This window comes from Physeter macrocephalus, chromosome 1 (assembly GCF_002837175.3).
Source record: "Physeter macrocephalus isolate SW-GA chromosome 1, ASM283717v5, whole genome shotgun sequence".
NCBI lineage: Eukaryota > Metazoa > Chordata > Mammalia > Artiodactyla > Physeteridae > Physeter > Physeter macrocephalus.
The window spans coordinates 80,120,943-80,192,797 of record NC_041214.2 but is presented as its reverse complement, the minus strand read 5'-3'; the positions used below and the strand labels follow the sequence as shown (position 1 = coordinate 80,192,797).

The following is a 71,855-nucleotide window of genomic DNA, read 5'->3' as shown; positions in this document are numbered from 1 at the left end:
GGCAGGAGGCAGGGGCTAAGGAGATGACACGAATAAGAACAATTAAGTTTAGAGATCACCAGGAGCTTTCATTTCCAAGAGCTCTCTTAATCCTCTGTCATCTTGCCATTTAAGAAAGAAAGAATCCCATTTGGCAGATGAAGAATCTGAGGATCAGAAAGAACATGTGATGAGTAAGCGGTGGCCTGGAAAGGGAACCTTTGCCTTCTGACTGCGTTTGGGGTCTCAGCTCACGCAGGCAATACCTATGTTTGCCGGCGGATGAGTTAAAAATTAATTCTGCATCATTGTGCTATCTTCATGCACCCTAGTGCACAGCTTTTCCAACTGCACAACACAGGCTAAGAAGAGAGTTCAGGATCTCAGAACTGGAATTCTCTTTGGGTTAAAATCACAAACTTAATGTAAACAGAGAAGCCGCTAGGCATGGCATGGAGCTCACCTCCTATGTCAGAGCATTGCCCTGAACTCTGGGTGCCTGGTACCAGGTGTGGACTGGCTGCCTTGTCGCTCACTTTCAATGCCAAGGGCCTAGTAGGGGGGACCTAAGCTGTGCTCCCCTGGTCATCCTCAGTGACCCTGGGAAGTTGTGGGTGGAGGACATCAGCCAATCCCTGCTGACCTGGGCTCCACGCAGTGAGATCCAGGACAAACTGCTCTGGCTGACTCAAGGTCATTGGCCTTGGTCAGGAAGCTTCTTCCTGGCCCTCAATTTCTGGCTCTAAATGAAAAGACTGTCTTTTCAGTCAGTCTCCCAGGCCCCTTCTGGAAACCATGACTCTGGCTTTTCCAGCCTATGTAGCTGGGAGACAGAGATGGGTGATTGCTCTCACTGGGGGTGTCCTGGGAATAGAATTCAGGCATCCAGACCACAGAGTTCTAATTGCTGGAGGCCGGCCCTGTCTCATCTGTTGTTCTCAGTGTTTCCTGCAGCCAGTAGACCAACATTCACACACCCAAGCTCTGGGACTTCCCTACTCATGCCTCCTGATATTTTCACAGTTCAAGAGGGGCTTACAAACCTTTCAACTCTAACCTACCTAACGGTTCACAAGGGGCTCCGAGTTTCTATATATTTAACAATTTGTAACTTTGCTGAAGCACAATCTTTCTTTTAAAAATAACATTTATTGCTGTGTATTTAATTTTGAAATTAATACGTTTTGTATGCAGAAAAACTTGAAAAACAGCTATGACAAAATAATAATACTAAATAACATTTATTGAATAGTCACACTGTTCTAGGATCCTTTTTAAAAAACTTTTTACTTTTAAGTAACTGTAGATTCACAGGAAGTCACAAAAGTAGTACATAGAAGTTCATGTACCCTTCTCCCAGCTTCCCCCAGTGGTAACATATTATTTAACTATAGCACAATATCAAAGCCAGGAAGGTGATGCAGTTGGTATAACCCACAGATCTTACTCAGATTTCACCAGTTTTACATGTACTCGTGTGTGCATGTGCGTGTGTGTGTGTATGTGTATGTGTGTATAGCCCTATGCAATTTTATCTCCTGTATAGATTTATGGCCACCACAACCAAGATACACAACTGTCCCATCACCACAAAAATCCCTCATGCTACCCCTTCATAGTTATCCTCTTCCTCCCTTCATCCCTAACTCCTGGCAAAATTATACAGTCTCCATCTGTATAATTTTGTCATTTTGAGAATGTTCTATAAATGGAATAGACTAATAGCAATATAATATAGTGAAATAATAATAATAGATAACATTTATTGAGCATTCACTATGTGCCAAGAATTGCTTTTAGCTCTGTACAGGTATGAGCTCATTGATCCTCTCAATAACCAATTGGAGTGGTCTCTATTACTATCCCTACTTTATAAATATGACGACAGATAATCACCCAATTTTACGCAGCCATTAACTGGCAGAGCTGGAATTAAAATCCAGATCTGGTGTTAGAGTCTGAGGTTTTAATTTTAATATCATACTGTCTCTCTAAATATATTTAATACAAATTTTTAAAAACTAAATACAGAAAAGTATAATAAAGAAAGGACAACAGTAGCCTCAGAAAATGTCAAAGATTTGATATCATATAGACATTCTCTCAAAACAATGCAATTAAGCTAAAAATCAATTGAAAAAAAGAGAACTGGAAAAATTCCATTTGTCTGTAAATTAAAAAAAAAAAAAAAAAAAACCCTTAAAACAATTCACCAGTCAAAGAAGAGAGCAGGAGTTTATTCTAACAAGAGAGCTAAAGGTTCACGGATAGAATGTCATGGCAGTGAAGGTGCGATTGTTTCATGGCCACAAAGGCAACACTGTGCTGCCCCAGATGGAATCCAGAAGGGCAGGGACTGTGTTTTGTTCATTCCAATAGCCTCAGAGCCTCACTCTGCACTAATAGGAGTCAATAACTGTTTACTCATGGATTAAAAAATATACCTCACGATGGATAATACCTAGATTCCCTTAAATCTGTAAGACAAAGCTGGAGGAAGCTATGGGTCTCCAGAAGCAAAAGCACACCAAAACAGGGACAAAGGTACGTAGAAACAGTAAAGTTAGGGGATGGACATCTGTATTAGGCTTGGTGAGACCACTTTGCTTTTCCTGGTGCCTCGAGACACCAAAATCTCAGCAGCGAACAGGGCTGGGGTGGTGAGGACTTTTGACATTTGGAAATAGAAAATCAATGCTGAGGAGTGAAAGTGATTGATCCTAGGTTATTACAAATTTGAGATAAGTACGCAGGTCTCCGGCTCTCCATAGAGAGCTTTATGCTAAAAGTAGACCCTTCACACTGCCAGAGACTACTTTTACCTGAACTTCCAAGAATCCCCAGGTTGAAAACTCATAAATGTTTACAAAAGCTTTCTGGCTTTTACTGGAATCACAGCCAGGGAGAATCGTGGGTTGCCAAAGCATGACCTCACATCACAAATTAACCAGTTTTTTACCTTTTAATAAAGTTTCCTCCTTCTTTTGAGAGTCGTTTTTCACACAGAGGCAGTATTGTAATGACGTCACAAGGTACTGCATGTGCAGCAGCGCGTGAAAGGCACAAGGAGATGCTGCAGCTGAGGTGCTGATGCTGGCGCCAGACGGGTCAAACACAGGCTCACGAACAAGGCCCCGTATCTCATGAATCATTATGTACCGAACTGGAAACATATCAGTGCTGTACGACACTTAAAAATGTTATGATTCTGTTTTTAATCAAATACATTCTGTTATCAAAAATTCTAAATTTTTACCAATGATAACTGGACAAAAAAATGAAGGGCTGGGAGAGGGGAGGTGAAGAGAATGTTGAACTTTTGTTTATTCTTTAATATATTGTTGTATTGCTTAACATTTTATAATGAGTTTATTACTTTTAAAACTGGGCCTAGGGAAAAGCTCAGTGGATAAAATACACATAGCTGGTGAGCCAGACTGTTTGGGTCCAAATCTTGGAACTGTCACTTATTAACTATATGACTGCCGGTAAATTACTTAGCCTTTCGATGCCTCAGTTTCCTCATATGTGAAACGGGGATAATAATTATAGTATTGACCTCATAGGGTTCTTGTGTGCTTAAATAAATTAACATATGTAAAGTACTAAGAAAAACTCATGATGTAAAGTAAGCACTCTGTCACTATTAACTTTTATTATAATTGAGGTTTATCAGGATTTTCCTCCAAACTAGATTTTAAGGTGAAGAAATAAGCTGTTGTTTCCTTGGCCGGTTCCTGATGTCTCAAGAACTGGTTTGTGGCTTCTGCTCTCTCTTGCCTCACATAAAGTCTCTCAGAAGAAGGACCTGGATTCCCATGCGGAAACTGCAGCTACCCATGAGTTTGGTGTTGCACTCTGACTGGTTTCCATCAATAGGTCCCCTTGGACATTGAAACCATTCTGGACTGGACCTTAGAGTCCCCTCACCCTCTTGGACTTTGCTTAATTGTGCAGGGAGCAACGCAAATTAAGTAATTGTAATGCCTTTTGCACCTGTAGCGTCTACTTTATCATCACAGAATTTTCTCTCTAGCATAAGTTATTTTCAAACTCTCTCTGTCCCATGCTTACTGGCATAAATTCACATTAAGATTTTCCTGTCCTCCTATATCATCTTTTAAAAACTAGGTGGGAGATACCTCTCGCCTTCTGAGATGGCCCACACTCTGTATGCGTTTCTCTTTAAATAAATCCACTTCTTACCTATCACTTTGTCTCTCACTGAATTCTTTCCGCCATGAGATATGAAGAACCTGAGCTTCATTAAGTCCTGAGACCACACGTCCTAACACTGTACACAAAAATAAACTCAAAATGGATTAAGGACTTAAATGTAAGCCTGGACACTATAAAACTCTTAGAGGAAAACACAGGCAGAGCACTCTCTGGCATAAATCGCAGCAAGATCTTTTTCCATCCACCTCCTAGAGAAATGAAAATAAAAACAAAAATAAACAAATGGGACCAATTAAACTTAAAAGCTTTTGCACAGCAAAGGAAACCATAAACAAAATGAAAAGACAACCCTCAGAATGGGAGAAAATATTTGTAAATGAAGCAGCCGACAAGGGATTAATCTCTCAGATATACAAACAGCACATGCAGCTCAATTTCAAAAAAACAAACAACCCAATCAAAAAATGGACAGAAGATCTAATTAGACATTTCTCCAAAGAAGACATACAGATGGTTAAAAAGCATATGAAAAGATGCTCAACATCACTAATTATTAGAGAAATGCAAATCAAAACTACAACGAGGTATCACCTCACGCTGGTCCGAATGGCCACCATCAAAAAATCTACAGACAATAAATGCTGGAGAGGGTGTGGAGAAAAGGGAACCCTCCTACACTGTTGGTGGGAATGGAAACTGGTACAGCCACTATGGAGAACAGTACTGAGGTTCCTTAAAAAACTAAAAATAGAGCTACCATATGATCCAGCAATCCCACTCCTGGGCATATATCTGGAGAAAATTATAATTTGAAAAGATACATGCATCCCAATGTTCACTGCAACACTATTTACAACAGCCAGGACATGGAAGCAGCCTAGATGTCCATTGGCAGAGAAATGGATAAAGAAGATGTGGTACACATATACAACGGCATATTATTCAGCCATAAAGAAGAATAAAATGATGCCATTTACAGCAACATGGATGGACCTAGATATTGTCATACTGAGTGAAATAAGTCAGACAGAGAAAGACAAATGTCATATGATATCGCTTACATGTGGAATCTAAAATATGTCTACAAATGAACTTATCTACAAAACAGAAATAGAGTTACAGATGTAGAAGATAAACTTAAGGTTACCAGGGGGTAAGGGCAGGGGGAGGGATAAATTGGAAGATTGGGATTGACACATACACACCACTATATACAAAACAGATAACTAATAAGGACCTATTGTATAGCACAGGGAACTCTACTCAGTACTCTGTAATGGCCTATATGGTAAAAGAATCTAAAAAAGAGTGGAGATATATATATATATATATATATATATATATATATATATATATATACATATGTATATGTATAACATATTCACTTTGCTATACACCTGAAATTAACACAACATTGTAAATTATTAAATTTACAATAAAATTAAAATATTAAAAATAAAATAAAATAAAAAACTATAAAAAATAATATAAAAACAAAGATTGTCTCAAAAAAAAAAAACTAGGTAGGAGATATTAGGCAACTTGATGGATATGTATGTCTTGGGAGTGTCTGTGTTCATTTGACAAATACTGATGTACTAATGCAAACTTATAAGCATCAGTGTATCTATTTCTTATTCACCTGGATCTCCATTGTTGGAAAACAATCCATAGAAGCTTTATTGACAATATAAACTGATTAAAACATTTAATGTTCAAATTCTGAGTATTAATTGCTTTCCAGTATAAACATTGTAAACTATTTATTTCTCTATTTTCTCATGACACTGAATCCAGTAGGTCTCAACTGGCAGAGCAAAACTCTCTAGAGTTTTTTTGTATGGCAGAGTGAAAGTTCTCCCCATCCCTCCTGCAGAGGGGTGTGGATTTGCAAGAAGTTAGACAGATCAGAGCCCAGGGCTACAGTGTCATGGGAGCAGCACTGAGAAGCACCAGCCATTCCTGGGGAAATGGGGAGAGAGCAATGCTCTTTACTGGCCCATTATTGCTGTGCAAATCGGATCAGGTAGTTCAGGCTTAAAATAATTCCTGTGATTCCACATTCCCTCTAAGACAAAGTCTTAATGCTTTGCATGACATTGAAAAATCCTTTATAATCCAGGTCCCACATATCTCTCGGTGGAGTTTCAAGAACGATTCTAGATTATTTCATTCTCGAAGTCTTTGCCAATGGTTTCCTCTACTTTGAATACATTTATCCCCCTTCTTTGTTTAGCTGTCAGTTGCTCATTCTTCAAGGGTTTGCATCACCCCTTCTGGAAGTCTCTTTTATTTTTTTATTTATTTACTTTTTTTTTTTTGTGGTATGCGGGCCTCCCTCTGCTGCGGCCTCTCCCGTTGCGGAGCACAGGCTCCGGACGCGCAGGCCCAGCGGCCATGGCTCACGGGCCCAGCCGCTCCGCGGCACGTGGGATCCTCCCGGACCGGGGCACGAACCCGGTTCCCCTGCATCGGCAGGCGGACGCGCAACCACTGCGCCACCAGGGAAGCCCTGGAAGTCTCTTTTAAATATGTGTGGTGCATACATTTATCCAAATATACTGTGTGCTCAGAGGAAGAACTTGTAGTGTTGCAAAGGAGGAAAGACAAATGTAAAGACTTTAATATTAAGAAAAGATGAGAAAGGATTTAGTGAACTTGAGGCTGAGTTGGATACATGTAAAAAATGGTGTTTTAAGAATGATGTCTTGGACTTCCCTGATGGTGCAGTGGTTAAGGATCCTCCTGCCAATGCAGGGAACCCGGGTTTGATCCCTAGTCCGGGAAGATCCCACATGCCTCGGAGCAACTAAGCCCGTGCGCCACAACTACTCAGCCTGTGCTCTAGATCCTGCGAGCCACAACAACTGAAGCCTGGGAGCCTTGCTCGGCAGCAAGAGAAGCCACCGCAATGAGAAGCCCAAGCACCACAACGAAGAGTAGCCCCCGTTCGCCGCAGCTAGAGAAAGCCCCCGAGCGCAGCAACGAAGACCCAGCACAGCCAAAAATAAATAAATAAATAAATATTTAAAAATTTATTTGAAGTAAAGATCTTTAAAAAAAAGAACACCTGTCTTACATTCTCTTTGGCCTGTAACACTGAGGTCAATGGCAGTTTGCCCTAAATTTAAAACCAAGAGTTCTGGGTGCTGCATCAGAAAGATTCTTTTTTTTTTTTTGCAGTAGGCGGGCCTCTCACTGTTGTGGCCTCTCCCGTTGCGGAGCACAGGCTCCGGACGCGCAGGCTCAGCAGCCATGGCTCACGGGCCCAGCCGCTCCGCGGCATGTGGGATCTTCCCTGACGGGGCACGAACCCGTGTCCCCTGCATTGGCAGGCAGACTTTCAACCACTGCGCCACCAGGGAAGCCCCAGAAAGAGTCTTAATAATAATACTAGAAATTTTATGTCCATTATATACATAGTGGCTGACGAGTCTGATATGTCTGAGGGAAATAAAAATTCTATTTAAAAATTAGATATCCTCTTTGAGGGTAGTTTTCGGTAGATTCAGGGCTTTCCCCCTTTCTGATAACTGGCATTGTGTTAAGCTTACAGTGCCTGGAAGAATAATCTTCCAGACCCGTGCATCGTAAACCTAATTCCAAGAAGCTACAGGTGTTAGAGAGCCCCTTCCATCCCACCATTTGAGGGCTGTTTCCTGCCCATGTGGGCAGATCACGTAATTATGTGTCTCCCGTGGCACTTCATTTCCATCCTAGCACGTCATGGATGTTAAAAGAATCTTTGTTGCTGTGAAGTGAATGGAATTCACAACACCTATTGTACTTCTATAATATGCAAATCTATATGCTATGGATCTGTAGGGACATATTTTTATGGTTCCTGTGTTATTAAAATTTACATTCAATCTAAATTGTAAAGGTTATATACAGTAAAGTCTCACCACTATTCATTCATTAAACAAATTTTACTGAGCACCTACTATGTAAGGTTTTGTTAGTCATTGGAGAAAACAAAGAATAATTGGACTTGTGGAGGAAATGCAATGATAGTATGGCAGGTGCTGTGGAAGAAGAACCTGGAATATTTACTAAGAGCTTACTATTTGCCAGGCACTGTCTCATTATTTCCTTATTTGAATTTCCTTTGCTCATCTGCCCAAGCTTTTCTCAGAATAGGGGGATGATGGTTTTTCTAGTCCCCTTTCAGTTTTAAAATCTATGACCACCTTAATGAAAATATTCAGAAGGGCCATTGTTAGATGCTGGTACTTTGGGGCCATCTGAGCAACGGGGAAGGGGATCTCTTCCAGACAGTGGGTGGTATCCACTTTGTTGTAAATTGTGAAATATATCCTATATACAGAAGAGTACGTAAGACATACGCATAAAATTTAAAGAATAATTATACACTGAAAACTTACGTAACAAACACCTAGGTCAGAAAGACTTTGCCAGCCCCCTGAAAACTCTTTCATTCACAATATGTAATAATCCCCTAACACAAGCACCCCTCTCCCTTCCCACGGAGAAAACTTATAGTTACTTTAATAACTGTATATACTTTTACTCATATATTTAAATATTTTAACATACATACATTTAATATCTCAATTCATTAAATCACAGATTAATTAATCACATCAACATGATAGAAGTGGAGAAAATGAAGTAAGATAGGGCTTCCCTGGTGGCGCAGTGGCGCGGCGGTGAGAGGCCCGCGTACCGTAAAAAAAAAAAAAAAAAAGAAGTAAGATGAAATTTTATCACGTTGATGTGAGTAGAAATAACTAATTTTTATTGCTCCGTAGTGTTCCAGTGTGTGTGTGCACTAAATCACAGATTAATTAATTCTACTCACATCAACATGATAGAAGTGGAGAAAAAGAAGTAAGATAGGGCTTCCCTGGTGGCGCAGTGGTTGAGAGTCCGCCTGCCGATGCAGGGGACACGGGTTCGTGCCCCGGTCCGGGAGGATCCCACATGCCGCGGAGCGCTTGGGCCCGTGAGCCATGGCCGCTGAGCCTGCGCTTCCGGAGCCTGTGCTTCGCAACGGGAGGGGCCGCGGCGGTGAGAGGCCCGCGTACCGTAAAAAAAAAAAAAAAAAAGAAGTAAGATGAAATTTTATCACGTTGATGTGAGTAGAAATAACTAATTTTTATTGCTCCGTAGTGTTCCAGTGTGTGTGTGTCCATCCTTTGGTTGATGGACATTTGTAAAGGGAAATGGAAAAGAATAAAGTGGACTGGGAAGGAAAAGAATTGAATGTAGAGGAATGGAATAGGGTAGAGAGAAGTGGAATGAAATGCATTGGAATGTGATTTGGATCCTTCCAAACATGATGTATGAACATTATCATAGGTGTAATCTAGTGAAAATGTGAAAGAGTTTCTCTAGGATATGCACCCAGGAGTATAATGGCTAGATCATAGGGTTCTTGAATATTCAGCCTTGCAAGGCAATGACAAATTCCACAAAAGGGTTATAAATTTCCACCAACCGCACACTGCAGTTCACGTCACTTGTTAACATCACCAGCCTTTAGCTTGATCACGCATTTTCATTTTTGCCTGTCAGGTGGGTGTCTAACGATATTCTGTTGGGATAGTCATTTGATGTTGTTTTTTAATTCAGTCAGACAATCTTTGCCTTATAACTGGACATTCAATTTATTTATACTTAATGTATTTGCTAATCTATTTGCCATTATCTGATTTTTTGTTATCTATGCCTCACTGTATTTTGTTTAAAGATCCTTCTTCTTTTTCTTCTTCTCCATTTTTTTGGGCCGTGCTGTGCGGCGTGCAGGATGTTAGTTCCCCAACCAGGGACTGAACCTGTGTCCCCTGCAGTGGAAGCGCGGATTCCTAACCACTGGGACTGCCAGGGAATTCATGTCTCACTGTATTTTGATTCTCTCTCTCTTCTTTCTTGTTTTCTTTTGGATTATATGTTTTCTAATAATTATATTATTTTCTCTCTATTAGTATGAAAGTTTAGATATATTCTGTTCATATTCATTTAGTAATTATCCCCATATCATTATTAAGTGTTTTTCCAATTCTGAAGCTAAACAATACGTTTTCCTCCTCATGGTCAAGGCAATTATCCTTGCAGTCTTCTGGGAGTGGCTGGGGCTGATGCTTGCCATTCATTGCTACACTAGAGATGTTGCCCTTCCGGGTTCCAGCCCTCTAGGCAGAGGGTCTCTTATTATGCTCCCTGCCTTAGGTGGACCCTAGACTGCGTCTCCTGTTGTCCTGGGTCCTCTGAAGGGATAAATACAGCAGCTCTATTTCATCTGATTTGACAAGTGTCTTCAGAGTAAAAGCAGCTTTAGCACTCTGCTTGTCTTTCTGGGTTCCTGCCTTCATGTAGATTTTGCCCTAATGGTGCAAAAGGATCTTTTTATATAATTTATGCTTTTATAAACAATATTTTAAGCAGCATTTTTTAGTTGTGGTCAGCAGAAAGGTTGGTCTTTATAATCCTGTCCTCCAAGAACTGGAAATAGAGTAGCATCCTCGCTGCCAACCTCAGGCATGATTGCCTCTGGAACGGTCTTGGTGGTGGTTAGAATCTGTGGTGTTTAAGTGCGTGCTTTTATTTTGTTAATTACCATTTTTACAAATATGTCTTTCTGTCCAACTCTGCAAGGGAATTTAGTAAAGCCATTTTTCTAGGACTTTGGGGCTGGATTCTCAAGGGTCTGGAGTACGGTTCAGCAACTTATACTGACCGCAGTTCCCCATGGTCTGCTAAGTACGTATTCTCCTGGGAAACATCGCAGTAGCCTTGAAATGCTGATCCTTCTGGAGAACTCAGGACATGTGGTCTCCCTCCTCTACAGGTCTCCCTTTCACTGAGGTCACAGAGAAGGTCTAAGAGAAGTTAGAGATTAGAATTCAGGATTTCTGACTACACTGTACCATAAAATCTGATTAGCTCCATTGTTCCAGGAGGGTGCCCATCATTCAGATGGATGCTGTGATGGATTTTATTGTTGTCCAAAGTGCTCGGTACCACTCCCTAAGGTGCCCCCCTCCCTCCTTTGGCAAAATATATTTCCCTGCCCAATTGCAGCCTTGGCTACATGACTTGATTTGGCCAATGGAACATGAGGAGAAGTGAAAAATGTCATTTCAGAATGGGAGCTTTAAGAGCCAGCATGAGCTTTCCCAAGCTTCCTTTTTGCTCTTGCCATGACTGTCCCAGGGAGGAGTCATGGTTCTTTGTGTGTGGTGAGCCTCAGCTCATCAGAAACTGACAGGTTCTCAGTATAGTTAGGGGACTCTGACAGAACCCCCTACTTATTGGACAGAAGTCAGCACCGGCTGCACCTGCTGAAAGTATCTCCAGATCTTCTGAGTCCGACTGTCTCTTTACAGCAGAGAATTCTATAGTCTTCCTTCCTGAACCACTAACTCACTTATTCAAACCCCATCCTCTTTTTTTTTTTCCTTGTGTAGAGCGCCCCCTGCTTCCACTTCCCTCTTTTTATTTATGTTCTTCCCATAGATAGTGTGACAATTCTTCACCGAATCTCTGCCTAACATAAAAAGGCCGTGAAAAAAAGTGACAATAGGTATGGCCACCCTTAATACAGACTTTGGGCTGCCTAGGAAGCATGGTCCATAGAATTTGGACTTTTGAAAACCGTCAGGAATAGAATCTTGCCTGCCTGCTGTTGTCCTGTCTGCTGTCAACTGATAACAGAGAGGCGTGAAATCTTCCCCAGAGGGTGTTTCACTACACACACTGTTTGAGAGCTGTGGGCCGGTCTGACCATGTGAATGCCCTGACACTCAGAGGTCACCTCTCGCCCAGAGTGGAGCTTGGACCATGCTGCCTCTGAGCACTGCGTCTTGGGGATGGAGAGGCCATCCTAACCGCTACTGAAAAGATTCCCCCTGGGACCTTTGCTTCGCCCTGTAGCACCTTCCTTGGTTCCTTGAATTGTGGAGAAAGAGAAGACAGGACTCAGCTTGCATTTCCCCTGGATTTGTTTCTAAGTAAAGAAATATCCTGAACCACTATCTCAGTCTTACCCAACCTTCATTTTTTTTTTCTTTTTTGGCACCAAGGTGCCTGTGGGACAACATATTCCCATCAGTAACTGTCAATGGCAGGGTGTCTTCCCCGAACCAGAATGGGTGGAGAGGGTATATCCCCCTCAAGACCATGTACTGAAATCTCTGGGGTAAGGGTGCATAGCGTTTTCAAAAGCCCCCAGGGATATCTGTTCACCTCCCTTACTCTTCATTACTTTTATTTTTAGGTTCCCCATTGACATTCCTTATTATTCTAAGAAGTAACATATAAATAATGACTATTTTACAGAAGTATTTATTGACCCACTTTCCAAATTGGAGAGGGGGAATGGTTCTTTCATCCCCCAACCCTTTGCCAATTTTGTTTGCAGAATACAGGCACATAGTGTTTAATTTTATAAAGGAATACAAATTCCTTTATTTTTTGAAGTATTATCTAGATTAAAAAATATGGCAGCAATGCATAGTGAAACTGCCAGTGTGTGATGTGGCCACAGCTACACACATTTATACATTAGTGAGCTCTTAACACTGGGATTCCTAGAGCAGCCCTTGTGTAGAAAAGTGAGGTTGTAATTGTGTTCACTGATTGTATAGCAAGCGTTTCTTCTTGAGAGAAAACAGGGCAGTGGTACAGAAAGATGACATATTGGTCTCTGCTGAGAAGCTCCCACTCAAATTAAGTCTGATTCTAGGCCTAAGGTGGTTGCATCATTTGAGTAAAAGCAAGCAGGTAAACCCTGACAATTCCACCCTCTATCTTTTTGTTTTTTCTTCACTGTCATTTGTTCTGGGAACAATGACACAATGTCTCCCAGAGATTCACTCCTGACGGGGCCATAAGCTCCTCAGTTGGTTCGGTTCCCGGGAACTCACGGGAACCCGCATCTCTCCTGGCTGGAAGCTGACTGCTGAGAAGGAGTGAGCAAGTAGTGAGCAGCCCGCTCCTGAGGCCAGTAATTTCCTTGGCCAACGAATTTCCCATTTGTGGGCCTGAGCTGTCTTAATTCAGTGTCAAGAGGTTTCAGGTAAGAGATGAGGAGTACAATGAGGAAATCAGACTTCTTTTTTTTTTTGCGGTACGCGGGCCACTCACTGTTGTGTCCTCTCCCGTTGCGGAGCACAAGCTCCGGACACGCAGGCTCAGCGGCCAGGGCCCACGGGCCCAGCCGCTCCGCGGCATGTGGGATCTTCCCGGACCGGGGCACGAACCCGTGTCCCCTGCATTGGCAGGCGGACTCTCAACCACTGCGCCACCAGGGAAGCCCGGAAATCAGATTTTTAAGAATAAATGGCCTCCATTTACAATGCTTGGTGTCAGTTTATTTATCTCTTGTAAAAATAAAATACAGTGTGTGTGTGTGTGTGTGTGTGTGTGTGTGTGTGTGTGTGTGAAAATAAATAAATAAATACAGCAAAGCTGTGTCTGAGTGCTAAAAATAATAATAATAAAAAATAAATAATAAATGGCCTTTCTAGTGCTCTCAGTCAAGGGCTCTAAGACAGAGTTTTGTCCTTTCTGAGGTCTTCTGCACACAGCTAGTGGAGGACACTTCCCCCTTCCAAGAAAGGTTCCAATGGTGTTTCTCCTGGCCCCTCCCTAGGCGAACACCACTCAGAGGCAAGTGCCAAGTCTGGAGCTCAACACTGAAAGCTTTCCTTCCGCTTGCCAGCAGCCCGTGTTAATGCTGCATGCTCTTCACTCTGTGATCCGATTTCCAGGTTGAAGAACCATAAGATGATTACAGCCAGGAGAGCCCTTCGATGTTACCTAGCATGGCCTCCCCTGTGCGGGTGAGAAGACTGAGCTCCACTGTGGGAAATGATTGGATCCGAGGATGGCACAGACCTCGGGGCAGAGCTGGGAGCAGCTGCCAGATAACCTGGTCTTTTCCCTGCTGAGGCTGCCTCTCCCCAGGGACTGTGCCTTCAGCTGGATTATGCAAATTTGGAGCCAAGTTCCCTTCTAGTCCCTAAAGGATTTAAACTGGGCATCAGGGAGCTGTGGGCACCCTATCGCCTGCCTCTTTCAGCAGCACTGGAGGAGGCAGCAGCCGTCAGCACAGCACCAGCTTGCTCCCCCAGCAGCTGCCTCGGACCAGGGACCAAACAGGAGCTCTAACGGTTCTAGGGCTTTATGAATCTACTTTGTTATTACTGTGCTTCTCACAGCACATGAAGTTATATTCTATCTCGCCAACTGGTCTGCGAGCTCCCCAAACAAGGGAACCACATGTTACTTCTCTCTCAATCCTTATGTGTCAGGAGCGCAATAGTACTGCAGTAAATGAACATATGAGTTTGGGTTTAGAAGGCCTGAATCTGAATCATGGATGAACCGCTTAGAGGTGTGTAAACCTCAGCTTCCTGATCTGGATGAAGGAGAGAATGATCCCCGCCTTGGCCAACACACAGGTCAAGCAGCTAGTGCTTGGCACACAGTAAATGATGGTCCCAGCACATCAGGGGGCGTGGGAACTGTAGGCTCTGCATTTCCCCATCCCTTGTTTCTCCTTGGTCCTCCCTAGGGTGTCACAGTCACCACAGCACATGAAGTGCAGAATGCCTGGAAGAACAGTAGGGGTGAAACGAATTGTCCTTGCCTCCTGGAGACTCCTGGAGGCCTGGGTCAGCGTGCACTGCTTGCTGCGCTTATGTCACTGCCCAGCCCTGCTCCCCCAGCCTAGCTCAGGGCCCTGGAACGCTCCTTTGGGACTTCCCTACTCCCCAGCCCCGGCTCCAGCTGCCATGGTAACAGGTTCCAGGGTGACAAAGGAAGTTGCTCAGTCCTGTTTCCTTCTGTTCCTGTCAAGGAGGATTTTCAGATCTCACGCACTGCACTGCTCTGCACCTACCTGGTCATCTTCTGTGTTCTCACTCAGGTTGAGCTCAAACTTCCAGCCCTGCCATCAGGACCATGTGTACCAGCCTGACCACTTGCGAGTGGAAGAAAGTCTTCTATGAGAAGATGGAGGCGGCCAAGCCGGCCGACAGCTGGGAGCTCATCATAGACCCCAACCTCAAGCCCAATGAGCTGGCCCCCGCCTGGAAGCAGTACCTGGAGCAGCATGCCTTGGGCAGGTAAGAGGAAGGATGTGGCGGGCTGTGGAGAGCCCTGCGGCACAGCCCTGGGGGCACCTTCCAAGGGGAGGCAGAGATACGTGGAGCCCCATCCTGGGGTCAACTCAGGCTAGGGGGTGGAGAAGGAGCTGCCAGGTGCGTTGAACCGGCCTTGGTTCTAATCCCAGCTGTACCACTGACTCCTGGATGCCCCTGGCAAATTGTATTCTGTCTTTGGGTCTGGGTTTTCCACGGTAAATAAAGAGCTGTAATTCATCAATGCCTCTGCAATCTCTGATGTTTTAAATGTTTTCATATTTTCACAGTTTGTTAAAGATTGGTAGGAACTGAGCGGAGGAGGCTATGAGGTCCACTGGGGAAAGCCTTAGCTCTGGTCCTAGGTCCGTTCAGTCAACGCAGTGCAATTAGATTTGAATAGAAAAAACACTTTTTGTCCACCTGCCATGTTCTAGAAACTGGCTCTGCAGCTAACTAACTGTGAACCTGTGCAAGTCCTTTTCCCTGCATGGTCTCAGTTTTCACATTTGCAAAACCAGAGAGTTGGCCTTAGGTGATCAATCAAGTCCCTTCCAGTTCTTTTACATATAGGTCTGTGACAAAAAGCTTTGGGCAGGAGTTTCGTAGGTCCTTAGGGCCCAGCATCACATACATTATAGGAGCTGCGTGTCTCTCATAAAGCAAGGAGTCCTTGAGGTCAAGACGTCCATCTGAAGCCCACATGCCTCTCCCTCTTCTAGAGCATGGCTTGGGGTTGGGGGGCCTCAGAATTCGCTGCCCAAGCTGCCTCAAGCTCATCTCCAGGATCTGTATAGGCCTCTTCCCTGGGTCCATTGAATCCAGGACAGACAGTAGCCCTAGGCCCCTGAGGAGGGCAACAGGGGGCTGTGTCCTGGGGGTGTGGACCCACAGACTGGGCTGTTCACACATGCTTGCATGCTAAGCTTCTTGTGCTGGTGCTGGGAACAGAAGGAGGCAGGCCACGGGTGAGGAGCTTACACTCGTACTCTTGACCCAAGAGCTGCAAATATTAGAGTGAACTTGCCTTTGGGACAAAAGTCAGAGAGGCAGAGGTGGGTTGGTTCATTTCCATTCAAATCCATTCAAGAGACATCTTTTGGGCACCTGTTACAGGCTGGGTCTCGGCTCTGTCTCTGACTAGCTGTGTGTGCAGAGGGCTCTCTTTCTCTCAGTGAAATAAAAGTTTGACTAGATGATCCTAAGGTCCCCTCCTACTAGGTCTGATGCTTTGAGATTTAAGATCTGAGGTGTGGCTTGAGGGAGGGGAAACATCTCTGGATTGGCTTGATTTTAAAAGGTGCAGAAAGGCTTCCCTGGTGGCGCAGTGGTTGCGCGTCCGCCTGCCGATGCAGGGGAGCCGGGTCCGCACCCCGGTCTGGGGGGATCCAGCGTGCTGCGGAGCGGCTGGGCCCGTGGGCCATGGCCACTGACCCTGCGCGTCCGGAGCCTGTGCTCCGCAGCGGGGGAGGCCGCAGCAGAGGGAGGCCCGCATACCACAAAAAAAATAAATAAATAAAAATAAAAAGGTGCAGAAGGAGGGGACTGAAGACATGAAGCTCCGGGCTGGCTGGTGGGAGGGGTGCAAAGGGCTGGAAACTCAGGTGCAGGGGTCCAGGGGTTTGGGGCTGAGCTCCATAGGCTCGTGGCCCCTCTTGCCTCAGGGATCAGCTGGTCCTATTCCTGGCTGGTGATCTGTGGCTCCCAGCTGGCCTCAGGCAGGGCTGGAGAGGCATCACCCTTGTGCATATTCTGTGCAGAGGCTCACCCAACCTGTAATCATTGTAACCCTGGTGCCCTGCAGCTCTGGCCTAGCACAGGGAGGCAGGATGGAGGGGGACACTCCCCTTCTGGCTCAGGAACAATCAGGATGCTCTGGCCTGCCAATCCTGCCTTGGGCTGCACTGGGTACTGTGCTGCACTTATGTTGTCTGTGGACCCCAGGGCTCAGGGCCAGGCTTGGCTTCATCTCCACCCTGCTGCGCTGTGTGGTGCTTGGCATACAGTAGGTGCTGGGTGGTGTCTGTTGGACTGAACTGAGTTCCTCATCAGAGATCCTTCAGGGCCATCAACAGGGATCCCATAGAGGGTCAGCAGTGAGGGCAGACTCAACCCAGTGTACCCTGGACTGCCTGTAAAGCCTTGGTAACAGGGGCCTGGAAGAGCTGTATCTCAGGGATGGAAAGAACTGCCACTGGACGTAATGAGTTCTCTGCTACTGAAGGGGTGCCAGCACTGGGTGGGGGTTGAGATGAAGCCTAGGCCATATGCGTCCCAGGCCACTTCCCTCCATGTTTCCTGAGGCTGGAACTCGAAGGGGCCCAGGTTAGACAAAGTGTCCTGTGTGTACGTAAATGTACATGTGTGTATGTGTGTGGAGGGGGATGCAGACCAGGGTACACCTTTCCAGTCTCTTCTGTGGGCCTGCAGTGGGATCTAGGGATGGTTTGTCAAGGGACAGGAGAGTGTTCTTTGTGAAGGTGCAGGGACCAAGCTCTGTAGTCCTCCGCCTGCTGGTACGCCACCCATCCACCTGTCCATCCGGTGGATTCTTGATCTGTGCTTGGGACAGCTAGAGGCATCTCTTTGCCCCAGAACAGACAGGATGCATGAGTGAGATGTGTGGTCATCCCCCTTATCAGAGTCATGGGAGGTCTGAGCAGATGGGTACTTATTGGACACAATTATCCTGCATTTCACAGATGAGAAATAAGGCCCAGATTGGGGGGAGCGATGCCGTGCAGCATCCAGACCCATGTCCTGAGTGCATTAGGTTTGGGGGCACCAAGGCCACGGGAGGGCCCGCAGGAGGCAGCCTGGAGAGCACTGCTGGAAGCCAGATGGCTCCAGCATCTGGCTCCTGAGGATGTTGCTCCAGGCCGAGGGCAGCTCACCAGGAGGAGGCTGAGACGCCGGCTCAGGCACTAATGTACCCAAGGGGCGGTAAACACTCCGCCTCAACTTCCAGGTATAGGCACACAGGGCTCCTCCTTTCCAGGCTCCTCCAGGCCGGCTGTGGCTGGGAGGGAGGCCCACCTTCTCCATCCCTGCCTTCCTTCCCCGCAGGTTGCACTGCACCTGGTGCTGGCACACCTGGCAGTCGCCCCATGTGGTCATCCTCTTCCACATGTACCTGGACCGCGCCCAGCGGGCGGGCTCGGTGCGCATGCGCGTCTTCAAGCAGCTGTGCTACGAGTGCGGCACGGCGCGGCTGGACGAGTGGAGCATGCTGGAGGAGAACATCGAGAGCCTGGTGGACAACCTCATCACCAGCCTGCGCGAGCAGTGCTACGACGAGGACGGCGGCCAGTATCGCATCCACGTGGCCAGCCGCCCGGATGGCGGGCCTCACCGCAGCGAGTTCTGCGAGGCCTGCCAGGAGGGCATCGTGCACTGGAAGCCCAGCGAGAAGCTGCTGGAGGAGGAGGCGACCTTCTCCGGTGCCTCCAAGCCACGGGCCCAGGAGGCATCGGGCTACAACTTCTTCTCCCTTCGCTGGGGCCTCTTCTGGGCCTCACTGTGCCTGCTGATCATCTACCTGCAGTTCTCCTTCCGAAGCTCGACCTTCCTTTAGTGGAGATGGTTGAGGGTGGGAGGAGGGTGCGTGGGGGTGAGAGTGGGCATGCGGTTGTGGTCCTGATTCTGCTACAGATTCAATATGTAACGCTGGACAGCCCAGTTACCTCTTTGGACCTCAGTTTATTACTCTGCAGAATGCGAGTTGCTCTAGGAGATATTTAATGATCCTTCCATTAAAATTTACAGTGATGGGGGCACAGGGAGAAGGGTCTAAGGTGGATTTAGAACTGTCCAGGTCTGGTGTTAGTAGTTATCTCACAGGGAGGTATCTCTCCCCTGCACCTCCTCCACCTCCATCTCTACACCTCCTTTTGCTTCATTTCCGTATCCCATACCCCATTAGGACCCCATTAGGTCCCGTCTTGTCCCTGCCTGATTCTCAACCTCATCTTCAGCTGCTTCTGAGCATTCTACCATGGTTCCCTTTGGGGCGGATGGTGGCCCACCCAAAGCATCTTCAATCAATACTCAGTGTGTCTTGACCTGTCCCTCTCCTTGAGAGCCAGCTCCCACCATTCTGAAAAGCTTCATTTTTTTACTCTGGTGTTAGAATCTGTTTGTCTGGAATTATTTAGAGCTACACTGTCCAATATGTTAGCCATTAGCCATGTGTGGCTAAATTTAAATTAATTAAAATAAAATGAAAAATTCAGTTCCTCAGTGGTACCAGTCATATATCAAGTATCATATGTCAAGCCATATATCTAGTAGTGGCTACTAGTAACCATATTGTACTGTGCAGATATAGAACATATTCACAGAAATTTCTATTGAATAGCACTGGTCTAGAACTTGAAATTCCCACTTCAATGTATTTTGTCTCATAAAATAAGAGGTGGGTACAGGTTTAAAGGCACGGCCTGGAGGCTTCTGGGGGCAGGGATAGGTGGGGTGGGGTATAGATACACAAATAAATATGTAACCTCTGTGCTCTGTCAGTTGATTAGAATCTATGAGGCCCAGTGTTGCCTAAATTTATTTCCTGGGAAGGAAGAGCTGTAGAAATTCACCACAAGAGGATAGCTCTGTGTGTGTGTGTGTGTGTGTGTGTGTGTGTATGTGTGTCTTGGTTTGGGGCCTGGAGAATATATTCCTGTGCTCTGCAGAAATGTGTGAGCTGTGGCACCACCACTTACACATGATGCAGTATCAGGTGTGATATTGCCCTCCTATATGAAAATACCTTGTAGAAGATTCTATAGCTGTCCTAGATCCTGGGTATGCTGAGGAAAAGGGCAGATGAGGCAGATCTGGGATCCTCCAGGTGACAATGGGGCTGTGTGTCTCCATTCAGGGGGTGTGATGACCAAGGGGAGGCATGAGCAGTGGAGACAGCGCCTGTCTCGCAGCCCCTCCCCCTTGCCCAGTCCACGAGACCGCCCCACGTATTTGCTGTGCCTGTTCCCTCAGGCATAGCTGTGACTTGGGCAATTCGATTCATGGACTGACCTCAGATGACCCTGTGCTTATTATTATCTGGAATAGGAAAAGAAACTGTCCCATTCACACCCCTAATTGTTCTCTGACATTCACACTTTTCTATAGCTCATCTTTAGAGTTTCTGCCCCAAGTGAGACCTGAAAACTGAAGATGAAGTTCAAGGTGGTGCGTTTGTCTGGTGGAGTGTTTGTCTGGATGTGTTTCCAGAGACGGACTGCTTTGGACCCTGTGTCCCACCTGTCCGCTTCTGTGCAGGCTGGCTTTACTCTTCTCTGGCTTTGGCAGGGATCTTCTGGTGACTTGTCCGGATTCCTCTAGGGACCGAGAGCTAGGCAATCTGGAAGAATCTACCTTTCTTCGACTGGGTGCAGTAGAGGTACAGGAAGAGCATCAGACCGGTGTGTTTGTGAACCAGTGGGCATGTGGGGTTGTGTTCACCTCTGCCAGCTACAGAGGGTACTCAGCTGGGCCTGGGTAGAGCGTGTGCCTCACAGGGTGTTGTTCAACTGCAGACATATGGTGGCTTCTGGGAAGAGGAATGTCAGCAGGCCAGGTATCATGAGGTTTCCAGGGGGCTCCAACTGCTCCCAGCTTGATGAAGCAGCACCAGCAGCGCCTCTTACTAAAATGGTGGGGTATAAGGTTAGGGGTAGACTGCTCAGATTGTGTCAGGGGGAGAGTCAGGCCTCAGGTGGGTCAGCAAAGGTGAGGCCTCTGCGGTGGGCCTGGGGATTGAGGGATAAAGAGCCACTAAAAATAGAGTGGGGGTGAGGGGGGTAGAGTAGGTGAAATGAGATGAGATCTGAGAAAAATTCTGGAAGATGAACATCTCCTTCAGCAGCCACTTCTTTTCAGTATATTAATATACCTGTGTCTTCTTCATATTTAACTCCAATGACCCCCTCACTGTCTTCACTTCCCTTTTTACTATTGCCAGGTATTTTTTATGTCCTTCAAAGCCCAGTTTCTCAAAGAGTAGATTATATTTATCTCTACTTCTTATTTACTCCTTAGTTCGTGGAAGTCTCATTTCCATGTCCCTAAAACTGTCACCCCGCACCCCATTGCCAAAGCATCTCTATCTCACCTGGTCTCGCTGCTGCCTTTTGCACTCCCTCCTTGAAGATTCCAGGTCAAGGAGGGAGCACTCGGTCCTCCGTCTCCCACTTCTGTTTCGTCTCTGCTGTGATGATATGCTTTCTCTCAGCATCCCTTACGGGCTGGCGTTCCCTGAGATTCTCTCACCTTGCTGGTTTGCCCTCTGTTACATACACCCGCCATGACTTAGGTTTCTACTGCATATGAACTCCTGATCCTTACAGCTCCTCTAAGTATTTCTACTGGACTCCAGACCCACAGACCAATTGACCTGTCCGCTGGGAGATCCCTCAACATGACCAAAGCTGATCTCATCATTTTGCCATCCTGTTTGCTCCTCTTACTTCAGAAATCTGGGAGGTATCCCCTGACCTCTCTCACCTCCCTACCCTATCCTGCACGAATCGGTCACCATGCCCTGTTGAATGCTCTTCCCAAATACCTCTGAGGTTGATCTTTCTTTCCTTCCCATTTACTGCTGCCCAAACTCATCATTTGTGTCCCTTGCCTCTGCAGCCTCCTTCATTATTGTCATGCCTGTAGCCTCCCCTGCTACAGCCCACCCTCCACACTACCACTATCCTGGGTGATTTTCTAATGTTCGGATATGATCGGCTTTCTCCCCTGCTTGTGCTGTTTCCTCCTAGTGGATAAAACTTAGTCTCATTAGCCGGGCACACCTCATTTCCAGATACTAACAATACATACCATTTATTGAGAAGGACTCAAGAAACACTTTGCCAAAGAGCAGAGGCACCCACTAACATCTGGATGACAGCTGGACTTCAGGCCAGCATCTGAAGACAGGGAGGGAAACTGGACTTCTAGAAACCTGGAAACAGAAATGTCTGAAAGATGTGCAAAAATTATCTGCCAGCATGGAGAGAACTTTTGCCGATACGTGGTGTGAGATTAACCCTGTGGGCATGGACGTTTGTCACAGTGATGTGGAGTGAATATTTGTTCCTCATCTCTCATGAGGCCTATGTGACCTGTCAAGAGAGGCCCTTTCTTACTATTCTTATTCTTTTGTTTCTGTGTATATCCTGTAACTGCATCTGTGTTATAGGTATTACAAGAAGGCAGTACCCTCTAACCCTTGTGTGTGTCTTTGTGCTGATTTTATACCACTGAGTAAGCGTATATGGCTTGTGCTGATCGCTGGTCGGCAGTTGCTTGCAGAGTACCTGATGAAGAGGACAGTGATGCATGGAAAGGAATTTGTGCTGAGACTCAGGATATCTGGGCACCAGTTCAACAATACAGTGGAGTGAGTCAATATAAACCCATTACCAGTTCAGGAAAAACTTCCATTTTATCCATGTTATCCTTCCATTTTCATCCAAAAGTCAACATCTATCTACTCTGGTCTATTTTACTCCTGGTCTGTCCTAAGTTCTAGGATTACAAAGATAATTAGACATAGTCCCTGACTTGGAGGGCTCACAATGTGTGCTAGTCAATGCTAGGAAAGGGAACAACTTTGTCATACCTGGGGATGAAGGGTCAGAGATGGTTTCTTAGACCAGTCATGCAAGGATATGTTTTGTAGAAATGGTCAGGAGGTCAAGGATGGGGCTGATAGGGAGCCAAGGGCATCCCAGGCTGAGAGAAGAAAAAGGAAGACCCAGAGACAGAGCTTATTTCATGCTCAGGAAGAGTAAGCAACCAAGTACCAGAAGAGAACAGGATGGAACCAAAGAGGGATCTGGCAGCGCCGGCGAAAGAGGGCAGAAAAGCAAGGTGGACTGGAGTTAGGTAAAGACAGCTCTTTTGGCTCAAGTAAGGAGTGAGGAGGGAGCATGAGAGACATTTTATTATCATTTTTAGAACTTGTCTTTAAAAGCAAAAAAAACACAAAAAACAAAACAAGGTAGTGCTGAACAGCAATCCTACCCTTGTGTCTTCTACAAACATTTGAATGCCTACATATTTTATACTAAGCACTATGTATGTATTAAATAAAGGAAGCATTCAGTTTCCCCCTCTTTCTGATCTTTCTCCATCCATCTTTCTTTCACACTCAAGGAGCTAGAATAGTCTCAGTTCTCATCTTTAGGTATAGCAATGAATGAGCTCTTCAGGTGTGCTGTGGGTAAGGAGAATTTGGGCTGCAAGACCCAAAACTAACAACTGTGGTCAAACAACACAGAAAGATTTGTTTATTCAATACTGAAAATCAAGTCAATTAACTAATTGAATAATTAGTGAAAGTAGACAATTTGTTTCTGATCCTAATTGTTCCTAATTATGCTGAATTCGGTTGAGAACAATCAGAGTACCACCGATTTTCCGTTTTGCTTTTTTATTCCTTTTTGTTTGTTTCTACAATAAAAGTGAATTACTTTCATATGATTTAAATATGTGTACATCCACATTCATTATATACATATCGTAGTTCTTTAAACAAGAATAAATGTCCCTAATAAAATAACATATATAAAACTTCTGCTTATGTATGCTTATGTGTGTGTGTGTTCATATATCAAAGTGTTTATATATAAGATGAGAAAGAGAAAAGCAGCCTTGAGAGCCGGCCTGGCACTCCCAGCTAGGCCATGATGCTCTCCTGTTGAACATAACTCCACCGAGCAGCAACCAGACCAGACCACTCTGGGATGATACTAGATCAAGGCAAGCATAAGACCACTCCGTAGTCACATTTGAATATAGATAAGAACACAAACAAGGTCCAAACCACAAAACCGACTTACAACCCCCTATTCTGGCCACTATGAGGGGCTGCTACCTTACCAGTCACAGCTTTAGCTTGCTTCCTCTCTGTCTTCTCACCTTCTAGATAAGAATCATTAAGATTTCCAATCATAAAATATTCTCCACTTTCTGACAGCATCCAATCCAGAGCAAAGTCACTTACAACCTTCCCTCACCTGACACATGCCCCAGTGCTAGAGAGTGCCTGTTCTAAACCCTCTTACTGAGATGCTTCATGGTTCCCAAGGGCATCCTCCCTCTTTGCAATGAGTCAAAAAATCCAACTTTGTTCAGTGACACGTGTGTTTAAATTTAAAATGGGTGTTTCTAAATCTTAGGATAAAAATGAAATAAAATATATTTGCAGTTTATTTAGAAATTAGGGAGGAAAGCATCACATATAAAAATTATTTCTGTTTTAATGCTTCTTAGTTCCTTAAAAACTATTTCACAGTATTGTTAGACTTTTAAAAATCGTTTTCCCATAGAAAGTTATACAACAAGTGTCTATTCTAATACTGGTTATCTTTGCATCTTTAGAAAATACATTTTTTTTTTTTTTTTTTTTCGGTACGCGGGCCTCTGACTGCTGTGGCCTCTCCCGTTGCGGAGCACAGGCTCGGGACGCGCAGGCTCAGCGGCCATGGCTCACGGGCCCAGCCGCTCCGCGGCATGTGGGATCTTCCCGGACCGGGGCACGAACCCGTGTCCCCTGCATCGACAGGCGGACTCTCAACCACTGCGCCACCAGGGAAGCCCTAGAAAATACATTTTCATTCACATTCTTGTATCTATTTCAAGAAAGTTTCACAAGTTATTAATTCTTTTGGTAGATGGGGAAGAATTTCACATACCCTCTTTCCTGTCAACTTGGATTTCCAGTTTTGTTAGAATAATCTAGTATTTTATAACTAATTAATAAAATACTTGATAGCTCATACATTCTCTTTCAAGAATTATATTAGACAAATGCATTATGTTTCATAATATTAATTGAAGAATCAACTATTAAATCTTGTAGGTTTACTTCTCCTCACCATCTTTATACCAGCCGACTCCACTTTTGAGTTCTTTATTTTGATTTATTCTCTTCCTTTCTTACTTTTGTGAGTAATATTTTCAGAGAGAGAGAGTATGTGACTGGTCTGCCTATCTGAGAATGGCCTTTTTTGCTCTTATCCCTCCTAAAGAGATTGGCCAAGTATTACTTTTTATCATAACAATCTTTTTTTTTTCTCTCAAAACTTGGTAGGCATTATTTCAATGTCTTCTGGAATTTATTGAGGTAGAAAAAAAAATCCATTATCAGCCTAATGTTTCTTTCCTTTTACATTGCCTAATGTAATATATTTAAAAATTGATGCAATAACTTCACAAGTCTTGTAGAGAATATAAGCTGGAGAATTTCTAAGGTTTTGCTTGTTTGTTTTTTTGTTTGTTTTATTGTTTCTTGTCGTAACTTTGTCCATAGGGGAGAGAGAGGCATTTACTCTGATTCTTTAGACTGTTTTCATGTATCTCCCCATCAGCCTGAAGTAAAATCCTATTCTCTCCCTACTTTGCATTTGATTATGCCAATGAGGAATTTGCAGAGTTTGGAAGGTTTGCAAAATAGGTGGTTGCACAGGCTGAGTTCACCATCTTGAACCTCAAATTACTAGTTGCTAATTTGCATTTAAAAAATCTACTCCTGTAAACTAATTTGAATATTCACTAGAACAAGATAGTTATAAGTAAATAACTGATATAGATTTAGATGCATATTAGGTGATCTTTAAATAATTATTTTTTAATAATAAGTATACTTGTCTTTGGATTTGGGGCCCATGCAGATATCCCAGGATGATCTCATCCTGACATCCTGAACTGATTATATCTGCAAAGACCTTTTTTTTTTTTCAAATAAGTTCACATTCACAGGTTCTCAACACTGGCGATGACCTGGGGGCAAGGGAGCCCTCACATGTGAGACCTTCTTGGAAGCACCTTGCAAATGGAGTGAGATTTCACTGCCATGTGGGTTCAAAAAGGTGACTAGGTCAGTGACTCTGAGACCAGCTATAAATGTGACATTGATTATGAGTACAGGTTCATGAGGTTGGAGGGTATTCAGGTTAAAATTGAGGATGGTTTGTATTAGAAATGCGGTTTTCCAACTTTGCTTCCCCTTCAAGCTCTTTGTTTCTATGAAACTTTGTTGCAGAATCCTGTTCAATGAAATAGAATTCCTGCCACACACCCCATCCCCCTGCCTCTGCAGTCCCTGTGGCCTGTGTGCAGGGAGCCCAGGACCTAATTTGGGAAGCCTGGGAAGCCTTTATAACACAGGTTATAAAGTGTCTGAAGTTCCTTCTAGTGCTAATTGTTTGATTCTACAGCTCAGATAGTAATCTGTATAATTTCCTAGATTGCGACTTTTTTTCAAAGCCAAGGATTGAGTTTTGGTCATCTCTGAATCCCCAACACAGTGTCTGGCACAAAGTGCTCCATAATCAAATGTGTGAAGGAAGAGGTTTTTGTCTGAGTACTTCTTTACAGCCCTAGCACCAAGCACAATTCTCTCCGCATAGTGGGTGCTCTAAAGAAGTCGGTGAAGGAAATAAATGAAGGAATGAATACAATCCCGTCCTAAAATTTTAGATGAAGTTGTCTTCTACCAGCTGAGCCAGCAGAGGGCAGGCGAGCTCAGTTTAACAACAGCTTCCTCTGGGTGAGCTGAAGCAGCCACGCTTAGCTGTGGCCTTGAGGAGCAGGTCCAGTTGTTTCATGGGATTAGGAAATGCGCAACCAGAAAAGGATGGAGACACAAAGCATGAAGGCCCAACACATTAATCCCCAAAGTTTTCTCTCTAGGATAATACTCTTGTCAGGGAATAAGGTTTTGCTTCAGGCTGATGGGGAGATACATAGATAACAGGGCAGGAACTGTCAATCTTACAACATGATTTCAACCACTTGGGTGGAAGGGATTCAAGAAACTTCACAGAAATAACATAAAACTAAGAGAATCAGAGGATCTGACTCTAATACTAGTTATGTGGTTTTGAGAGAGACCCTTCCTTTCTCTTGAATTCAATTTTCCAACGTGTAAACACAGGGGAGGCACTAGATGCTTTTGAAGGTCCTGGTCTGTGGTTGGGTCCACTTCTGGCTGCAGTCCTGCCTCTGTCCTCAACAATTGGTATTGTGTCAGGAAAGCCAATGAAGCAGGTGCTTTGGCCCTGACGGGGCCAAGCCAAGTCCATTGTGCTTGGGGGTCCCCAAGACAAAGGTGGGAAAGAAGAGAACGGTAAAAGGGAGAAGGAACTGAGCAGGGTGAGATGAGAGAAGAACAGTGGTGGGTGGTGGTTTGTGACTCCATCATTTTCTACAAAGGTGGAGCCCATTCTAGTAGCAGACTATAATTCAGTTCTTAAAATATATAGACCTGTAAGTCAGAATCTTTGCAGTTGGGTCCCAGGCCTCTATGCTTTTAAAATGTTTCCCAGGCAATCCTGGTGTGAAGCTAGAGTTAAGATCCACCAGTCCTAGGTTAAGATTATAGTTTGAGAGTGGGAAATTGGAGCTGTAAAAGGGATACTTTCACTCCATGGGGCACTTCTGTGTTTATATAGCCCCTATCATGCCGTTTCAAAGGGTGGGGGGGGGGGGCGGGTCTCAGGAGCACCCTGAAGAGGAACTTCGCCATCTATTGTGTACTATTCCAGGAACAGGGCCATAGGTCTCTGGCCTCATTTCTCAATCCCCATTGGTCAAGACAGCTCTTCCCCTGCCAACTGCACTGGGAAGGCTCGTGCAAGACCTGAGACTTAACACCTTGTTTTTAGGAGGAAAATAGGGAAAGAGAACTGGGAGACGTTGGCTGGGTGGCACAGTCGGGCAGAGCACAGCTCGATTTCATTTCACTGGGGAGCTCTGAGCAGAAGCCATAGATCAGCAAGTGGGATGCTTCTGGAGAGTCCAATGGACCCACAAAGAGAAAGGAATCTGAGAGGATAATTAGGGGCAAAGTCTCCTTACTTCTCTCTGGTGAGAGAGGAAATGTTGGAGTGGCAGACAGGGATCTGACATCAGCCCAGCTCTGTACTAACTATGTAACCTGAGGCCTCCATTCCCTTGTTTGGTTGATATTAACACATGATCAAACAAGAAACTACGCAGAGGTGAGTCAGCAGTGCTACTCTCTTCTATTGTGTGCCAGGGACATACGTGTTCCTCATTGGTTGGTGGATGTGTCCTCCCTAGGCCTTCCAGTGAAGTCCCTTATCTTTCCAATGACTATATTAGCATATTCATATGACAGCTTCAGTTAGTTTTTAGCAGATAGGAACAATTACACAGAACAGTGTTTAGGGTTTTTTCCTTTGCTGAAGCTCAGAGATTACTAAGGGATCAATGGATATGTGTTCCTGAAAGTATCAGCTCCCTAGGGTTGGGGGTCAAGTGATACAGTCCTCAGTTACCTAGGCTTCACCTGAGGTTCGTTCTACCTACAGAATCCACAGAGACCTCACATATAGGTAGAAGAATTTGTCTTCTACTAAATCAACATTTTTCAGCAACTACTCTATGCTTCACATTCTTATGGTCTCTGAGGAAAATACAAATATGACAGAAACAAGATTTCTGCTCTCAGTGAAACTCTAGGCTCATAGATGAGACATACAGACTCTCAAGGAACAGAAATGTGAAGTGATCTAGAATGGTCTCTACTAGAGGCACAAAAGACACACCCTTGGGCACAGGAGGGGGCCACAGTAATTCTAAATGAGAAGCTCTTGACTTAAAGTAAGCTGTATGATGTTAACAGCCAGAGATGGGTCCAAGGTATTCCAGGTGGGGAGAGCAGAATGTACACAAAAGTGGGTGCAGGAAACTGCAGAGTGTGTACAGGGAAGAGCAGGTGGGGGGGGGGATGGGAAGGCGGAGAGGTTAGGAGTGACACAGAGCGAGACTGAACAGGACAGTTAGGGTCTGAGGAAACATGACCGCCAGGCTGATGTGTCTGCATTTGCACTAGCTGGCACTGGGGAGTCATTGAGAGCTTCTGAGCTGGCAGTGATGGGATAGAGACCAGAAAGGAGACTACTGCAGGAGACCAGGCCTGAGCTGTCATCACTCACCCACCCATGGAAAAAGTTCACCCCTGGGCTTCATTCAGTGACCCCTTCACCCTTCATTGTCTAAAGTGATCACTTTAGGCTAGGCTTTGTGGAAGTTGGTGAAAGCCAATTTGGCAGGAAAGTCTGGCTTCTCTACCATCAGCGACTCCAGGGGCATGAGCTGGCACCCTTCCAGCTGAGATCCAGCTCAGCAGAAGCCTTTAGAGAATCGCAAGCTCTCATTCTCCTGTTCCATGGTGGTAGGGTTGCTCTAGAAGGAAAGGTCCTTAGGGTATCCTCACCTAAGCACCCTTGCCCTTGGTCAAGAGGGGTCTGTGTGCTCCCTATAGCCTGCCCCCATCCCCAGCAGCACATTCAATAAATCTGCCTCTTCTCCAAGTGATCTCCCAAGTTTACTCAGGTCAAAACTGTCCTTTAGGCGGCTATAAGCAAGAAGACAATTCAGCATATATATTCACACTAAAGTGTTAATAACTATCAAGTTTCAATGTGCTACGTCTCCAAGAAAATGTAGAGAAGAGACAATTTTCTAATAGTCTAACAGTCATAGACTAATTCTAAGGGTTGAATTTCAGCACCGGTCTGCTGCATTTCTGTGAGAGATCTTCCTGGATCTTCAGATCATACCCTACAGTGTCCTCAGAGGAAGGGCAGTCTGACTAGTTGGGTCAGAGCATCACTGAGGACACTCCAGCTTCCAGAAGCTGGCTCATTGACTATCACCCCAGGCTCGGGCTGACGGCCTCCCTCTGGGCAGCACCAACAAAAACAGGACTTTATCTTTTCATCAGGTTTCATGGATAACCAAGCACTTTCACTTACACTGTCTGACCTGGTTCTTAAATCATATTATAGCAAAAGCAAGGATTATCAGGCCCATTTTAAGCAAGAGAAAACTGAGGACTTAAGTCTAGGGCCTCAGACATCCAGGCCAGGGCTTTTTATACTATACCATGTTGCTTTTCCCCACCGCCTATAATTCTCACTTTATTCTGGCTTGGAAGTAAAATGGTTTTTCACTTACAAAATGTCCAAGAGAAGTTTTTGTCAGAAATCCACTTCCTGCACTCTCAGAAATCTGTGGAACTTGAAAGCATTTTAGGGAATGTCTAGATCACTTGTTACCAATTGTTCTTCTCATTTCCTTAACTTGAGATCCAAACAAACCATTAGCATGTCTTGTCAACTGTACTTCAAAATAAACTTCAAACCTAACCAGTCCTCAGCTCCTTCATAGCTGTCACTCTTGCCCAAATACCATCTTCTCTTGGCTGAACTAGTCTGGGGAATAAGGTCCCCCAAACAAGCACAAACCACCTTCCCTTCCATGGAAACAGGCCTTGGGGGTTCGCTACAGTAGTCTCCGGTTGGAGGTATGAAATGCCTTTATGCCAAGCCAACCAGCTTGGGTATTTAAGGGAGAATGTGTCCCTTTCATCCTGGCTCCTCTTTTCTCTTAAATGGTTCTTAGACTCCTAAGTTATCTTCCTGACTCTGCTGCTCTCTTACAGTTAATTCTCCACTTTAGCAGAAGGCATTGATTTAAAAAAATCAAATCAGGTCAAAATCCCTTGCTCAAAATCCCCCAGTGGTTTTCTTACCATGGTCTTCAAGGCTCTATGTGATCTGGCCCCTGTCTGCCTTGCTGGTCTCATCTCCCAGCCCTCTCTGATTCACCCACTCTGTTCGAGTTCCCTTGCCTTGTTTCTGATGTTTGAATGTACCAAGCATGCTTCTACCTCAGGGTCTTTGAACAGATTGTCTTTCCACCTGACAAGGAAGTATCTTTATTCAGATATTTGCATGGCTAGCTCCCTCACCTCATTCAGGTCTCTGCTCAAATGGTTCCTCCTCAGGAGGGTTTTCCCCTAGTCATCATGCTTTATACCTTGTGCTAATTCTTAGCAACTTGAACATAATTAATTAATTGATGTGTTTATTGTTTGTCTTTCTCACTAGGACTTTGTCTATCTAGTTCACTACTATATTATGATTCTCTCAAGCAGTGCAGATTCTCAGTACTTATTTGTAGAAAGAATTTGAGTGAATCAATTTTACAGATGGAGAGACTGAGGTCCAGGTGGGGAGGGCAGGTCAGCACCAGAAGCAAGATGCAAGAGCAAATATTCCTTCTGATAGGCCTGTGAAATACCCGCTGCATCCGGCTTCCTCCCTCATATTACATAAAAGCCAGGTTCTTTTCCAATATAAAGTTCTCAATTTGAGAAACAGCATTTTAACATCACAGTGTGCTCTAGTTCGCCCCTTTATTTTCTCAAAGTCAAGCTTGTTGATGATCAGGGCTGGAAAGAACCACAAAGGTTGCCTATCAAGCCTTCTATTTTGCAGATGAAGAAACTAAGGCCCAGAGAGGAAGCCCCCAGCTGGATTGTGGCAGAACCAGAACTAGAACCCAGGTCTCTGGACTCCAAATATAGTTACTTTCTGCTTCCCTGCACTGCTTAATATTGAACACCTGATTACTCATAGATTTTATTGTCTCTTACGAAAATGAGTTTTTACTCCTCATATTGGCAGGTAGGCACCCCCAAAGGTACATTTCACAGGGAGGTGGGAAATCATATCCCGGTTGGAGAGCAGCACATGAAAGGGGCCTAGATGCCCCCTCGAGCCCCTTGCATCCTGGCTGCAGACTGCTCAGCCAGGAGGTGTCTCAGACATCCCTGAGTCAGGGGAGGAGGAAAGTTGCTAAACTGATCAGCAAAGCAGCCTCCCTCAACCTTGCCACTTCCTGCCTGCGTGCCCTTGTGTGAGGCAGAGGCAGCTGTGCTCTCAGGGACTCAGTTTCCTCCTCTGTGAGACGGGGCTAGCATGCCCTGTCATACTGGATGAGAAAATACTTTGTGAACCACAGAGGGCTGCACAAGGATGGGGTCTATCATTCTTAGTGACCAAGGTCTGGGAAATAGGGTCCCCAGTACAACCACAGACAGCGCCCCCCTGGCCCCCTCCAGCCTTTGGGACTTGGGAGCAAGACCCTGGAGGTCGGCTGCAAAGGGCTCAGGTTGGGGAAGTTTCCAGTGTCTTTGTGCTGAATCAAACTTTATGCAAAACTTGGCCATAGGGAGGGGGCTTAAGGAAGAATTTGTGTCCCCTTTTGTTCTTCTTTCTTTCTTAAGTGGCTCCTAGACTCCTAACAATTTGAGGATTATAAAACTAAACAAAACAAAAAGCCCGGAAGTCATCTCATCCACAGCTTCAGCACTTCAGCAAAGGTTTGAGGGAAGCCACCCAGACTTCCTATTCCCAAGTAGGTACTTAAACAGCTAAAGATCATGAGTATTTTTTTTTTTAAATACCAAATCATTCCATTTACATAAAGTTCAAAAACAGTCACAACTAACTTATAATGAGAGACATCAGAAAAGTACTTGCCTCTTGAGGGGCAATGGACTGAAACGGGGCACTCAGAAACTTTGAAGGTGATGAAATATTCTATATCTTCATTCCCACGTTGGCTTCATAGGTTTATAGGGGTGTCAAAGCTCACTGAACTGTACACTTGAGGCCTTTGCATTTTACTGTATATAAATTAGACTGAAATAGACTGAACTGAAATGTTTTCCTTTTAAGTTCTGATATTGCATTGTATGTTGCATTTTCTTTGTTCCTGAAAAATATGGAACGCTTTAAGAATTTGCATATCATCCTTGCTCAGGGGCCATGCTAATCTTCTGTGTATCGTTCCAATTTTAGTATACGTGCTGCTGAAGCAAGCACCATGAGTATTTTTTATGAGAAACAGCTGAGAAGGAAAGAGGAAGAAATGGAAGGAGGGGCTTAAGAGAGGAAGAGACTAGAGGCAGAGACTGGGATAGATATTGGGTAGGCCGAATGGGAAGGGGGGGAGACGTGCAAAGAAGGCAGAAGGAAACCAGATAGAACCAGACCAAAGTCAGAAAATGACTGGGGAGAGGGAAGTACAACAGAGAGGAATGAGGATAGGGAGTGGGGAAAGAAAGTAAAAGGGGGACTGAATAAGGAAGATTTGGAGAGAGAAATTCAGAGAAAGGTTTGGGAAAGGAGAAAGAGGAAAAGGGAGGATAAAATGTGGAAGGAGAGGAGCAGGAGTCTGGGGAGGGATGTAGAAGAGAGCATAGAGCAAGATGGAGGGGCTGCTATTTGTTCTACGGCTGGCTCCTGTTTTAGGAAAATTCTTCTCTATTCAATGGGGCTGCCAAGGGCAAGCCTTGAGTGGAAGAGATGTGAGATCATTTGAGGGTGCCTTGGGACAGTTGGGTTGACATAACTAGACTCTGAACCCGCAGCTTTAGGCCTAGGAGGGTTCCAGGATATATAGAGAAAATAACATGCATTGTGTTCTGCAGTCTGAGATCCATTGCTCTCCCAGACTATGCCAACACATGTGAGTGACTTTTTAATGCCTTACTTGTTCTAAGCCTTGTCTGGACTCACCAAGCCCTGGAAGCTTTAGCACTCCTTCCTGTGCCTTCTCTTATTGCTTTAGCTTACAGACACAAAAAGAAAAGGTGACAATTATTCAAGCCATTCAGGACACCTCCCAACCCCTCCTGCCTCTCAACACTGTGGTCTTGGTCTAAGTATTGAGAATACATATGTGATGCCTGGCTGGTGACAGGATTAGTCAAGTTGTCTGTTTCACTTGGCTTCTGAAGATACAGGATTTTTTTTTCAGCTCTTATGAACTTGAAGCTTATAAAATGTCAGCTCTTGAAGAGCCTGCAGGGATCACCTGGTCCATGCCAGGACATTAGCTGGCCATTCCTTGACAAGGAATTATTCTGGGGAAAAAAAAGAAAAGAAAAAGCTACCAGAACTCTGATCAGGGCAGCAAACATCTAACTAGACCACAACCAGAATTCCAGAACAGCATTTCTCAAACTTCCTTTGTATTTGTGTGGGGAGCAGGGGAGCACTGTTGTTACTTTTCTCACACAGAGACTTACAATAATGGTCACTTACATTCAGGGGGTTCCTGGACTTCTGTATGTCCAGACTGGGAGTCCCTGACCTAAAACTGCTACTACTAGCCAGGAATGCATTAGAAAACTCAGGGTTGAGTGAAAAGAATCCTGGTTTGGAATGTGGAGGTCTGGTCCTTGCTCCAGCTGTGTACTATGTGAGCCAGAGAATTTCACTGCCCATTTCTAGGCTCAGTGACTCAAACTCTGAGGTTTAGTAGATGTTTTCTGAGATTTCTTTCTAGTTCCAAGTTTCTAGCACCAAAATGAAGTCAATCTCACTTTTTTTTCCTTTAGCATTTTTTGTCACAGTGGAATGGCAAGCAGACTAGAAGTGTCTCTGCTGCTGAGAAAGAGAGATGGAGGGTGATTTTAAGGTACTCTTCCATTATAAGGAAAAGTGAAGTTCTTTTAGAGCCCCATTACATCTTAATCTACAAGACTCTTTACAGAGTTAATGGAGAAAGGGACTTAGTCCTTCCAAAATCCACATTCCATTTTCAAATCTGTTCTTAGAGGAATGCTTATGACATTCCCTGTCACAAAGAATGCTTGTAACCATCTCCACTTGTCACACCCGTATACTTTTGCATTTGGTTCTCCTAAAATGTTTGAGCATGATGATGGATAGAATTGTCTGGGTACATTTATGTGTATGCGGCTGAGTGTGATAGTGTATTTGCTTCTCCAGGGGCTGAGTGTTTGAGTGTGTGTAATTAAGCGTGCACATGTGTGAGTGAAATTATGGAGTGTGTATGTGCGTAGCACTGAGTGAATACAAAAAGATTGTGTAGATGGTGTGACGTGTGGAACCGTGTGTGCCTGTGCCTGTGCAGAATTTAATTTTTTTAAATAAGCCACTTTTGATTGTGTAGCCTCCTCTCACTTCTGTGATTGATTTCACGAGGGTAATGGTGCGTAAAAGCGCTGGTGAGATCTGGGGGCGCCTCCTAGTCTGACGTCAGAGAGAGAGTTTAAAAAGGGGGAGACGGAGGAGAGCATACAAGCCGCTTTAGGAGTCGCGAGGTTCAGAGCCATTGCTGCTGCCTGCGATCAGCTCCTGGAGTTTGACCAACAGCACTCTAGCTCGGCTTCTCCGGCGCCGCCGAGATGCTGTCCTGCCGTCTCCAGTGCGCGCTGGCCGCGCTCTCCATAGTTCTGGCTCTGGGCGGTGTCACCGGCGCGCCCTCAGATCCCCGACTCCGTCAGTTTCTGCAGAAATCTCTGGCTGCTGCCGCTGGGAAGCAGGTAAGGAGACTCCCTCGACGTCTTCTTTCCCCTCTCCAGAACCTCCCAACCTTCCCGAGCCTTGCCTCTGATCCCTTGGGTGAATTTAAGAGGTGCTCCCAAAGAGTACCGGTGCTTTTCTGGGTCCCTTAGCTACCAAAGCTCACAGGAAAACTTTCAAAGTCCAGAATCCCTTCTTACCTCTTTGTTTCCCCTGATCAGCGCAGTAGGTCACTGTTCAGGTGAGTTCTTTAGCATTCAAGAAAATTCCAAGACCTTGGTAACTGAGCTCGAAGGGATGATGGCATTTATCCCCGGTGCTGACCGCGGGAGGTGCTGACCCAGGTGCTGAAAGCACGGACCTCTGAAGCTGCTACTGTCCTAAGCACCACCTCCCTCCCATGCAGCGGGATTGGGGGCTAAATGGCACTCTACAGCCAGAACACAATATGTTTGCGATTGTGAAAGGTCTCGTTCTCCACAGCTGACTCAGTAAAAATGGTAAGAACAATTCTAGTTTGTAGCTCATTATATGGAAATTGAGTTAAACGAACTGTTGGCTCATGTTGAAAAACTAACGATCTATTTCTTTCTATGTGTGTATTTTAAACCTACAGAAGCAGAAAACTTGCAGAAACATTTGAGTTTTTAAAGCTTCTTTGTGTACTTGGTGATTATAACAACAGCCCTTGTTTTTATATCCTTAACCAATTTTAAGTGTGACAAAAAGTGCACAGCTGTGAAAATTGGGGTTTGGGTGTGGTTAAATCTGTTTTTCAAGCAGGCTTTTCCATTTCTTCTTCACCACCATCCTCATTCTTATCCCCCCTCTCTCTCTCTCTTTCGCTCTTCCTTCCACCCCACACAGGAATTGGCCAAGTACTTCTTGGCAGAACTGCTCTCTGAACCCAACCAGACAGAGAACGATGCCCTGGAGCCTGAAGATTTGTCCCAGGCTGCTGAACAGGATGAAATGAGGCTGGAGCTGCAGAGATCTGCTAACTCAAACCCGGCCATGGCACCCCGAGAACGCAAAGCTGGCTGCAAGAATTTCTTCTGGAAGACTTTCACATCCTGTTAACTTTATTAATTATTGTTGTCCGTATAAGACCTCTGATTCCTCTCCTCCAAACCCCGTCTCTCCTCCCTAATCCCCCCAATCCTCAGTAAGACCCTTGCATTAGGAATTGAAGACTGTAAATACAAAATAAAATTATGGTGAAATTATGAAAAAAAGGATTTTGGTTTCTTATTGAGTTAAACCTTTCTGTTCAATACTATATGATTAACTTCATTTGTGATCTCAGTCAAGTTCTTTGAGATATGCACTCCAAATCTCACAGACATACTGTTTAAAATTCCCTGTGGTAATAAAAGTTATGTTTTAAATGGTAACCCAGATAGTTTGGGTTATTTTAAACATAAATAATCTCAATTAACTCTATGAATTCTAGTTTTAATCCAGCGGTAGTTATTGGAAGGGGCTGCCACAAACATCAATTACATTTTAAATACACTTAAAATTATTGAAATGAGTATTAGTATTAATGGGTAGGCAGGCTTAAATGTCCAACTAACCACCAGGCTGATATGTAAAATAAATGATATTTTTAAAATGGAAGGGAAAAATCACTTAGAAGTTGGAGGAAAGAAGCTGGCTTAAATAGCTAAAATAAAGTTCTGAGCTTTTAAAATGTGTTTATAGTTTGTGAACATTTATCTAGAGAAGAACGTTGCTTTAATATCTTCTTTCACAATCCTCTCTGTAACTGAACAAGGTTAAATGACTGCTTCTGTTTTAAAAGTAAGCTCCTAAATTTTTTTGCTCAGGGGGAAATACCAAGTTAATTATAAGATTCCAACATGAGAGCTGTGGGTTGCAAGAAACATGTGTGTTGGGTCACCTCAGTGAATGCAACACTATTGAAGGTATCGGAGTACAATATCATAATTGCAAGACTTCTTTTGATTTTATCAAAGTGAGAGTCAAATAAAAAACTTCTTTTGATTTTATCAAAGTGAGAGTCAAATAAAAATGCAAACAAAAATAGTCAGTACCTGCTAGCTATTATTATTAGTACTATAATAACATACTAAGTGGTACTGCTCAAGACAGAGATAAAAACATTGCTAATTTAATTCACAGAGACCTTAAAAAGGTGTCCCTTTGGGGATGTGTGTTTTAACTACCAACTGTATTTCTGAATAACTGCCAGAATAAGAAACCAAATATAAACACAGAAACCCAGTGTAAATCCCCATAGTATGAACTTTCTGATGGGAGCATATAAACATCTAAGAGGAATTTCTTATTTTACAGAAAATATTTATGTTAGATAATACACATTTTTAATATGAACGTGCTTAGTGGAAGTTAATTCCTGAACAGCTGATCAAACAAGAGAAAATCTAAGCCACTTTACTAATCTCTGTGGAAACAGAACATCGTTTGAGGAACCGGTGCATCTTTTATTTACAAGGCATTTAAGAGGGAATTAGTGTGTCCACTTAGGGGATCTGTTTCTGTTAAATGCCTTATGCATTTCTGGTTACCAACCAACTCTATGGAGTAATAGCATCACATTATTATGATTAAAGCACAGGAGAGAACACAACTTAATAGTTTTCCAAGCAGTGCATAGATTGTATGAGAGCCAGGGGATTTTAAGTTTTTAGTATCATCTTTAGTTGTCAGTTCCCAACAGTAGTATGGTAATAATTGGCAAGAATTATATAGTCATGTGCCTATATATATATATATGTATTTTTTCTTCATTTAAAGATTAAGTTGAATGGAACATTTAATCACAGTTAGTTACATTTCAGCCTCATTTTTGCCGCCTTCAAAAGTAGAAGGCCATACTGGCAAGGGTACCCATATTCCTTCCAGATGTGACTGCTGTTTTGTGCTTCAACATTGACAAAAGTGTTAAAGGAGTACTGATTTTGGTCATTTTAGTTAAGATATGGAGCAGAGTTTTTTAAAAGATATATATATAGAAGGTTTCACTTTTTACTTCCCATTTAGTTCATTTGTGTTCCTCTTTTTGTTTGTTTTTATTTGTTTATTTTTGAATTTTATTTTATTTTATTTTTTTATACAGCAGGTTTTCATTAGTTATCTATTTCATACATAGTAGTGTATATATGTCAATCCCAATCTCCCAGTTCATCCCACACCCTCCCCCCCTTGGTATCCATACATTTGTTCTCTACATCTGTGTCTCTACTTCTGCTTTGCAAATAAGTTCATCTGTACCATTTTTCTAGATTCCGCATATAAGTGATATTATATACTATTTGTTTCACTATTTGTTTTTTCTTTAGTTTGATTCACTGCAAGAGTCTAGTATTCTAGCCTGCTTACCACCTAGCCACAACGAACTTTTCAGATTATATTTTCCTTCCTCTTTAATACAACCACAGGCTTCAGTAGTCCTGAACTACCTGCTCTTTCTTTTAATGGGATAGCTTGGGCAAGGTACTCTTCTTTTCTGGGCCTTGGTTTCCCCATCTGAAAATAAGCATACTAATAAAACCAATCCCTTAGAATTACAAGGATTCACCAAGATCACGTGTTTAGAGTTCTTAGTACATGGTAAACAGTTGGTAAGTTAGATGTTATAACTGGTGTTATTTTTTTTCTCACATGTGCTGTGCTTTCTAGACTCTCTTTCTTTGCTTTTGCTCTTTCTTGTCATTTCCACAGGTCCAAATCTAAGCCAGCCTTCAAGATTTGTTTTTGTTTTTGTTTTTTTGCGGTACGCGGGCCTCTCACTGTTGTGGCCTCTCCCGTTGCGGAGCACAGGTTCCGGACGTGCAGGCCCAGCGGCCATGGCTCACGGGCCCAGCCGCTCCGCGGCATGTGGTATCTTCCCGGACCGGGACACGAGCCCGTGTCCCCTGCATCGGCAGGCCGACTCTCAACCACTGCGCCACCAGGGAAGCCCCAAGATTTGTTTTATAAGCTTCTTGTTCCATAAAATTCTTGCTTTGAGCCCTCAATTGGGATATCTCCCTTCTCTATTAATCTGTATCTCTTCCAAGAGGTTTACTTATCACTTCCTGCCATTTATTATAGTTGTATGAGTATATGTAAGAGGGTGAGTATTTGTGTATGAACTTCCAATGAATAAATATATGTCAGATTCACATATAAGGTGCAATCAGTACCTCAAGCAATGCACATAGCAGGTTCTCAGTGTTCACTGAAGAATGAATGAATGATCCATGTGCTTGCAGTCTCAAGCGAAACAAATCTCTATTACTAGGCAATAACATTTTTTTTCTTAAGAATAGCACAGGAAAATGGCAATAGTGGCTATTCTATGTGATGCTGGTGTGATACAAGAAAGACATAGCACATGGTAATAATTTAAATAACCATTGAAGCGCGTGATTAGCAGACCCACTCATTTTGGAAGCTGCAATCAGTCCAGTTTTCTTTAACCATTTACAAAGTTTCTCAGTGGGGTCTGCTTAACTTGTCCACCAACTGTGGACTCACAGTTGTAGAGAATCAGATTCACTAACACTTTAACCACATTTGTTTATTTTAAGATCATACAGATGCACTCTTGGCCCGAATGCAAGACCAGTTTTTTGGCCTTGGCTCAAACTATTCTCAACATACAAACAATTCTGTTTTATGATGACCCAAAATACACCTTTAATTCTGAATGTTAGACATGAAAGAGGGCTCTGAGATCATCTCATACTCACCACTCATTTTACTGGAAGCTGACATATGGAGAGGTTACCTGTCCAAGATTAGTCAGTAAGTTGATGTAGAGTCTGGACAAAGCCCAAGTTCCCCCTCTTCCACCTCAGGGTTATTTTGATGATCTTACTACACTGCCCCCTCAAGGAACCTGACCTTCTGGATAATTGGTGTGTTTCATTAGTCTGAAGTGAATGCCAATTTTTCCCCTGGAACTTCTTCACCTTCCACCGAACAACTGGTCTGCATCTGAGGGAGAATAAGACAGGTGATACAAAATAGCTTCCTGTGGTAATAGAAAAGACATTAGGAAGAAATGGTAGAGATACTGAGGAAGAGGAAAAGAAACTCAAGGGAGACAGTCTTTGACTAAATTAGACCAAGAAGCAAGGAATTAGTCTGTCTTGGAGTGGAGACAGAGGGGTTCCCTAGCAAGTGGATGGACTCACACGAAGGAGACAGGATTGTGCCTGTGGGCGTGGTCTTCAGAGAAGTCAAGGTGCACATCCACAGGCCCCGGGAGGAAACACGTCAACGACCACCTCTGCTTCTTCAGTAAGTGAGAATGAGTGCCTTAATTTCAGGTGTTCACTTTCTTATTACCTAGAACGTGCCTCAGTGTTGAGGACTTGCTGGACACTGGAAACAAAATTTGTATGGTAGGGTCTTTGCTTTCAGGGAACCCAGTCTAGGAAGTAAGACATATTCCTTTAAAATGAGCAAATGCTACAATGGAGGTTTGTCTAGAGTGGTAGGGATAAAAGGAGGTGCCGGTAGCTCCCTTGCTTTTTTCTCTAAATATTCTCCTTATTGGTTTTTAAATTATTGTTCGAAAGTCTAAGTGATTTTACCCTTGATGGGATGAATAAATTATAGGTATATAATGATATAATATACACTTTTACAACTTAATCTAGGTTAGCTTGAAAAGTGTTTATATTCCTCTTTTGTATATGAAGAGGCTGAGAGTGAGAGAGACTAAATAACTCACCCAAGATGTCTCCAGCTGGTGAGCGGTGGAGCTGGAACCAGGTTGTCTGATTTCCAATCCAGTGCTCTTCCCACTGTATTTTAGGGGAAAGAGGTGAATTAAAGGGAAACTTAACTTGCTGGACAAATTAAGAGCATATCAGCTTCGGATCATCTTAATTTTGCTCTTCTATACATAATACAAAAGGGTATTACTACTCTTGCTGTCAGAGGAGAACTGGATTTAGGCTCTGGGATTGGGGTTTCGTTCTGTTACTACATTAGGAGCATTATTTCCAAGGAACTCTTTTTAATCTGTCTTTCCACACATTTCATATCATAGTTTTAGTTTTGCTAAAGGAATGAATAAACAGAAAAACAAATAAATAAAATTAACAACCTTTAAACACATCTTTTCCCACTCAATCTCACACACACAGGTTTTAGTACAACCTGGACTGTGGGCATTTTTCGCATGAAGTAGTTACAAATCTATCCGTCCGCATTTAGTCTACAGGTCAATAGCATCTGCCTCCCTTATGCCTGGGTAGTGGTCATATATTCCTCCCTCTGGCCTTGTAGGTATATCCTGTAAAAAGCTAGCCTGAGGCTGGGATTTGAAGACCTGAGAATTTTCACTGAAACTTATAAATGAGATGAACTTTTACAAAGTAGGCTCTTATACCACTGAAGTTGATACACCGTCAAGGTCTCAGATAAATATTCTAGGTCATGTAAGTGGCCACCTCATTCCTATTAGCTTCACATGTCTCTGGAATATGGTCCATTAAGATGGTGAAATTGTTATTTAGAGATTAAACAGCTCATTAAAATAAATAATATTTCAAAGAAATTCAGGCTTTTAAAGTAGGGTTCAAATAGTTAAGAAAGATAATGTGTTCCCAATTAATGGCTATTTAATTCTATCTTTCCTGTATAAAAAAATATATAAAAGTACATTTTCCATTCCAATGCTACATTAGGGTCAAGTGGCACATCTTATGAAAGAAACATTAAGCTACCCTACAATTGCTGTCCCTGGGTAATGATTTATTTGACTACCAAAGGCACATCATGAAAGTCAAGATTACAAATTTAACTAGGACATAGCTCTTTCTTCTTCATTTTCCCATCTATATTCTCCCACTCACTCCCCAAACACAAGGATGAAAGACAATGATTTTACCAGACTTATCATCTTCTTCGTCCTCCTTTTTATTTGTTATTATACCTGGGTTAGCATGATATATTCATGACTAAGAGCCCTCAAGTTCTATGGCCTTCAAGAAATCTGGAAGCTCTTAGCTCTCACACTCTTTTTCTCATGTGATTTATGAAAACACTTATTCATGGATCACCTATTGTGGATCTCTGCAGTGGACAGATTTCTGATGTTGTTGCTGCTGCCCTTCTCCTTCTTTCTCCTCTTCCTCCTCCCAGTTCTTCTCTAATATTCACTCTTCTCTTTGAGAGCAGCATCCTGAATTATTTTTTGTGATCCACCCCACTGTGCATGTTCAACTGTGTGGTTGGAATGGGAATGACTCCACCTGCAGTCCAGGATGGATACCAGAATGGATTAAGCCACTCAGAATATATCAACCCTGTTCATAAGGATTGGTTCATGGCTTGGGCACATGACCAATCACAGTGAAACTTAAGACTTTTATGGGCTCATCTGGGGCATTTCTATCTCGCTGATTGTGGATGAGGAAGCATGAACATTTTTGTCGACTGTATTGAGACTGCCAGTGTAGTCTGAAGGCTTGTGCTGTAGAAGGCAGAGTGATGAGATGTAAGAAAACTGGGTCTTTGGTGGCCTCATTGAAATACAATATTAAGCTTATCACAAACAGCAACAACACGATTTTTACCTCTGTTCACTTCATGTGTATTATCTAATTCTCTATATTTTTAAAGAGTAGTTGGTTTTCCTTTATTTTAACCAGAAACTTTCTTATACACACACTTAGTGGTACCTTGTATTGTTAGTAGTGTATGTGTGTGTGTGTGTGTGTGTGTGTGTGTGTGTATGTGTACATATGCATGCATGTATGATACTGTGGGTATGTTTTTGTTTATATATCTCTAGCTAGTATATATTTATGCTTGTCATAACTTCCCAATTAAGATGAAAGTTTTGAGAGGAAAAAGATTAGACTGTACTAGATTTTATATCTTTTTGAAACCCCATTATTTGACAGGCTTATTCTAGCTTCTTTACAAACACTGCTGATAATAAAGAACAGGAGAATTGCTTACATTTAGTTAATACTTTCCAATTTATTAATGTGCTCTACAACTGTTACCTCATGGAATTGTCACACATTGTATAATTTATAAATTAGGCATCAGGACAGGAATTTATACCTCTGTTTTTTACAAATGTAGAAACTGATGTTCAAGGCATGTAAGTAACTTGCCCAGAGTCACAGAAGGCTTATGTGGCAGAGCTCAAAATTAAGACCAGCTCTTCTGAAGAATCAAGTCAAGCTGCCCATCCATTTCAGTTTTAGGGACACCGCGATCAATTAGACAATGCCAAAGATCTCTGTAGGTCAAACCCTTTGGTTTCTGCTTTCCCTCTGCTGCTTGTTATGGTAAGCACAGCCTCCTTATTTCTGGTAATGAAACCCCACCATTTGGCCTCTGACATCTCAGGATCCCACGGTACCCACTGAATTCAGGGAGTCTGTTTTTATGGCAACAATTCTCACTGTTTGTCATTCCTGGCCTACAGAGAAGAGGCTGTATGAGCTTCACAGAGCTCTTTGCCAGGCTTCCCATCCACAAGCCTTGGTGAAGAGTGTCTCTGGATCATTTCACAGAGCATTGGTAGGAGGTGAATAAGTAGGTATTATGTGATGATGTAAAAGTGTAAAATTTTTTTTAAAAAGGTGTCCTTGTTTTTGTCTAGTGTCTTGACTTTGGGCTTCCCTATGTGCTCCTCCTCAAGCCCCTGACTTGAGAGTTACATCCTGCTGGAGATGAGACACTGTTGCCATACACTGAGGCCTTCCCTGAGCAAAGTCTGTCTTCCTGGATAACATTTTATTTGCTTTTCTAAAAGTGTCAAATTATTATCGTTAATGCATGATTTATTTTGCTTGCTGTTGAGTGGCTCTCATACTGCTGAATATGTGTGTGTGTGTGTGTGTGTGTGTGTGTGTGCATGCACAGATTTTTTTTTCTTTCAATTCACAAATATTTATTGATGGTTTATCTCTAGGTGGAAGCTACAAAGATTAATAAGTTAAAGTCCCTATGCTTAGGCAGTTCAAAATCTGAATGAATGTTCACTAGTAGGTAACTGTATTATAATACACTTGTTCTCAAATTGTGGCCCTGGACCAATAACATTAGTATCACCTGGTAACTTGTTGGAAAAGCAACTTCTTGGGCCCAGCCTCAGATCTACTGAATCAGAAATTTGGGGAGTGGGTCCAGAAATCTGTGTTTTAACAAGTCCTCAAAGAGATTCTAATGCACACTCTATTTTGAGACTCACTATTTTAAGACAATAAGGAAAAATATGAGGCTTGGGTGTAAATAGGAAAGTCACCATGGTGAATATGATACTTAATTTTTAAATTTTTTATATTTCATTCCACAGTTTTTAAATTCACAAATAAAGTGGAAGTCTCTTTTTATCTCATCCCCAGGTATGTTCTTATTCCTCTCTCTACTTTTAGAGGCAAGCACTCTTATGAATTCAGTGTGTATTCTTCCTGCCCATGGTTTTATAATTTTACTATATACATACATGATCACAAACAATATTTTGTATTGCTTTGTGCTTTAATACTCTGTATACGTCATAGCTTAGTTATAACTTTTGAAATCTCTCCTTTTATATTTTTCAGTCATTTTAATTTCTGCATTATATTTCCTTGTACAAATATATCAGAATTTTTTGTGCTTTCCTCTATTGATAAACATTTAGTTTTTTCAAATGTGTTCAGGAGAGAAGCTGTTGGTGTCTTTAGATATTTCTCAGCACTATGAGACTGGATGATCTGCCTTTTACCAAAGAAAAAAGTTAAAATCAAAATAATTCTCATAGTCTCTTTCATTCAGCCACAAGAATTCATTCCATGCTTCCAGGCAACTTTTGCATTATAACTTGCTACACTTGAAAATCTATTACATATGTATAATTAAGTCCATCTACTTCTTGCCTCTCTGTTCTCATTCATCCCATCAAGATTTGGCCTCACTGAAATCGCTTCTTTGGAAATTGTCTATAAAGAGAATACTCTGAATCTCAGCAGGTATTTCTAAACACCCTTTATTCCAGTTAGTGTAAATTCCCATCATGTGATTCCAAGGAAGACAAAGAGATGAACCAATCAGACACTAGTTTAAAAAATTGAAATGTGCTATTTCAATCACCATCTGGAAAGAGCTGAATCAAGACTAAACTGGGGGTTAAGTAGCAAGGGCTTTGTCTGCCTGGGTGGATCAAACCACACAAAAAATCAATTGTTCACTGAGACAGAGCCACAGACCATTATGGCCCGAAGCTGTTTAACCTGCTATAGGCCTCTTTAGGAATCTGGTAAATTTATATCTGATGAATTTCATTATTGTAACAGTCCTGTCCACCCCCACAGGGGTTCCCCAATACCCTTCTGATCCAGGCCTGAGCAACATGTGGTTGGACCTAAGAGAGAGAATCAAAGCATTTCTTGGCTATGTGCTAACCTATTACTCAGAATCTGAGCCTGTCCTTGAGGCTGTGTGCTAATCCATCATTCAATACCTGGACTTGCTCTACCATATCCTTATCCAGGTGTCATCCAGACTCTGTTTAAACTCCTCTAGTGATGGCGGAGTCATTCCCTCCTGAGGTACTTTGGGGCTAGACAAAGTTTAATCACTCCTTCAGAGAAAGCCCTCCAAATATTTGCAGAGAGCGCCCATGCTTGGGCCCCTGGCTGCACCCACATGCTCTCTTCCCCCTCCTAGCCATCCCCAATTATTTCTATTATTTTGCGTATGACGTGTATTCCAGTTCCTTCACCCATCTCTACACACACTTGAGTGTGTAGTCTATCTTTTGTTTTTGTTTTCTGAGAGTTGAAAAAAAAAACCAAACACTCTAAAGGTCTAAGAAAGAAGGATTTTAACTCTAGGGTTAAATCCCTCAATTTTTCTTTTTGGGTAAACTCTGCCTCATGGTACCTTGGCTACATTGATTACGTATTAGTTGAAATGAAAGCTAATTTGTGCTAGCTTTTTGGTTTCATTACTGTCACAAAACCATGGGAAGACATTTTCTCAAATACCGAGAACTCATTTTTTTATAGATGACAAGAGTGAGGTTTAGGGAGGAAAAGTATTATATTCAGTGTTACATTCAGGGTTAAAACTTAGTTCTCCTGATTTTCTTGCTAGTATCCCTACACCATCTTCCCAAAGACACTTGTAGGTATCAGTCAGACATAAGTTATTGTAGAATTTAAGACAATTTGGTGCTTTGGGGAGGTAGGGTTAGGAAGGTTATGTTGTCAACTGCTGCTAAACTAATATACAATGAGTAGAGCTGGGTAGCTGGGTTTCCTAATTCTAGCTGGGCTTAGTTTTCTTTTGTTGTTGTTTTGTTTTTGGCTGCATTGGGTCTTTGTTGCTACGCGCAGGCTTTCTCTAGTTGTGGCTAGTGGGGGCTACTCTTTGTTGTGGAGCATGGGCTCATAGGCATGCGGGCTTCAGTAGTTGTGGCACACAGGCTCAGTAGTTGTGGCTCATGGGCTCTAGAGCGCAGGCTCAGTAGTTGTGGCTGAGGGGCTTAGTTGCTCTGTGGCATGCGGGATCTTCCTGGCCCAGGGCTTGAACCCATGTCCCCTGCATTAGCAGGTAGATTCTTAACCACTGAGTCACCAGGGAAGTCCCTGGGCTTAGTTTTAAACCTAGTGCAGTGTCATATAGTCTTCAAGAAGTACTGGTGAATAACATTTTCGTTGTATCTATTTAATGACAAGAAATACTGTTGAGTGCTGAGGCAACAACAAGGTGCTATGGATATTCAGAGACTCAGACCTTGACCTTGAGGAGCCCAATGTAGAAGGGAAGGTTGACAGGCTCGTGGCTGAATGTAGGCAGTTCTACAGGTGAGGTGTGAAGCAGTTGCTACAGGAGTGCAGCCAAGAGAAAAGGCGTTCCCATTCAGGGAAACTGGAGGAGCTGAGCATTTACAGTTGGTGGAGAGCTGACACATGTGACTGTTACTCCAAGTTGACGGGATAGAGGCAAAAATACAGAGGTGGGAAATGCAGGGAGTGTTTCAAGAATGATGAATCAGATTTAAGGTATATTACTCTGATCTAGACTTTTCCTTGGACCTCATAGAACAATTTCAGCTGTTGCTTGTACATGGTTGATTCAGGGAGAAAAGTCTTTCCCTGAGATGGATTGGGGATGAATGAATTCTCTTTTAAGATGTTGTATGAGAATTTTTCATTGTCTTTCAGAAACTGAAAAGCATTTACGGGGGTCAAAACAAAGAGGTGTTGCTATACCCTGCAGCTCCAGAACAAAAACAAAATGTTAAAGTAGATTGTCAAGATGATTTTTTTGACAATTCAACCTTAAAGTGACTTTAAGTAAAAGACACCGCATACCACAAAAAAAAAAAAAAAAAAAAAAAAAAAAAAAAAAAAAAAAAAAAAAAAAGTAGATTGTCAAGATGATTTTTTTGACAATTCAACCTTAAAGTGACTTTAAGTAAAAGACAGAGAGCCATTTGAAAGGCTGATCCATTAGCATATAGACTTTTATTTCTCTAAATTGCTAGCTATTTCAGTATCTTTTTCCTCTTGTGTTTGTCTTAATTTTTATGGAACGTTTATAACTTGATAGTATCCACAATGCATTTACATTCAGGACAAACCACTAATCAGAAATTAGGAGGGAGGGGATCATCTAGAGAATAAGACCTTTATTTTATACATGAAGAATATAGCTTCTTTTAAAAATACCATCTAATAGTGTGTAGCCCTTAATAGTTTTCAGAGCACTTTTACAAGTATCAATTCACTCACTCAAGATAAATTTACTGAGTGTCTCCTATGTATGAAGCTCTCCTCTAGTGCTGGAGCTATAAATATGAATATGGCATCATTCCTGCTGTCAAGGAGCTCATGGTCTTATGGGAAAATCTGTCTTGTAAACAAAGTTATGACTAAGTATGATAGCAAATATAGTTGCAGCTCATAGGCAGGAGTAAATAAATGTGCCTGTGGGAGTGGGAGTATTGAAAACTGCAAACGAGGCCACGCTTGGTCTTGAGGATGTCTAGAAATAGTAAGATTCAAAGAGTTGGAAGATAGATTCAGAAGGAAAGCAGATGCTAAACACATTGATGAGTGACTTAGACTCATTTAGAGGCAAGTATAAGAAACCAATTTCATACTTGCTTAAACAAGAATAGAAATGCATGATTGGGAACCATGGGCATCCCATAGATCCCAAGGGCAAGGTATTGCCAAGCCACATGATGGGGCTGAACAAGAACAGAAAAGGGATCCCCAGAACCATAGGTGTCTAATTTATAGCTCTCAGTCTAAATACTTAAATTTTTGGTACTTGGCCCAGCTTGGGTCCAGAATCTGCTCCAGCCCTACCAACATGACAAGAGTGGGAAGATCATGTGGTACAAACATGGTTTCCAAAGCTCTCCACTATGGATGAAAACTTCAAAGAAGGGAGCTGGAATCCTGCAAAGATAATCCAAAATTTATCTGCTATAAGCAGATCTGAGGCCTTTAATAAGAATTAAAATTTATGGTAGTGTCAAAGGGTGGAGTGGTGGTAGTGGTGGTGTGTGTGTGTGTTTGTGTGTGTGCACCCTAATGGAAATAAGGAGCTGGATGAGATTGGAGGATTCACGTGAAGGACATTGTGAAAAAGTTTTACTCTTGTTTTTTTAGATGATGAGGGACTTTTAAACATGCTGAGAGTAAAATGATCAAAATTGTGTTTTGGGTAGATAACTATGAGGTGGTGTGGAAAATAAATTGGAAAGGGATAAACTGGAAAAGGAGAAGATAAGTTAGAGGTAGTTGAAATAGTCTAGGTAGGAGACAAATAGAGCCTTAACTAGACAATGAGGATAAGTAAAATGGGATGAAATGGAAAAAAAGATTCAGGAGAAAGACATGACTGAATATTGTGGCCTACTCAATATGACAGGGGATTTAGGAGGAAACGACCATGGTTCCCACTTTTTAAGAAAAATTTAAGTATAACTGATTTACAATGTTTCAGGTGTACAGCAAAGTGATTCAGATATATGTATATATATTCTTTTTCAGATTCTTTTCCATTATAGGTTATTGCAAGATACTGAATATAGTTCCTTGTGCTATAAGTAGGTCCTTGTTATTTAGTTTCCAATTTTTAAGCAACAGACTAGCATGGGGTGCCATTCACCAAGACAACAGAGGAAGAGAAGGCTTAGGGGAAGGATAGCAGGTATGTGGTCGGTATGTTGTGTCAGGGTACTGAGGACCACCCAAGGGGAACAGTGAAGAGAGACTCTCCCCTCAGGAGTGAAGTCTGAGCTGGAGATGAGATTTGGGAATCATAATTCATGGATGGTAACTGAAGCTGAGGGGTGAAATTTTCCAGGAGTAGTGTACAGAGTCAGTGGAGAAATGGAGGGAGGATGGAGCCCTGAGGGGAGCCTGCAGTAGGAGGTGGTGGAAGAGAATGACCTCAGAGAGGAGGTTGAAAGGAATGGACCAGAAAAGAAGGGTGTCCTGGAAGCCAAAGATGCAGAATTTCAAAAGATGGGAAAGTTGTTAATCACTGTCCTGTGCTGTAGCTCAGGTAGATATTATTTCCATTTCATGGGGAGAAAATGGAAATTTGGAGACTTAAATCTCTCATTCAATTATGTAGGGCTGATTAGTGTCAAAGGTGACTAGAACTGGGGTGTTTTGACTTTCAGCCCTGGGTTCTTCCACCTCCACAACATGATCACAGAGAAATGCTGGAGCACCACCCAGCTCTCCTGGGGAAAAAGGACGGGAGTGGGAGAAGTGATGGAGCTGAACAACAGGTCCCGTATATGTTGCTGCGTTGCATCCTTCAGAGGCCAGCTCAGACCCAGTGGGTGGCCCGGTGGAAGCACCAGCCTGGAGGCCAGCTCAACCTTTAACTGGGTCCGTGACTTTAGCCAAGCTGGGCCTCAGTTTCCTCCCCTATAAAATTGGAGAGACATTAAAATGTACAATCTCCCACCTTGAATTTTATTCTTTTTTTTTAAACATCTTTATTGGAGTATAATTGCTTTACAATGGTGTGTTAGTTTCTGCTTTATAACAAAGTGAATCAGTTATACATATACATATGTTCCCATATCTCTTCCTTCTTGCATCTCCCTCCCTTCCACCCTCCCTATCCCACCCCTCTAGGTGGTCACAAAGCATGAAGCTGATCAGCCTGTGCTATGTAGCTGCTTCCCACTAGCTATCTCTTTTACATCTGGTAGTGTATATATGTACATGCCACTCTCTCACTTTGTCCCAGCTTATCCTTCCCCCTGCTCGTGTCCTAAGACACAGACGTATTATTCTTTTTTATGATACGGCTTATTGGGTTTTTCCTCACTACTGAGGGAACATATCCTTATAAACTTTCAATTCTGTTTCCAAGCATGAGGGTGCGAGGGCGATGGGAGGAACTGAGGAAGAACCACAGAGCTTTATCTTTATAGACACACATAATTCAGAAATTTACCAGCTTCTATAACACCCTGTGTGAATATGATGGGGGAGACAGAAGAGTTAGTTGAGGAGGCAGGGACTGATGGAGTGTGAAGATTGAAAACAAATCAACTACAGTGATAAAAGTAAAAAAAAAAAAAAAAAAAAAAGCCACACTAATTAAAAATAGCTGAAGTCTCAGAGATGCGTTTAAAGGCAATCACACTAGATTGTTCAAATTAAGAACACCAAAGAAATGGCTATGCTGATTCACTCCATATTCGGAATGCCTTTAAAAAATAATAATAAACTGATATTAGCAAAAAGCTTTTCCTCTTGTAAATTTTCCCCTTGTTGCAGAAAGAGAAAAACAGAAAACTTTCACATCATTTTCCTTTAGTCTTTGCATGCTGGAGGGAAAGGAGAATGAAATTAAATTCGCTTTAAATGTTTTCCTTCCAGGCTGTAAAGCTGCTGGCATCATTTATCCTAGCCCGGACACCTATATAATCAGGGTGCCATGGGAGCCCTTGGAAGTCATTAAATAAAAAGAAGACATCAAATAATAGAAGAGGAAAGCAATTAAAATGCTGGACCCAATAAGATAGTCAGACGACTTGATTTAAATGCAAGTCCAGGACCCAGAATACTGGAAAGTCAGGAGTGAGGGGATTCAACTGGGAAGGATAAAGGGAGTTAAAAGAATGCCTTTAGGAGTGGAAAGAGGACCATGGCTCATTGGTGACCAGGTCTTCTTTCTTTGTATAGAGGAAGAATGGACATAGGCAACCCATGGACTCTGGTAGTTCTAAGACTTCCTGAACCTTAGAAGGGAACTGGGTATTGGGCAGAGTGCATGCAGAGGGTATAGATCTCAAATGTGGGGATACACTGGGATGGGACCTGTTATGTGAGAGGAAGACATCTTAGCCTGGGAGATAAGACTCAGAGGTTTGCCTTCTTTTGTTTCTGTTTTGTATGACTCTGGGAGTGGGCCCTGGGGTCTTGTGACTAAGGCTTTCTATTGGAAGGTGCACTAGCTCAGACAAACAGTTCTGTGTGTGCTGTAGGCTCCAGGATCCCAGATTCAGGCCCTTCCAGTACAGACAGGGTCTGAAGTTTCTCTAGAAAGCACAGGGTCACCAAACATGTTTTCCAGAAGGTCATCTTCAGGGTTCCGGCACTGAGACAGTGCCCACCTGTTTCAGGATCTCATGGGGTCTCTGGAATCCCCCTGTACTCTGGTATCTGCCCTTGATTGTTCCTGGGACAATGTCTCAAAACTGGGCATGGAGTAGAGGATCCAGCATGTGATACACAAAGCTTGCTCTTTCCCACTCTCTCCAGGGTAGGTGTAGAAGCAGGAAAGACCAGAAACTGTCAATACGTTTAGGAGGGGGCTTAAAAGCTAAGCCTGGGTCTTCCAGGAAGGTCATAAACCCTTAGAAAATGAGTGTGAGAGGCCCTAGTGCACAGACCTTCAGGGTACCACCACTCGCTGAGGCCATAGCCTGAGGAATATGTCTGTCTGCCAACGGGCCATTCTGGGTCTCCACTCAAGTCTCACTCCTGCTAGAATAACCTTTGGAGACGCTATGATAGAGGGTGTCTGCTGACTTCCTGACCTTGAGTCACACTGCTGAGCCCTCAGGTTAATTTCACTTTGGAAGGTGTCAGATTCATCACTTTTTCTTGCTTCCTGGGATCCTCCATCCACTTCCACATCTGACAAAGTCAAAGGCACTTGTGACAGGTTGAATGGTGCCTCCCAAAGAGACCCACATCCTCATCTTGGAATCTGTGAAAGTTACCTTGTATAGCAAAGGGGACTTTGCAGATGTGATTAAGTTAAGGATCTTGAGATGGAAAAATTATCCTGAATGGTCTGGGTGGACTCTAAATGTAAGCACAAGAATCCTTATAAGAGGGAGGCAGAGGAAGATTTGAGACAGAAGAAGAAGGTAAGGTACTAGGCAAGACACTGGCTGCTGGCTTTGAAGATGGAGGAAGGAGACATAGCCAAGGAATGCAGCTCTAGAAGCTGGAAAAGGCCAGGAGAAAGAGTCTCTCCTAGAGCCTCTGGAGAGAGTACTACCTTTCTGAGATCTTGACCCTGACCCAGTGAAACTGATTTTGGACTTCTTAGCTCCAGAACTGTAAGAGAATAAATGTGCGTTGTTTTAAAACTCCAAGTTTGTGGTAATTTGGTACAGCAGGCCCAGAAAACTAATACAGGGCACTCCTGCCACACGTGGCATTTTTTTAGGACAAAGGATGGACAGAAAAAAAAATATCTCTTTTCAGCCCTGGGAGTTAGGCATGGGTTCGATTCTCTTGGTTTTTGTTTCTATCATAACCTATACCAAGCACATGGTTTCTCCTTGCTTAAATACGGGTCACTATATTCCCTGACATCCAAACCACTTTGATTTGGGATGAACTTCACTGTAATAATATCCTGATGCTTTTCATTAACCTCGAAGACAACATTAAAGAGAAAAGCCTGAGGGACAGGCTACCCTTTTCATTCTTTCTGGATGGGTATGAGGGAAAAGCAGGAAAAAAAACTGAAAAAGTGGCACCTTGCAGTGACGTTAGGGACTGTACTGAGCTCTACTTTTGTGGGACATAAATATCCTGAGTTGATCACAAGGTCTCTTATATCCTTAGGCGTCACTGGAGGACTAAGTGTGGGGACAGATGGCCACAAGTGCCTGAACCTACCCTTCTTCCTGCCCTTTGCTTGCATTCTCTAAGCTTACATGGGCTATCAGCTGTCTTCTGTTGGGAGGACCTCAGTTCTGTAGGTCAGGAAGGTTCCAGGTCTGAACACTAGGGGCTAGATTCTAGCTTAGATTTTAAAGGATGGGTTTCAAGGATTCTTATGTCATCAGGCACATCTTGTTATCAAGGAAAGAAGGTAGATACTGAAGGGAAGAACACGATCCAGACAGGAAGCAAGCCTTCAACCTGAGTGTTCCCTGTGACTTGGTGGGAAATGGTCCTGGCAAAACTAGGCTAAAACTCTCTGGCTACTTCAGGCGGTTTCTGGGAGCAGAGACCTTGGCCTCCCTTTGGAGTTTCTGAGTCAGGAGAGCACAGGGCTCCTTTTTCCAGCCTCTAGGAATCCTGGGAAGCACTGGCTTACAGCCTTTTAACTCAAGTAGGCAGACTGGCCCAAAGCTGGAGCGAGCTAGGGAACCTGCCTGGAGCTTGATGTCTTGGCATTTGAAAAGCATCCTAGAGCTTGTTTTCCAGAGCTAGTCCCTTTCATGAGGCAACCCCTGAGTGCGTGGTTTCTGAATTCTATGAGGTTGCTGGTCATGGGAGACATAGGTCATGGTTGATAGTCTTGACTTAGAGCAGCTCTAAGATGACCAGGACGATTGTATTACACATAAGTCAGTTACTATTTTTACTATTCTTACCTAATTAAATAAGCTTTATTCTTCAATTCGATTTTGTACAGTTTTCAACTCTAAGCCAAACTCTCTCTTTCTCCCTTCCCTTTTTCCCTCTCCCTCCCTTGTTCCTTTCCTTTTTCTCTCTCATAGTTCTTTGCAGCATTGGAAACCTGAAGAGGATGAAATAGAAGAAAGCATTGGATGGAGGGCCTTGTCTGCTATCCTTTACATACAGATCTTGAAACTGAGGTCAACACTCAGCTAGTGACAGAGTCAACTACTCAGATTTTAGTATAAGATGATCTTTCTTTGGCACTATGTGGTGACCCAGGGCAGAGATTATCACTGAAGTGACTTGTGGAAATCACCGGCTGCCCTGCTTTGTTCTCATTCAGCTCACAGGATAACCACCCACCCTTGGATCCTATTCACTCTAGCACCATATGGGTGGCAGAATAGGACATCTTCTCGTTGACTCTGGGGTAATCAGTAAGGAATTAATATTTCCTGAGTCTGAGAGGTCCTTTGCCTCAGTTGCTTGGGTAACTTTCACAATTCTGAGAGGTTTTGCTGTTGTTTGTTTGTTTGTTTTTCTATTTGAGAATGCACGTGACATAGTTAAGAGTGCACTGAACTTTAAATGATGACCATGGCCCCCATTCTCTCATTTAACCCTTCCAGCCCAGTGAAATAAGTGTTACTGTTGCCCCTACTTTACAGGAAGGCTTAGGGAGGCGGTGGCAGAGCTGGCCTAGAACCTAGCTGCAGTTCTCCACATTAGATAAGAGTCATAACCCCCGGGCATCTCCTCCTGTTAGACTTGGATGGGTTTAGGAGTGAGACCCTGTACAGGCCAACTTTTGGGAGGTCTTGTTGAATAGGATCTGTAGGAGATCAATCCAGTCAGCATAATTATTAAGTAAATCGTGGAAAAGAAAGAACAGATTGTAAGCTAGTTGGATACATTGGACTTAGTATGGAAATCTGTGTCAACTCTTCAAGGGTCATGGATAGAGGAGTGAGTGCCTAGGTCTGCGGCCAGGCAAAGGCCAATAGACAGAGAGGCCACTTCCAAAGCCCACCCCAGCATTCACTGTTTGAATTCAAGGTGATCTGGTGTCAGGGAGACCCAATATGATTGCTGGATTGTGTGAGAGTTGGAGGCCTGACCCAGGAAGGGAATAAATCCAGAGACATTTTGGAAGAAAAAACCATGACAGAATTTGATGACCAATTAGACATAAGACCTTAAAGAGAGTAATGAGTTGAGTGACGCTTCGATTATTCACTGAAAAAAGTGAACGCGTACAGACTTCTTTTACATCTCAAAATTGTACTAAGTCAAGGAGTCCACAGGAACCCAGTAGGGCATAGCTCAAGGATTTGAAGAGGATGTCAGAAAATACTGTTCTCGGGAATGGAATTTAACAGAAATGTATGACATTCATCAAGTGTGGAATGTTTCCAGGAAATAACTCACTTGGAGATGACTTCTGAATGTTGTTAGTGAAACTATGGCTCTTTTTTCTAAATCCCTCCAAGGTATGTCAATGAGGTCAACTTCAGATGCAATTAATACAAGATGTGTGGTAGCTCTGATGCTCTTAATTGCTCCTATCCAGAAAATGTGCTTAGGTGTGGCCCTGACTGATACAAGAGGAAAGGTGTTTTTGTGACTGATTGTGCAAATAATAAAAGAAAACCAGAGAGGGAAAATTGCCTAATGATTATAGCCCTTTCTAGCGTGAGAGAATCTATACTTCAGATAAGTAGCAGGAACACCCAATAACAGGCCAGGGATACTTTATTAGGTTTTACCATACTAGGAAAAATACCTGAAAAGATAGGATAAGTTCCTGTGCTCTGATTTTTCTACTACTAAGCAAACATCTGATAATCAGTGTCATACTCTGGTAACCTGATCCTCGAAATGGGGTGCCCTGGATGCAATAATGTTAATAATTAATAAAATTAGTGTCAATTTGGGTTCTTGGACTCTTGTGAATTTAGGTAGCTTGAGTCAGTCCCCATCCCTAGGTGAACTCATCCAATTCAATTCAGGCATAAATTTATTCTATTATTATTGTTGATAGTGTCTTAGCTTCCTATTGCTTCTGTAGCAGATTAGCACAATGCATTGGCTAAAAGTATTATCTTGGCTAAAATTTATTATCTTACAGTTCTGGAGGTCAGAAGCCTGAAATCAGTCTCATGGCGTCAACAGGGCTATCTATGTTCCTTTTAGAAGCTCTAGGGGAGAATCGACTTCCTTGACTTTTTTCAGCTTGTAGAGACTTGTCACATTCCTTGGTTCATGGCCCTATGTCACTTCAACGTTCACATCCATTGTCACATCTCCTGGTGCTTCTCTGACTCTGACCTTCCTGCCTCCTTCTTATAAGGACCTTTGTCTTTGGGTCCATCTGGATAATCCAGGATAATCTCCTCACTACAAGATCCTTAGCACAGTCACATCTGCAAAGCCCCTTTTGCCACATGAGGTAACACACTCACAGGTTCAGGAATTAGGACATACATTTATTTGGGGAGAGCTGCTATTCTGCCAACCACAACTCCTATTTTACACTTTACCAAAAGACTAAAGGCCAGTCCTCAGTTTTATAATGTTTCTAACCATGTTGTAGGTGTACTTTCCGAGGTCTGGCTCTCTGACACGGGACTTGACCTAGCAGGTTGATGACAACCCTAAGATGGGTCATAGAAAATTCATTGTTCATGGCTAAATAGGAACTATGAATACAAATAAGACTGCACCCAAAGGAGGGTAAGCAGAATGGTGACATGTTTTGGATATTTGTCACATGATGTGCACTTGAAAGATGTTGGCTCCCAGCTTTTGGATACGCTCAAGCCGAGGCCAGATTTTACTTGGTAAGTATGTTAAAAGGAGGTGTAAATGATGGCAGGAATCAATGACCTTTGTGATTCTTCTAATCTTGAACATCTATTGGTTTATTAAATTAATTGGATGGGGAAGCTTCATTTTGTTCAGGAGCCACTGTTCCTTAGTAGTCATTACCCAATGTATATTTGTAATCATGAGTCAAATTAAGCTCCTAAAGTCACCAAACAAGAAGCAAAAGTCCCAGAGAACAAATTGGACTTCATGCCCACAGCTTCCATTAAAGTTAATGAGTAGTTAATCATGTCTATAGAAGTGACATAGTAGAATCTTGAGAAACTTGGGAAACAGAAGGCCTCGAGATGGTATTGGCTGAACACTAATTCAGATAACTCAACTCCACATGGAGTGGGGAGGATAAAAGACAGTGAGAGATTGTGTTAATGCTTTGTAAAACACATCATCTCTAGCTGTAGCAACATTGCCTCTTAGCTTGAAGTGTTTGTCCCAATGAACCACTTCATTAAAAAGGAGTGGTTTGAGCTATGTAATAGCTTCACTATCAAGTCATGAAGGCCCTGAAAAGGTGGCCTTGCCATTAAATTGTTCCCATCCTGTCTGCAGAAATGTCTGGCCTCCGACCTCAATCTCCTCCTCTGCTTTTTATACTTTTAACCCTTTACTAATATTTTCACTTTGGGATTATTTCTTGTCACTTTGTTATTTGAATCCTATCTGCTTGTGTATAAATGAAGGAGTAGAAGGGGTTAGAAAGGTGTGTGAATAGGCAGTTGGCGGGGTGGGTGGTTCAGAGAGGGAGATATCCCAGCTCTTGGCGAAGTCTTAGACACCCAGAATGCCAAAGCTGGAAGGGTTTGGGGGGATTATCTACCCCCAATCTCTTATGTTATAGTTGAGACAAATAGGTCGAGAGAAGGACTGGGCATTGTGAAAGGTCTCACCAGGACTAGTGAAAGAAGAGCGGGGAGGAGAGCTCATTCCCTTTTGCTGTCAGGTTGGTGTGTTCTTTCTACTTATGACATATTCCATCTTCTGGGGGTGGCCCATGGCTTCCCTACCCTTTCTGGTCTTGGAGAGTGCTTCCTGGCACCACTTGTCATTGCGAACTTAAGAAGGCCTATTCAAATTTTGTCATTCACCCACTCTTATCCCCCCACATTCACTTCTGTCTCCCTGCTTGATGTTAAAAATTAATTGACTAGCACTTTGCATTACTTCTCTTGGTGGAAGTCCTCTACACTTTCCTTCTTCTAGGCACTGGTTCACACCCTTCCCTCCACATAGAATGTCTTCCCAATCTGGAAAACATCCCTCATTTTCCCCACTGGAAAGTGTTCTCATTCCCTCTGAAACTTTACAGCTTTTCTTATATTTCTCTCTAAGACTCTTACTATTCTCTAAACTGTATTAGTTATTTGTGCAAATGTCTTAATGCACATGGTTGATGAATTTCCTGAGAACAAGGCCCAAATCTGAGTCACGCCTATATTCCCCATAGAGAGGCCTGGCACACGGAGAAAACAAGCAAATGCAGAAACTGTGTAAACCATTTTACATTTATTCAATCATTTAACCTCACAACAACTACATGAGGTCATTTTTTTAATCTCTACTTTACAGATGAGGAAACTGAAGCATAGAAGGCTTGGCTATGTTGTTCAAGGTTTCCCAGTAGTAAGCAATCTACTTGCTAATTAATCCCAGAATCTGAACCAGGAAATCTAGCTCCAGAGGCCAACCCTTAGTCACTACACAGAATAGCCTACATATGTTTGTTGAAATATCTATACATCTATATCTACAACTGTGTCTATATCTGTGTCTATCTATCTCCCTATCTACAGCTATGCCTACAAATACATCTATAACTCTAAAGGTGTTAACGAATGGCACTCACTCAGATAACCACTCATCTTAATCATTTAAAGCTTGCACTTTTATTATGAACCAAAGCAGTGAGTATTGTGGGTTGTTGAAGCATCAGAACAGGCTGAGAGAGAAGAGTCCAGGGGCAAAAGCACAGTCTTTCTCTCCAAATCATCTCAACTAATATATATCCTGGATTTTCTAGGGAGTGAAAGTGAAAACAGTACTTTGTTTTTCATTACCTTTAAATGCTCCTGGACTTTCTATTTACCTTGGGAGAATCGAGAACAAATACTAAAAGGTACAGGTACATGCAAGCTATAACCAAGCTGTGTTTTCACATGAATAAATATTAACATTGTCTGGTTTTCCTGTTACCCCATCAAGATAGATTCTAGGAGCTTTAATAATTAATCAAATTAGGACCTAAAAATCATTCCCCTTTTAGGAAGTTTGTTTCTGTTAGCTATCAATTAACACTGATGACCTCAGCTCCTCTCTCAGCGTGTTCCCAAAAATGGGAAATGGAAAAGCGCCACAGTATGTTAATGGAGCCGTAATACACATCGCCTAATGAAGCATGAAGGCCTTGTTTACTGTGAACGCGGTAATTATTTAAGAGCTTTTAGAGCCCAGTGTCAAACTTTGACTCTCTCCTATCTCTTTCTCATAACTGGAGTGAGGCACTTAATGTTTTATCTCAACTCAGTGGAGGTGAACTGAAAATAAACAGCTAATTATACGTTTCCATTTGCCAAATTCTTTCATTACCATGAAAAGCTTTTGCCAGTCTGGGCTCTGTCGTTGAGAGATGCTTCGCAGCAACTTTCAGAGCTATGATTTACTGAGGGCCTACTATGTGCAGGGCCCTGCAAGGGATGTCCCGCACCATTTACCCCATGAATCTTCACCACCACCCCATGAATCACCGATGAGGTGTGTGGGACCCGGCTGTGGACACACAGGAATCAGCAAGTGGACCTATTGCCTTCTGAGCCAGCAGAGCAGGGTGTCTACATGCATGGGTCTGAGTCAGACTCTGTGGATTTAAATCCTGGCTCCACTACTTTCTGACTGTGTGACCTCAGGCAAGTTACTGAACCTCTCTGTGACGCGTTTTGTTCATGTATAAAATGGGGGTGATCATAAAAATGGACCTCACTTCACAGGCTTGCTGCTTGGACTAAATGATATGCCTGTGAAACATTCAGAATAGTGCCTGGCACATGTACAGGCTCAGCAAATGTTAGCTATTGGTATTACTTAACTCTTTGCACTGCATTTTGCGGCTTCTGAGAAATGTCAATACTCACTGTGTGCATGGAAGAGGTTGGGGCCAAGTGGTGGAGAAGAAAGATCAGGGGGCCAGGAATGGGAATTTTTGTCATCTGCCTTGTCTCTGCACTTACCTCGCTGGCTGGTACCTGTGAGCAAATGTGTTCTCCCTATGGGTTTTAGAGCCCTCATCTGTACAGTGGGGTGGGCTGGCCCTTGCTCTGGCTGGGAAGATTACAAGGCATGTCAGCGAGAGCGAGGGATTTGAAATCTACTGGTGCCTGGTACCCTGGTGTAAGGGAGTGTGAGTGCAGGATGCGCTCCTGTGTGCTCTAGGAGGTAAAGGCCAGGTAAGACTTGTCCCTGTCCTCTGAGGGCTTGCCACCTAGTGGAGTGTCCAGGCTGACTTAGAACACCTCGTCAACAGGTACAAGGAGCCAAGGAAGCAGGAGAGGCTGAGTCCTTTGAGGTCAGCAAGAGCGGTTTCCTGAAGGAAGTCACACTGGGGTTAGGCCTCAAAGGATGAGAGATCCAGACAGGTAGAGAGTAAGGAGAGGAATGCCAGGGGAAGGTGCCAGGCATCAAGTAGGTGAAAAACACGTTGTGCACATTTGAGGGATGGTGTGTTGCACGGTATGGTTCAAACCCAGGGACTATCTAGAAAAAAAAGTCAGTGCAAATGATTTGGCTTTGTTTTGAATCTCAGCTTTACCTTAATGACCGTGAGATTCATAGACAAGCCTCTTGCCTTTTCTCAAACTCATTTTCCACATCTGTAAAGTAGGAATCATAGTCATACCCAGCTCACGTTTGCAAGGAACTCTGACTTGTAAGGAGGAATTTGTAGCGTTCCATCTGTCCTCCTCAGGAAGGACAGTGGCAGACGACGTCCTAGTGGGTTTAAAAAGTCTGGCGTAGCCTGTTCCCGCTGCTGAAGGGAAGGGCTGAGGTCTCAGGAAGCGTGACACTGTGCATGTTCCCTGGAGACAGATCCCTTCTGCTGCCCTGTCTTCTTCCAGCCCCAGATGGTGTTCCCAGAGTGCTCTGAGGGTCCTGACAATCGCAGGCTCACACACTGTCAAGCACCTGGCCAGGGATATAGGCAGTGAGTACTGATGGTTGTATTGACTTTCAGCTCCTTGAAGCCTGTTGGAACAATGAAGTTCCACCGGGTGATGTTTCTCTCTTGTAAACAAGTGCTCAAGAATATACCCCTGAGAGGAAGAGGTTTATACAGCACCTTCCTGACAGGCCCTCCAGAGCTCTCCAGACTGTGAGCAAAAATTCCCAGGGCTTTGTTCAACTGCGGGGAGAGGAATGTGATGACTTTTTGGAAAATATTTTATTGTACCTTGAATTGTATAACTCTTGTCATTTTTTTCAGCTGAAACTAAGAGATGACTGCTAGAATTTTGGGCTGTATGTCAGTGTCCGGATGAATTCTGAGATTCATTTGTAGCGATCTGACGCTGCCTGTCCTTCCTGCACCATCTGGGTCATAGCTCATCCCCTCAAGCACAACCTGTGATTCTTCACTGTTTCCAAGGTGGGGTCCCAGTGTCAAGCCCTGCACTTTCTGAGCTCGATCTTTCTCCTGCTGCTTCTCGCATCAGTGTCCTCAGTATGCCTTAAGCTTCACATACTCTCAGTCTCATTTTTACCTCTTTGCCTTTCTCTCATGCTTCTCTGCCTGGAAGGCCCCTTGGCAACATTGGCTACCTATGATAATCTCCCTCACCGAAGGCGGCATCCTCCTTGAACCTTCTCAGATCACTTCCCCCATTAAAACGATGCTCTCAGTGCTCTCAAAGCCAGTAATTTGCACTCCGGTTATTGGCCTCTTTTTATTCATTTGTTTAATCAGCCATTCTATTTTCCCCAAAGCTACTATATTTATAGCCTTGTGTTGGCCCTTGTGCAGGGGCATGGTGATGAGTATTAAAGAGAGAGGCAGGCAAAATGTCAAGAGAGAAGACTGTAATGATACAATAGCTAATTGCACAAGTGTCATACCTTCCCTCAGCAGACTGTATATTTGTGGGAGACAGAGTGTTAGAGAGAAAAAGTGTTTGGTCATTGTAGCCAAAAAAGCCTGGGAACCATTCACATTAACTGGCTGTGGAACTGAACTTCAGGTTCTCTTCTGTTAATGGGGATAATAATATCTCCTGGGAAGTATGTTGTGAGATTGAATTGAACAATAAATAAAATGTGCTTAGCTCACCACGTGAGCTAAACTAAAAAACCTTCGGTGCCTAACTTTTCTAAACAGTAAATGTTCCGGTAATCAGCATTTAGTCTACAGAAAAAAAATCAAATGTTGTCTGTGAACCCGAAATTAAGATGATAAAAATCCACCCACAATGAGAACAAAGGCAAGAAAAGCATTATGTAGAAGATGCATTTTCAGGGGATATTCTTGATCATGACTATTTACTACAATCTAAAAGATGTCAATCCACCATTATTTACTAGCCTATCATGTGCCTAAGCTGGGTACAAATAAAAAAGAAACAAATACATAAAATTGAAATAGTCTGGAAGGAAGAAATATTGACCCAGAAAAACAGGTTCTGGGACAGAAGGGAAGTTGATTTCTAAGGTGAAAAAAAACAAAGTGCGTATGGATTGGAAGGAAACGATTAAAGAAAAGAGTAAACAAGCCTTTAAGATGAAAAATATAACAAAACTTAAGCCAAACAGAGAAAGACAAATACTGCTTGGTATCACTTATATGTGGAATCTAAAAAAAAAAAAAAAAAGTCAAACTCAGAGAAACAGAGAGTAGAAAAGTGGTTGCCGGGGGCTGTAGGGTGGGGGAAACAGGAAGAGGTTGGTAAAAGGGTAAAACTTTCAGTTATAATGTGGATAAGGTCTGAGGATCTAATGTAAAACATGGTGACTATAGTTGATAGCATTGTATTGTATAATTGAAATTTGCTAAGAAAATAGAGCTTAAATGCTCTCACCAAAATGTATGTGTTAAATAACTAGATGGTGGGAATTCTTTCACAATGTATAAGCACATCAAATCATCACGATATACATTTTAAATATCTTACAATTTTATTTGTCAATTATACCTCAATAAAGCTAAAAAAAGTAAATAACAAGGCTCTTCACATTAGTTCCTTTGATTGTCAAAATTTCCAGGATGGTACTTAAGGGCAAGAAGCCCAACACAAAGCAGCAACCACTTTTTTTTTGTTGTTGTTGTTGTTCTTGTGCGGTACGCGGGCCTCTCACTGTTGTGGCCTCTCCCGTTGCGGAGCACAGGCTCCGGACGCGCAGGCTCAGCGGCCATGGCTCACGGGCCCAGCCGCTCCGCGGCATGTGGGATCTTCCCGGACCGGGGCACGAACCCGCGTCCCCTGCATCGGCAGGCGGACTCTCAACCACTGCGCCACCAGGGAAGCCCAGCAACCACTTTGTTTACCCCATAAGTTGGGGGGTGACATCCTATCTTACTTCTAATTTAGAGCCTATTACCTTCAAATGTAAATTACCGTTTCCTCTCTCCGGTTGGACGGTGAGATCCTTGAGAGCAGAGGACAGGATTTCATTTCTGTCTGCTCTCCCAGGGCTTGCCCTGGGCCACCAACTCTAAATAACCAGAGAAGAAAGGGAGAGGAGGTAGAGAGGAGCGAGGAGGTGATTAAATTAGGGAAAGCGGGGAGAAACAGGAGGATTTCCTCTCTGTTCTTCTTTTTAGAACTTCACCTGAAGTTACCTTAAGTTGTTAAATTTGAACAGAATTTGCAGACCTTTGCAGAACAATGACCTCTCAAATATGGATGAGTAGAGAAGTCCCTTTGAGCCCAGGAATCTGCATTTAAACAAGCTCCCCACACGATCCGATCTTGGAGCAGGGAGTCCCAGAACCATACTTTAAGAAATGCTGCATTACCCCACCGGCCTGAACTACCATTCATGCGGTCAAGGAACATTTATTGAGGCCTAGTATGCGCCTGGTGCCATGTTAGAGTCTCTTGTGAAGCTTATCACTGACGGGGGAACCCGTGAGAAGTTCTGAGATAAACAGGACGGGCAAAAGCCCTTCTTACTCATGAGGAAACAGAGACCCAGAGAAGCACTCTTATCACTCCACGTCAGAGCCTTCCTGACAAAAAAATAAAACAAAACATGTAAATATGTAAACATAAAATATACTTCAAGAATCTGCTTTCTTTTTTCTCATTCCAGCCATTTCCCTTTGAGGAAACGAGAGGAACCCGCCAGAGGGTTTTTCGCTGTGGTTCACAAAAAGTGCTGTGACTGTGTTTTTTATCATGCCGCCTGCCCCTTGGGTGGATAACCTCAAAGTATGAGGCTGTTAGCAATCTTCCCCGCACTGATGATTCTGGCCCTGACACCCTGGCTCTAACACTTACTAGCTGTGTGATCTTGAACAGGTCACATAATCTCCAAGACAAGGGCTTCTCATCTGCAAAAGGGCAATAAAAATGGTACCTGCCTAATAAGGTTAGATCAGTGAATTCATGCAGAATGTTAAACACAGATTCTGATATAATGTGTTCAACAAATCTTAGTGTTGGTTTTTGCTGCTGCTGTTATTATGTCAGTCTCAATGTCCTTTCAAATACTAAGAGTTCCCTGTGGAAGTCTCCCCACGTGTGTGATGCCTCTCCCAGGGGCCCATTCTCTAGAGGAACATTCTCTTCTTCCATTCAACACACCTGCACTGACACAGGCTTGGTACCCAGCAAGGTGTCAGGTGGAGGACATTGTCTTTAGGAAACTCACAATCTGATGATGGAGGTAGGCAGCTACACAACAGACCATTGCCCACAGCAGAATAAAGTCAGTGCTAAGAAAAAGGCATCAGCACAGTGCTGTGTAGGGATAGGAAGGCTTGGGTGGGTCAGGGAAGTCCTCACAGCAGAGGTGGCACATGCACTGGGGCAGGATGGCAGAACTGGAGAACAAAGACAAAAGCAGGCAAAGGACATTCCATGCTTAGGATTTAGGACTTGGTTCTTCAGGACAGAGACCATGGGAAGTTTTGAAGAAGGGCCCTAGAAGATTAAAATTGTGCTCTCAGACAGTAATGTCGGTAACATTGAGGGATGGGGTGAAATGGGTTTTTGTTCTCTGTACTGTCTTATCCTTATTGATTGTAAGTGTCACAAAGGCAGGGAGAGGTGAAAGAATACAGCGTCTTTGGGAAATGACTAACAGTCTACTGCACTGTTGGGACTTCCCTGGTGGCGCAATGGTTAAGAGTCCACCTGCCAATGCAGGGGACATGGGTTCGAGCCCTGGTCCGGGAAGATCCCAGATGCCTCGGAACAACTAAGCCCGTGCGCCACAACTACTGAGGCTGCACTCTAGAGCCCGTGAGCCACAACTACTGAGCCCATGTGCCACAACTGCTGAAGCCTGGGCGCCTAGAGCCTGTGCTCAGCAACGAGAAGCCACCGCAATGAGAAGCCTGTGCACCGCAATGAAGAGCAGCCCCTCCTCACTGCAACTAGAGAAAGCCCACGCACAGCAACGAAGACCCAATGCAGCCAAAAAGTCAATCAATCAATTAATTAAAAAAAGAAGAAAGAAACAAACAAAAACAGTCTACTTCACTGTCAATGTTGGGCTGTGTGTGAAAAGAGGTAATAGGAGGTAAGGCTGGAGGGCCAGGCTGGGACCCATAGAAGACCCATCTAGGAAATCCACTTCCTTTCTAAAGCAGGGAGGAGCTGTCGGCCGTGTGTAAGGGGGGATCCCACGACTACCCTGGATGGTATGTTCAACATACACATAGACATTTGGACAAATACAGTGCACTGAGATTTTTAGAAAATCTATTTCAGGGCTCTGAGGTTGAAGCCAGAACACAGAAGCTTTCAAATCCATGTGGAAAAGTTTGTACCTTATTCTGCAGAATGAAAGAAAAGCTTCATAAGAAGAAGCATAACAAGTACTACAGTGGCTGCTTTGGTGCCCTACCCGGATGCCTTTGCAACCCATGCATACATCCCCAGCTGCTGTGTGTTGGTCATAATGTTCACAGCTGTGTCACGTTGCAGCAGGAGGAGAACCTTTCCAGGGACAGACCTTAGCCCTGACTAGTTGACACACAGTGCAAGTTCCCTTGCCTCGGGATTGGATTCGGGGGGACTAACTCTGGGTGATTTGTGCTACTGTGGGATTGGATAATTTGAGTTTTTCCCCTGCCTTATCCTGCTTTTCTCACTCACTCCCTTTACCCAGAGAGCACTTCCCCCAGTAAATCACTGGAACAAGAATTCCAGCCTCAGTCTCAGCTTCTAGGGAAGATGACCTCAGTAAGACATATGCTATCCTGCCTTAGGAAATGTTAACTCTCTCAGCAGTGTGTAGGGCAAATTGAAGACAGAGATTGAAAGCCACATTTTCTTCAAATTCTAGTAGGAGTTTATAACGATGACTTATCCATCAGCATTTGCTATCCTGAACTTCCCATTTTTGTCTCTTCTACTAGTCTTGTCATTTATTTTATTATAAGCAGCACTTTTCACAATGTCTGCAAAGAGCTAAGAAACAAAAGTTTCCTGGCTATCTCTGGGCAATACTTCTAAGATTTTGAACATTTCTCTGAGAAGTAAGCCATCTTGTACTCATTGAAAATCTGAATCTCATTGTGTATACACATGCACACCCACAAACACCCAACCTTCGTCAGCCTAACATTCTAGTACAGCGCTGATAAATATTTGTGTTTAACGGCACTTAGGGGAAGCATTTTGTCTTCTAAACATTGGCTAGTGAGTAATGATTTTGCCAAGAGCACAGCAAGAGTTTTGCAATCTTGACTATTCCTAGGCTTATGATGACATACAGTTACTCCAAACTGCAGAAAGAAATGGAGAGAAAATTCTTTAAATAGCTTGTCACCAGGGAATCATTTCATCAGGAGTAAGGGTGGGAGAACCAAATGAATTCCAGGGAAGTACAATTTTGCATCTTAACAACCATTCTTCTTGCTTTTACCTAAACATTTGAACCTTCTGAAGGGCTCATTTTCTGCACTGGGGCGAAAGGAGCAATGGTGGGTTTTGCCCCTGTTCGTCTCTGCCAGGTTTTAGAAGAGCACCTACTTTGTAGTCAGATAGACCAGGAGATGAATTCCTAGTTGTTGTGTGAACTTGAACAAGTTGCCAGCCTGCAAAAGGGAGCAGATGTGTGAACTGGGAAGAGTGTAGGAGACTATAGAGGTCAGGACACCAGGCTCTGTTGGCTGTGTCACTTTGGGTGAAAGAGTTCCCATCCCAGAGTCTCAATTTTCATAGATCTAAAATGAGAATTATAATACCTCCGTGGCAGGGTTGCAGTGAGGATAACTGAGATGGCCCGTGTAAACTAGCACAGCGCCCTTCACAGAAAGAGCACTTGACTAATGTGGGCTCTTCTCCAAGAGCCAGCTTCTGAGTCAAGCTCTCCAACTCCAAGTCTCGTGGAGTCACAGAGGCTCTAGGAAAGTCTGCAGTGTAGTTGAAGGGCCCTGGCTGGGGACATTGTGAGGCTGTGGTCCCCTCTCTGCCACTCATGTGCTCTGGATATTTGAGAGATACGGAGCCTTCTGTGAAAGTTCCTTCATATCTTCCTTCCCCCTCTGTGTGTTCAGCCTTCAACACCTCTGCCTTCTGAGCCCTTATTTGTCCTTGAGCATTGGCTGCATTGTTTCAGTTATACTTTCAGATGCACATGTCTTAAGTCCATAATCAGGGTATATATAAACTTCTTGAGGTTAGGGACTAACCATATTTATCTCTGTAGCCACATCCCAACCTCCAGTTCACAAAATGAGCCCAGTGTCCACTGAATGCCAGCTAAATATTGATGGGTTCTGTTTCTGTGAATTAGACTCTTGATTTAGAATATGAGGTACTCATCGATCATATTTGCATTAGACAATTATTTCCTGTGTACCTGTTGTGTGTTAGGCCCAGTTCTAGGCCCTGGGAAAATAGTGGTAAAGATAATAGACAAGGTCTCTGCTCTTATGAGCTTGTATTTTAGTGAGGAAGAGACAATTGACAAATAAACAACTCTGGAAGAAACAAGATAGTAAGTATTTGATGAAAATAATGCAAGGTGACTTGCTGGTGTGGTAGGAGGGAGTTGGCTGGGTGGTCAGGGAAGGCCTCCCTCCGAGCAGGTAGAATCTAAGCTGAGCTATGGGTGACCAGAGCAAGCCAGCCAGCAGACAGATGGCTAGGGCTAAGGTCCCGGGAAAAGTGCTCATGTAACCGTCTTAGCTTGTCAAGATAGAGCACCAGAAATAGGGCAAATGTGGGGGAAAGCAGAGGGGGACAGTGCCTGGGGTTTCTAAGTACTTAAGAAAAGGAGGTGACCGATTTTTAATGCACTGCCATTCTAGCTTAGTGGCTTAGCGCTTATTCTTTTCCATACTGGGCAGGCCGTACTATTTTGACATCCTTTCATTCTACACTGAGAAGGAATAGCCCCAAAGTTTTTATCATTCTTTCCTCCCCTTGAAAAAGGAATCTATGGGCCATACACACCACTAGATCTGCCTCCCTCCCTTTCACTTAGATTCTTTGGAATTTGTAAGAAGAAAAGCAAACATCAGTGGAAACAGTGTGAAATTGGTAGTTATCTACTTATTTATGCATTTGTTTATTTATTATATTCCACCAAAGGATTTGTGGTTGCCTATGTTAAAAAGCACAGATGCGATTTAAACAAGTCAAACAATTTAAATGCAAATTAAGATGAGCCACTTGGTACCAGGACTGTGTCGGCGGGATGGTGAGGAGCTGTTCACTGTGTCAGAGAAGGTAACTGAGGGGCACAGCTGAGCTGCCAGGCAGCCAGGGCATGAAGGGCATCCTAAGAGATTCGTGGTCCACATCGACTTGCGGTCTTGAGTCTCATGGCAGGGTCTGGCTGCAAGGCTCAGGTAGCTGGCCTCCCCTTTGGCTTCATCTGAAAAATGAGTGAGTTATTAAGTGAGACCAATTCTCTGGGCTCGTGACATGTTAACGTTCTGTGATTCCAGGTGGGGCTTGTCTCACAGACAAACCAGGTTGGAGTTGCCAGGTGAGAGAGGGCACCTGGAGTGAGTCGACCCTGCTGCAAGAGATGATGGGTCTTCCCAAAGGGACCTTTTCACTGTTTAGGTGGCACAGTGTGGTGGTCAAGAGCCTGCGCTCTGCCAGGTGGACTCCCTGCTCTGCCAGGTGGACTCCCTAAGTCTGTATCCTTGGTGGAGTTACTGAATCTCTCATTGCCTCAGTCTTCTCACCTGTAAAAGGGGAATGATGGCATGATCAACAGCGTTACTGCATCTGAAACGGGGATAATGGTAGCTCTTTGTGAGAGGGCTGTTGACAGAATCAATGGCATCCATCCGTTGAGAACACTTAGAGTGATTCTGGGCAAAAATAAATATTCAGGAAATGGGAGTGACTGCTATTATTGTCACTGCTATTGTTCAGCAGCTGGAAACTCTCAGAGGAGGGGACGGCATGGCTCCCCTGCATCTTCATGCCCAGAGAGTTACTCTGATCAAGGTGTCAGGACAACGTTAGGCCAGATAACTCAACCTGAACACGCACTTCCTGGATGTGACACAGGAGTGAACAGGGTAATCAATAATAACTGCTCATGTGAACTGAGCATTTACCGTGTGCCATCGCATCCACTGTGATGGCTACCGCACTTTTCTTTTTACATAATTCTGTCCACAACCTGTGGGGCAGGTAAGCACCCTGAGGTTCAGAGCAATCGATTGCTGCTGGAATCGGACCCCAAAGTCCACGTTCTTGAGGCAAGTCAAATACTTGTGGAATTAAAAAGTCTTACCTCTGAACGCCTCGCTGGAGACACCAAGCCTGGGGACTGCCAGAGTGCTTGCTCCCTGACGTATGAGAGCACTAGCTGGGGACTTTGGAGCTAGGTGAAGAGTGCAAGGAAAAGACAGTTTGGAACGTGTGGGGTTAGTGGGGGGAAAAGAGTCAATATCTCTTTCTCCCCACACATCGATCTGCATGTGCGCGCGCGCGCGCGCGCGCGCGCGCACACACACACGCACACACACACACACACACACACCCGTATCAGTGGCACAAAGCATTTCATTTAGAGTCATTAAGCCTGGATTCAAGTATTTGCTCTTTCACTTACCGGGGTGTGACCTTGGGCCAGTCATGTGCCTCTTAGTTCTGTCTTCTCTAAAACAGAGAGCTAGGTGTTTTTCAACTTCCTCATAGGTAGTGTGAGGCTTACATCCTACAGATAATGTATGTGAGTGTTCTTTGTAAGCAGCAGAGCAGCACAAATGGTATTTCATTTTTAAAAATTGTTTTATTACCGAAACTACCAAGATTTTGGATTGCCTGCCTCCCATCAGACTTCCCTCCCTTCTCAGGAAATCATAATCATCCTCTTACCAATGATGCTGTCTCTTGAGATGCTGGGGTGGAGCAGTGTAAGGACAAATTGCCTGAACTTAGCTCCAAAAATATTTGAGCAGATCAATTTCCAGAGTGTTGTCAAGTGTCGAGTGTATGGACAATGAGTTTTAGTGAAGAGTAATGGCTCACTTCTGTCAAGAGGTAACAAGGCAGGAGGTGGGGATGGGAAAGCCGCCAGCCCAAGTGATCGGCTCTGCAGCTAACCAGGCAAGGAGGCTTCCATTAACGAGAGAAGACCTGGTGGCAATACTTACTCCTCATGTTTTTCTTTTTTGGAGCAGAGAAATTACTGTGTTGACCTTATTCTGGCCAGCCGTTCAGGTTGTTGACTTGGCAATTATTTCATCCCTCCCTTTGTTTGCTCTCAGCTTAATGGGGTGATTAGGCCTGCAGGCAGTCATCAAATGCCATGGGTACCTGGGAACTTGGCCTCCCTGGAGGGCAGGTGAAGTTACATGCCAAGAGGAACCTAATGCAGGGGTGAGGGCACGGTGCTGAGCATTAAGGCTCTTAGCACTCCTTCCTGAATGGGAAGGTTCACTCATTACTGTGGCTGTGTCTGAAACGTGTCTCTGGAGAGCACAGAGCGAAGCAGCGTGAGGAGAGCCGGGTCTGCCCCCTCAGCCATTTGGCCTGGCCAGTTGACCTCTCTGAGCCTCCTGTCCCCTCGTCTGCAAAATATCGATGATAACGTCGTCTGTTCCCCAAGGCTGTTGGGAGAATCAAATACACTCATTTATTCCTAGAGTCTTTCAACATGTGTTAACTAAGCAACTAGTCTGTTTCAGACACCGTGTTAGGGCTTGGGAATACAGCAGTGAAAATAACAAAGATCCCCGCACCCAGGGAGCTTACATTTTGTACATAAAATGTAGAGTAAGTCAGTTGATGAGGAGGTCCATGGAGGAAAAGTATATCATGGGAGTGCCAGGTGGAATGAGGGCACCTATGTCACTAGGAAAGGTGACATTTGAACAAAAGCCTGACGGAGGTAAGGAGCAAGTCAAGAAAACAGCTGAGGGAAGAGTGTTCCCAATAGAGGAAACAGCAACTGCAAAGTGAGATAATGTGTGAAAATACTTTATAAATAGTAAAGGATTGTCTCGATCTATGTCGCTATAACTCTTAAATCCAGTTAGTCTGATAGCAGAGCTGGAACTCTTCCCCAAGTGTATTCCTGCT

General features: G+C 43.5%; 2 protein-coding genes and 1 non-coding gene across 3 annotated transcripts; 2 read left to right on the top strand and 1 right to left on the bottom strand.

Annotated features, from left to right (window-relative positions):
- The first annotated feature begins 15,087 nt into the window (after positions 1-15,087).
- RTP2 (receptor transporter protein 2) lies at positions 15,088-18,840 on the top strand. The gene is made up of 2 exons (XM_007101517.2): positions 15,088-15,251; positions 18,333-18,840. The coding sequence occupies exons 1-2, from the start codon at positions 15,088-15,090 to the stop codon at positions 18,838-18,840; spliced, it is 672 nt and encodes a 223-aa protein (XP_007101579.2).
- Positions 18,841-32,855: 14,015 nt separating this feature from the next.
- LOC112065057 (U6 spliceosomal RNA) lies at positions 32,856-32,962 on the bottom strand. The gene has a single exon (XR_002891814.1). It is a non-coding gene; the product is annotated as a U6 spliceosomal RNA (small nuclear RNA).
- A 2,222-nt stretch (positions 32,963-35,184) lies between these two features.
- Positions 35,185-36,648, top strand: SST (somatostatin). Its single transcript, XM_007101516.2, has 2 exons — positions 35,185-35,433; positions 36,281-36,648. Exons 1-2 carry the CDS (start codon positions 35,296-35,298, stop codon positions 36,491-36,493), a joined length of 351 nt encoding a protein of 116 aa, XP_007101578.1. The 5' UTR covers positions 35,185-35,295; the 3' UTR covers positions 36,494-36,648.
- The last annotated feature ends 35,207 nt before the right edge of the window (positions 36,649-71,855 follow it).

Bases quoted from the DNA above. Each gene is read 5' to 3' on its own strand.
- SST (XM_007101516.2), top strand. From the start codon at position 35,296: ATGCTGTCCTGCCGTCTCCAGTGCGCGCTGGCCGCGCTCTCCATAGTT. The intron at 35,434-36,280 runs GTAAGGAGACTC...CACCCCACACAG, and splicing joins CTGCTGCCGCTGGGAAGCAG to GAATTGGCCAAGTACTTCTT.
- RTP2 (XM_007101517.2), top strand. From the start codon at position 15,088: ATGTGTACCAGCCTGACCACTTGCGAGTGGAAGAAAGTCTTCTATGAG. The intron at 15,252-18,332 runs GTAAGAGGAAGG...CCTTCCCCGCAG, and splicing joins GAGCAGCATGCCTTGGGCAG to GTTGCACTGCACCTGGTGCT.